A 71,601-nucleotide genomic window follows, 5' to 3' on the forward strand; every position below is an offset into this window, starting at 1 on the left:
ACTGTGCAAAATGCAAACTATGACAGATCTCCATTCTTTCAAACATTAAAAAACTTTTGCCAGATGATTGTTAAGTTGCAAATTAGATGATTCTTGCCACAAATTCAGAATGTAAAGCATGGATTAGAACTTCTAATGAATATTCAGGTAATAGAAGTTTCTGCATTCTTTCTAACATCAAAAATCTTTTGATAGAAGAGTGTTAAGATGCAAATTAGATGATTATTACCACAAATTCAGAATGTAAAGCATGGATTAGAACTTCTAATGAATATTCAGGTAATCGAACATTTCTGCAAACATTTTATGACTTGGCATGGTCGGCAACCTTCCTCTTGGCAGATGAACTGACAATCTTACTGGAGTCGTCGCCTGCACTATATAGTTACATAAAAGGAGCTGGCACTCCTCTGAGAACAGGAATCCACAAGCCATATCAAATAAGTCCGGTAAATGCCAACCCACAACACATCGGCATTAATATATCACAGCAATAACTCCCAACCCTAATAATTATAGGCTGAAGCCTCAAAAATTCTTGTTTTGATACTAGATTTTGCAAAGCTATTCTTCTTTTATCTAGATGTATAATAATTCTGTAACAGGAAAATATGTTGCACTTCCTTTCTTAATAATTGAATCGCTGGATTCGAACTTGAGGTTGCCACAATATAGACACAAGCTGTTTTCCTAGCTGCTAGAGAATGACAAACTGGTGACAATCTACATTTGGAGGTCAAAATAAGTGACAGGAAGAGGAAAATTAGAAAACCCCATTTAAAATGTTTAAGTTATAATGTGGCATTAATTTTTCTTACGTCATAATCCACAGACCATGCCACCATGGATGGATGAAAATAATGATACAAAGACTATCCCAATGAACGATTAGACATATAAACAGTTAGTTTGCAATCCAACATTGGTTAAATCCATCTAACTGCTTAGAAAATACCTTAAAATGTACATATTTCAACAATTCAACCACAGAATTTATTTCGTTGTGAGAAGTTTAATATTACTCAAGCACTAATTAGCAAGCCTCTTCCCCCATTACAGGATTGATTTGTCAAGTAAACCCTTTTTCATGACATAAACCTTTGAGAGTTGGTACCAATTCCAGGCTAGCTATAGAAAAGAGAGGTTTGCACAGCTTGGAGAGCCACATGGCGGCAGACAAACCTACTTGTACATGATTTAGTAAAAGATAAACAAGGGAAAAAAATCAGATATGAGCCATTTAGTCAACTAAAAAAGGTTAAAACCTTCTGGTTGGGGTAGTTCAGAGCTTACTTCATAGACTCAAACTGTATAAAGATGCTTATCAAGACCAAGAACTAATTTCTCCTGTCCGTTATCTAACACTTGTTCTACCGTCACCACTAAACAGAGGTAGGCTACATGGTGATATGTCGAAGTGTCACAGGCCTTCACCACAAAGATGATTTGTACATGATCTTCCACTATCAGTATGTTATTTTCTTGTTCATGAATGCTTATATAGTCCCCAGATCCTATCTCACATCTCATCACCTCATTGTCACACCAGCAGGTTAACATTTATGTCAAAGGCATTCTGTATCTTACAGCAAAGAAAAACTGATGCTCAAAAGAAGAACCGATGCCTGATTCATAGAGCAGACCCAACTGAATGAGGTAACGCTACTATGCATTTATATGAAAAAGAAATATTCACAGGTGACTTCATCATAAAAAAGGTGGCAAGTTTGTGTCAAAGACATTCTGTCTTGAGAAAAACAAAAAATGATGCTTGGGCATATAAAAAAAAGTGTGGAGGAGAACGTGAATTGTTTTCCTGCAACAGGCATTTTTGGAGAAGTCACCGAAACACTGCTAAAGTAAGGCATGCCTTAGCACAAGAACAATTTTTGTCCCACAAAGCCTGTGCAACTGGGAAATTGGACCCATTTTTCATCTACCAGATTGAATATTATTACACAAAAATCAACTATAGATCCAGAGAATGGACATCAGAGGCGAAAGCAGATATACATAATCAAAAGGAAGTTTCACACAGAGGGCTCAGCAACAACTTTAGGAATTGCCAACAAGGAAAGGAAAACACAGGAATAAGGGTTTTAAGAATCAAATCATCAAAATCCTTTGAAGAGAATCATAAATGTTTCAAAACTTGAGTTACAAGTCAAAAGTCAGGAAATAGCGATGACAGTTCCAAGACAAAAGTTCCCCCAAGGTACTTTCACATTTAATCCACGAAACTATTAACAGCCTTAGCAAGATGATAAATAAGTTTTTAAAAAAGAAAAGACATCGTTCAACTGGATCTGACATTTCTAGCCAAGGATGAGGCTTGAAGGAGCAGGAAAACAATGTAAAGCATGGAATTCCATACTGCTGGGCCTGGGCCTGTCACAAAATCATCCAGCTGTACCCTATAAAACCTGTTCATGCACTGGGTAAGAAAAACAGATAAAACAGTTGGTAACAGATATGCAAGGAGCGTAGGATTTTGGACTGTGGTGACAACAGATCAACAAGTTAATATAAAGACAAAATTCTGTGAAAAGCATCTAAGAGCATAAAGACACAAGATTTGCCAAGTTGAGTAATAAGCATGTCTAGGCAATATGAACATCCTCAAGTTTTCCAAAAACCAAAAGGTAAAGTCACAAAAGGATAAGATGTGGAGAAAAATATTTTATATGTTGCAAAACAACATTTATAGCCTGAAAAATGCTTTTTAGTTAATGGATATTCACAGTTGTGGGAACTTAAGCTCCACCAAGGGGCCTATCAAGAAAATAGATTTAGATACAGTAATACCAATAACTTAAAACTCCAATCTGCGGTACAAAAGAACGTAAAAAATAAATATCACTGACCAACTCATCAGGCTATTCTATTGCCCATTAACTTTCATAGATCCCGATAATAGGAGAGAAAAGCATTTACTGATTCATACAAAAAATAAAATCAAAAAAAGATTAATACCTCGATTCCTCTGTGGGAATGTAATTCCAATATCTCCGGTCATCAATCCCTGTAATCAACAGCGCCTTTGAAGAAATCGACATGCAAAGACCACCCTTGCACTTCTCCAGCCAGAATTCCTACAGCCCACAGCATAGAAACCTTAGTGTTAGATTAAACCAAAACAAGAAAATGAAAAAAAAAAAAAAATCTTCCAAGAGCCACATATCTGACCTCTAATCATAAAAATCCACCATGAACCCTTTCCCCATTCTTATCTGAAAGACAAAACCATCTTTACCCTCATAGCCAAGAAGTTAGACACCCAAACCCCCAAATATATTTTAAGAACCCTAATTTGTCATATTCGCATGCAATCAAAAACGCAAAAAAAAAAAAAAAAAAAACCCGAACCTTGGTTCCCCCATCAAAAGGATTCGGCCGACAAAGCCGGGCGTATATCTCCTTCTTGCTAAGACACCTAGTTTTGCTCTTCTCATTCTCCACCAGCCCCATCAGATACCGGTAGTTCCTCGGGAGCTTCGTCTCCCACACCAAGTCCGCCGACGCCGCCCCACGGAAAGCCCGGCCTAGCCGCGCCAGCCCGCAGATCTCCGGCGGGTCGAGGTGCAGAAACACCTCTGCCAGGCAGCTCTCCGGCAGGTCACCCAGCCCCGTCTCGTGCCCTCCACACTCCTCCTCCGGCCCCATGATGCTCGACACCCCCGCCCCCATCCCACCCCCAACCAAAATTCGCTGCTCCTAAACCTAAAAATCGCCGCCCCAGATCCAATTCAATCGAAAAATCTTCAAAGGAAATAGGGTTTCAGGGCGAAGAGGACGAGGATCACGACGTCACCGGCTGTCCCGATTCACGATCGATAGATCGATCGCCGTTCCGATACCTGACCTCTTTCTTTTTCTTCTTCTCCGTCCTTCCTTTTGACTCAAGAAAAGAGGAACGGACGCGATCAAGGAAGCGTAAGCGGAAAAGGAGGCGAGATTTTAAGACGAAGAGGATAGGATTTGGATATAGCGGGGGACGAAGGAGAGGAATTGGGAGTATATAAAAATAGGTTGGGGCAAAGGGGGAAGGAGGCGGCGTTCCGAAAATGTCCCTGGATGTTGGTTGAAATGAAACCACGGCGCGGGGGCCGACGGTTGGAATTCTTTGGAGACGGAATTCCCCCAGCCGCCATGACAGACGTTGGAAACCGTCGGCTCAGGACACGGCGGCTCAGAAAGATCGTGTACTGGATATGTCGTTATATATTTTTTTTAGATAAAACCAAATTAGATCATTATCGTTGTAATAATTAATTTAATATGCCAACTGTGCGGTGTCTACAGCTATGAGACAACCTCTACAATGCTAACGAGAAATCCTTGACTTGTCTTGCGTCCGTTTGTTTTTTTTTTTTTTTTGAGTAAAAAGGGTTTTAGAACTTAAGTAGTCAATATCTTTCATCTAGAATATCCCGTCCATTTGCAAATACCTGCGCTTCTATTTAATTTAGAATCTTTTAACACCATTATTTTATCATGAATGATTGTAATACAATGTTAAAGGTAGATTTTTGAAGAAAAAAAAAAGGTGAAAAATTAGTTCCTATGTTCTTATTATTATGCATTATTTTTTGAATATTATGATATTTTGAATATTTCTAAAGCATTGTTCCTTTCTGTTATACGTCAATCTATTTCCTAAAGTGCATGTCATTTAAGTAATTGCCCTCGTATATTGCCATTTATTCATACATGTTTAGTAAATGCATTTTTATTTTTATTTTTGTATAATCAAAAAAGCTGTAAAACTGCATATGGTCAATATCCTTCATTGCATATTTAGATAAGATTAATAAACTAATCATACTTATGTTAGAAAAATAGCCATGGCTTATTTTAGTGTATTAGATGTTGGATAATTGGACCTCGTTTTCATGAGAGCATAATGACATTTGACTAATGCTCGAGTGTCATGTTATCACCATTAATGTACCTCAAGCACTCCCAAGCAACAAGGGCCTCCAAAGGCACCTAACATTGTTACTTAATTGTGATCTTAATAAGTAAACCCTTAGTACTGAACATAAGTCCAATCAATAAATTTTGCTTTTTAATATCCTCCTCTAGATAAAAGTTTGACTCTATGAGTAGTACATATTCTTCACATGAATCCTCATAAAGGAACCTATCAAATTAACAAACCAAGAGGTGCTATATTTACATTTGAGGTTGAGTAGCTTTTTTCCAGCCCATAAAGTCCCTTCAACTCTACATTGTATGCGAAGCAAATAAATGTGTAATTTAGATACGTATTAATGTATGTTTGAGTATCAAGGAGAAAAATAATTTCTTATAGAGATTAGATAAATAGTTAAAATATAAACTACATCAAATAAATATTTAACTTTCCTTTTTTTACGCTTTTCTTTCTCAATTGTCACTATGCCTCCTTTTGAGTTTGTTGCAGCCACAACTAAAAACGCTAATTGGAATGACTCCACATTAGAACTTAGAAATGAACTAGAATTGTGATATAAACTGATTTGAGGTGAATAAGAACATAGAACAGGATGGTATTAAAGGGATTAGAGGAGGGGGATCAAAAAGATGAAATACCAAAAAAGTGTGTTTCTTTTTCTTTCTTAGAAGGAAGTCAGAGATAATTCTTGGAATTACCTTTTTTTTTCTCCAAAAAGTTTAATAACAAGTCTATGCATTTGACTACTAGAGACAGAGAAATACCATGGCATGCAAACTGGCTCTTTTTTTAAAATTTATTTCTTAAGTACTCTGCTATGCATCAAACACCCACTACAAAATTTATTAGCAACTAACTTGAAATCAACCTAGTGACATTAGGAACAACCAAACTTCGGGTAAAACAGCAACCAAAACGGCAAAGAATAAAGCAAATAAGATATCAGCAGAAGTCTACTTTTTGGTAGCTTCTAGAGAGAGAGCATCGGATGCTCTTTTTCTCTTACGTGGCTTCCCGTACCAATGTTAAGAGTCTCGTGGCGTGAGGCCCGAGATACGTAAAATAGCGACGTTGGAGCTTTGGAAGACTTACTTTTTTCTTTTTTTGTCCCCGCTCAAAATCCAACCCTAGGTCCCATCACCGGCCCTTCGCCTGCAGGTGCAATGGAGCCTAGCTACGCCCCAACCCAATTCGATTCAAAATATTCCGACTCAGTTTAACTCGTGATGGATTAAATCTTAATATTTAAGCTCAAATTTGATTAATAATAAAAAAATAAAATAATACGCCGGCTCAATTATACTCGAACTTGAATTCAAATTTAATTCATAATTAAAAATATAATTAAAATATAATATAATATAATGCAATTTTTAAAATATTAATTAATAATATATACCACAAATAAAATTTAATATTATAAAAAATATTTTTATTTAATTAAATTTGTGAGTTTTCGAGCTAAATATTTTGCGATTCGAGCTTGACTATGAAATTATTTAAGCTTGATGATAGCCAGATTAAGTTGAATTTAAATTCGGGCTGACCTCGAACAATTTGCAAGCTGTCTGGCCTATTTAAATTTCTAATTTTTACCACATAAATTTTTTAAAATAGCTGCATTTGGAACCTTTTAAGATTTTTTTTTTTTTAGCTCCCTGTTCCCAATCCAATCTCAGGGCCCATCATTGCCCCTTTTTTTGGTTTTTTTGAGCGCATCCCATTCCTACCACATGATTTGCACTGTAACACAATGGTTATCTAAATTGTCCATTAATGTTGTCTTGTCACACGGGACCGCAAGCTCAATGCTCACTAACAGCAGCAAGCAAAAAATATGTATAAAAAAAATCCAAGATTGGACCCACCAGCGTGGATCAAGGCAGCAACATGGAGCCCATTCCTTCTGCCTATCCGTCCAGCCTCGTGGTGCAGCCTCGGCAGGACGGTTTGGTGGAAAAAAGGAAGCATGCAAGAGTTTAATTAACCAACCAACTTGCCCTAGTTTAAGTGTTAATTGCGAATTAGCTAATTGATAAAGTGATCTAACAGGCTAATTTGAAGTTAAATGTAACGGGTTAGTACCCTGGTTGGATCAAAAAAAATTGACCACCTAATGTCCAAATTTGCTAGTTCATTTAGTTGCCTATTCTACAATATGATTGTCAATAATCACCACATCAAATTGGACAATTAATATTGACAGTTTTGCTCGTGCAACCATCAAGTTGCCGATTTATTAGTTCAATATGCAAAAGATATTGCAACAAATGAATGTTAGAGGGGTTTCGATAAATAGTTTTATTGCACAACTTAATTAATCTATCATTATATTTTGCTTTGTGACCTTTGATTTACATGTGTCCATGACATAAGATGTTTGAGAAGCTATAATGTATCCAACTTATTTTTTTTTCCAATTATTTTTTTTTATCATGATCCATGAAAAAAAAACAACAATAATAAAAACAACAATAAAAACAACTTATTTTGCTTTCTTTGGAAAACATAAAAACAACAATAATAAGCAAGGGGGAAAAGGAATTATCAACTTCCTTTTTTACTTTTTTCACAGCAAGGAATTATCAATTTGAAGCTGTGTATTGTTGCAAGTAAAAGAACACCAAATTCAATAAATTGGACTGGCTTTTTGAAGGTTCCAAATTGTTTCCTTAGAAATGATGAACCAAATTTTATTTGGTGTCTTGTCAAATCTTGAAAATTTTAAAAGGACTTGTTTAATTCGTAAAAAAAAAATTATTAGAATATTTTTTTAGGATGTTGATGCCTAAATATATGATGTCTGAAAAAATAGTTTTTGCATATTTAGTTGATCATGAAAAAATGACACATTCTAGAGTGGCTTATATTTGGTTGAATATTTATTTTTCTTAAAAAATCATAAAAATATATGTTATGCCCTTAATAAAAAATAATTTATTTTATTTTATCTAAAAGCTTAAGTGTATGTTTAGAGAAAAAATAACTCAAATTTTCAGCCAGTGAAAATTAAATTTTTCTATATCCTATATTATTTTTTTTATAAAATATGTGAATTTTATTCTTATAAAAAAGCTATTTTTTGTCCTTTTTTTCGAAAACTCTAACCAAATATATATTTTTTTTTATGGAACATGTTTTTATCTCTCTGCTTTTCATTCTTTCCGCAAAGCAAGCAAAGTCAAAGAGTTGCTCCTTGGTAATTGCACTGGCTGCAGCAATTATTAATAACTAAGCCTATCCATCCGTCAACTTATACGACAAACAAGGTTCCTCTCCTCCCTCCAATATATCTTCGGGTATCACATTTTTCATTTCCTCAACTTACATCTTTTTAATTTATGATGGTGATAAGATTCTAATGGCTGTTTCTCTAATTGATCCATGGTATTTATAACCAGGGGCAGCGGTCAAAGGAAGTGTCTCTAGATCGTTCGCAGCTTTCAAAATTTCTCGGCAGTAGGTCTAAAAAAGGCCACGCTTGTGAGGAAAGTTTGCCAAGATGTGACACCCACACGCCGGGCGACCGTTCCATCAAGGAATTGGCAACCGTAGCATCACAAAAGATAGCTCGGTTTAAGCAATGTCAAAAGTCTGATGATGTAAAAGAGCCAGCTTTACCCTTTGGTGCTGGTGGTGAAGAGACCATTTACACAATCTAGTTGGCTCTTTTGTTGGGGAGCAACATCACAAAATCTCTGCCCATACAAGTGTACCGAGTTGCTATATGATGGGTATAGAACGCGAATAATATGTGCTCGGACTGTGACTTGTGAAAGCCTCCGCATGCACCTTCAGCATCGATGATGTCATGACTGTGAAAACCAAGTGTACGTTTTAGGTTGATTCTAGCTGGATCCAATGGACTGTGCATTCTTTTGAAGGATATTCTTTCACATATGCAACTAAGGTGCATGCACGCAACCAATGACATACTTCTTGATGTGTTCAAATTACAAAGAAAAAAATATTTTATAAATCAGAAGTCTGTATGATTTAGATCAACTTCTATTTAGTCATTATTCTTGATAATTATACTACAACATTTTTAGTTCTTTTATTTTTTATCCCAGTTTAGCCTAAGCACTTGTGGGCTGGACAACAAGAGAAGTCTTTCTCCAGCAAGGTACGATATTAGCTGGATATAAGTTGAGAGTTTGTACCTAAAAAAGGGGAGGTTCAGCATAAGCTCTAGCTAACACATGATTTTGCGCAAGTCTTTCCATGTGTGTCTGGTAGGCAGGGCTTCAAACCATTTGATGTGTGCACCATTATGCAACCTAACATGCAATAATATCAATCAGCCCTATAATTCAAAATATAATATGAATTACTGAAGGCTTAACACACAAGGTCAAGCTTAATTAGTTAGTCGTAAGAAAGCCAACAATGTCGACAGGAAATCTTTAAAATATATAATGATGATTGATGAGCTCAACTCTCTGTTCACATAGAGAGAGAGAGAGATCATCTCTCTTTCCAAAGGCCCAGCATGTAAGCGAAAGAGGTTTTTTAGTCGTGTTATAGATCAACATATGCTGTCTTGGTATCGATCTCCATGCACACTATTCTATCATTATATTTGTACATTCGGTATAAAAGTCACTTCGATATACCAAATATCGGTATATTTTTTATACTATATACTAGTATCAAATCGGTATAATATGATATATTATGTATCATCTATTTCAGTATGATATGTACTATTGTACAAACCATGCAAATATGGAAAAAAAGAAAAGTCGGCATCCGTAGGCTAGTATCTCTTTTGTTTCTTTCTTGCTGCCGTGGCCCATAATATACTATGTGCTAGCTAGGTACATGTCATAACTAAGAACCAACTTCAGCAAATCCACTGGCCAACTTCCTTGCAACTTTAAGTTCCCTTGTGTCCCTTTTTTTTTTATATATAATGATTTTGTTCAATGAGGACACCTGTATCTGCCTGTTTGATTGTGTACTAGTTTATCATTAGGTAGATTTTCTGGATAAAACAATTGTCACGTTTTGAAATACATGAGTTAGGTTGGTGCAGCCAACGCCCGTTCAACTCGACAAGTTCACATGTGCCTCTACATGATTCCAATATTTGGCACCTACCCTAATGATTAAGTGATGAGACCACTGCATGGCTTCTTGATAGGATACTGCCATATCGTTGAATGCATCTTTTGAACAGAAGAATTGTTATATATTTAGCTATGCTTGAGGATAAGTTCATCAGAATGGGTGACATCTGACTGTCAGAAAACCATACAATGTAGACAGGAAATCTTTAAAATATATAATTATGATTGATGAGCTCAACTCTCTTTCCAGAGAGAGAGAAAGATCTTCTTTCTAGAGAGCCTGATAGTGGTATACACTATCTTTATACGGAGCTCCAAACTAATATCATTCTGTTATTATATCGATATATTCAGTGCAAAAATCAGTTCGATATACTAAATATCGATATAACCTCCATACTATATACTAGTATCAAACTAATATAATATAGTATATTTCATACCATCCGATTTGGTATGATAGATCGTACTACGATATTGATCATGCCAACACGGAGAAACAAGAGTCAGTAACCATGGGCTAGTATCCCTTTTGTTTGTTTCTTATTACCCTGTCCTATAATATACTATGTACTAGCTAGGTACGTGTCATAACGAAGATTCGATCATGGAAGCTATCAATAGTTGGGAAGGAGAAAGTTCATATCCGTGCTCTTGGAATATTAGTTAATAGAAGTAAGAATATCTTATCATATAAAATGCCAGCCAGTATTTGTGTGTTCAAATACTGGTATATGGAGATTGGAAAGCCCCGCCTCAAAAGCGCCACCCACCATGCACAGCGAGCTTGCCACTGGCTGCTGGTCAAATGCAGATATATAGCTTTGCTATGAGCTTTATTCCACATTAAACTCTTGTTTGGGTGCGGGTTGCCACGGGATAAAGGGTTGGAATGGCCTCCTACTCTGGGTTATTCTACCAAAACAATCTCAGAACTCGGTTTATGACGAGAGCAATATGAACATAACTGAAGCTATGAGTGGAGTAAACACCTATCATATCCCTGGTAACCTATTTTATCTTTGGATAAAGTTACTCCACCGAAAAAGTGAAATAAACTTATTCTGGATATAAATGGATTTTGCTCTAAAGCTAGTTCAGTAAATTTCGAAGGTTGGAATTATTAGTGAGGACCACTAAAGACACATCAATATCAAGATGAAGCAACATCATACTGCTCCGATCTCCCTGTCAACAGGTCATCTTTAGAAAAATCTCCTTATGCTTCACCTCAGTCCAGGTTGGCTTCTCCAATGAACAAGATCTTCTCGGCCAACTAAGAAATTGTGCTTTTGGTTTTTTAATACGTGACCTACTGCACATTGATTTGAATTGTCGAGTTTCTTGCGTACCGCATGCTAGGGATAGAGAATAAATAAAAGAGTGTCGCTACCCATGAAGGCCCCATGCCGTGCTCAAGGTCAGATATCGTACAACGTGATTGATGATTATTTCATATCTTATATTCAAATTGCCAAATGAAAGGTCCAAGTGAGTTTAATAGCTATTGAATTTAACTGTACAACTATGCACTCAATATCTACGCACTGATGATAATATTAGATTAACATCTTTAACAATAACTCCTTAATGAGCATTTGATTTAATTTTTCTTTCTTTCCGCAAGAAAACCTTAAACCGTACCGTTATGTATATTAAGTACGCATATAGTTGCATGCATTTTTAATAGGATTAAATCAAAAACTCCAGAAATGATCCGCCTCCAAAATAATAATCTCCAGGTTGCGAGCTAATCTTCTGAATACACAGATTTCCAGGCTTCTAAGATTGTCTTTTTCTAAGGAAGAAACGAAGCATAATCAACTTGAATACAGAACAAATATTTGAAATCTTAGGAAAAGATTTGATTTGTTATCTCATATTTGCTTTTTGTGAAAAAAAAAATAATTGAAGGAGAGGTTTTCTTCAAATAACAAGGAGCTAAGGCAACTATTCAATCAAATGATATTAAGCATATTTTCTATATCTTCTCGAGAAACAAGTGGGGTATCTCTTTGTAACATTGTGCTCAATTTCATATACGGCAATTCTGCTAAGATTTTTTTATTAATTAGAGAAAGAGTCCGCACGAATCAGAATTTTTAAGAAAACATATCGGGAGAAAAACATAGAAACTAGAAATGAATTGTTAACAGGCAACACAGAAGTAGTCAGTGCTGCAAGAGCCCATGCCCACTTATCTACATATTAACAACATGATCTCATCCACAAGTTCTGGGCTTCTACTCCAAAAGATGCATCGCAGGCGCTCTGCCCCCACCAAAGGATGCCACATACAAATGCCTCACATATTCTCTCCAAAAACCCACGTCAATTAAAACTACGTGCCACAACCTATTTTATAGTAGTAACCATTAAGTCAAATTGCAACCAGCCTTTTTCCCTGCAGCTAAAAGAAAATCCCTTTGATCACAAAGACAGGAGGCCGCTACCTATTCTCAACCAAACTAAGGCCCTATTTGGGGAAGCTATTGGCAGTAGAGCTGTTGGAAGTAGAGCTGTTGGAAGTAGAGCTGTTATAAAAAGCTGTTTGCTGTTTGGTAACTACATTTCTAAAGTGCTGTGGCACTTTAAGACCCTGTTTGGGGGAGCTGTTGGCAGAAGAGCTGTTAGAAGTAGAGCTGTTGGAAGTAGAGCTGTCTGAAGTAGAGCTGTTATAAAAAGCCGTTTGCTGTTTGGTAACTACATTCGTAAAGTGCTGTGGTACTTTGTTTTGTGTTTGGTAAACAAACTGAGAAAGTACTTTTATATGACAAAATTACCATAAAGGACATTGCATAGTATTATACAACAGAACATAATAAAACACAACATAAATTAATACATAAATATACGATATAGTATAATATTATTGTAATATAAAATAATATTATGTTAATATAGCATAATAGTAATATAATTATTAGAGTAAATTAATATTTGGTAATATAACATAATATTAAATTATTTAACATAACATATTAATGTATTATGATATAATGTAATATATATTATATTTATAGTATAATACAATAATAAAAGTATAAAATATTATAATTATTAGTATAAATTAATTTCTCATAATATAACATAATATTAAATTATTTAAAATAACATATTAATATATTATAATGTAATGTAATATAATACAATATTTATAATATAATACAATAATAAAGATATAAAATATTATAATTATTATTATAAATTAATTTTCCATAATATAATATAATATTAAATTATTTAAAATAACATATTAATGTATTATAATGTAATGTAATATAATATAATATTTATAGTATAATACAATAATAAAGTTATAAAATATTATAATTATTAGTATAAATTAATTTTCCATAATATAACATAATATTAAATTATTTAACATAACATATTAATATATTATGATATAATATAATATGATATTATATTTATAGTATAATACAAAAATAAAGGTATAAAATATTATAATTATTAGTATAAATTAATTTTTCCTAATATAACATAATATTAAATTATTTAACATAACATATTAATGTATTGTGATATAATTAATATGATATTATATTTATTGTATAACACAAAAATAAAGGTATAAAATATACATTAATATGCTATGTTAAATAATTATAATATTTTATACCTTTATTATTAAAATGTTATAAGATATCTTTAATATGCTATGTTAAATAATTACAATAGTGCATAAGATATTATAACATTTGTTTGGTAAATAACTGAGAAAGTACTTTTGTATGACAAAATGACCATAAAGGACATTACTAGTATTATACAATAGTGCATAATAAAATATAATATATATTAATACATAAATATATGATATAGTATAATATTAATGTAATGTAACATAATATTATTATAATATAGTACTATAACATTGTATACTATAGGATAATAATTTAATATAATATTAAATTATTTAACATAACATAATATTATATTATATTATATTTATAGTATAATACAATAATAAATGTATAAAATATTATAATTATTAGTATAAATTAATTTTTTACTCTTTTGATGACCATTTATTTCTCTAACAAATTTTCTAACTAGGTGAAAAAATTGGTTAAATAATTACTAATATTTTTTATTTATTTATTTATTTATTATTTTATTTCATTGAAATATATTTATTTATTATTTTATTTATTTATTTATTCGTTCATTTATATACATATTTATTTATTTTTCTTTTTTTCTTTTTCTTTCCTTTTCTTTTTTTTTCTTCTCTTTTTTTCTTTCCTTTTCTTCTTTTTTTTTTTCTTTTCTTTTTTCTTCTCTTCTTCTCCTTCCTTCCTCTCTTTCCTTCTTCTCCTTTCTTCTTCTCCCGCGAAGCAGGCAGCGCCGGAAGGGGGGCCGGACCGCGGCGGCCGCGGGCGGAGGGGGGCTCGGGAGGGGGCCGGGACAGCGGGCCCCGACGGCCGCGGGGGGAGGGGGGGCTCGGGAGGGGGCCGGGACGGCGGGCCCCGATGACCGCGGAGGGAGGGGGGGCTCGGGAGGGGGCCGGGACGGCGTGCCGCAGCGACCGCGGGGGAGGGGGGGCTCGGAAGGGGGCCGGGACGGCGGGCCCCGACGACCGCGGGGGGAGGGGGGCTCGGGAGGGGGCCGGGACGGCGTGCGGCGGCGACCGCGGGAGAGGAGGGGCTCGGAGGGGGTCGGGACGGCGTGCTGCGGCGACCACGGGGGAGGGGGGCCTCGGGAGGGGGCCGAGACGGCGGGCCAGCCGGGGAGGCAGCGGCCATGGCGGCCCCTTCCTCCCCTTCCTTTTTTTTTTTTTTTGCTGTGTGGTGGGTCGCATCGGCGGGGGGCTCGGGTGGGGGCTGGGGGGCGTGGCCACGGGTGGCCGGCGTGGTGGCTGCCTCCCAAAAAAAAAAAAAGAGGAGGGCCGGCGGCATTGAGGAGAAGGAGATAGAGAGGGAGAGAGAGAGGGGGGATGGTGAGAGAGAAAGAGGCGGTGCGATTGAGATTTTTGGGAGGAAAAAGAAACTTTTAAATGGGGGTATTTTGGTCAAAAATACAGCTTCCCGACAAAGCTGAAAACAGCGTTTTCGGAAAGCTCCAAAATTGAGCTTCTGCCAAAAAGCTGTTTTCAGCTTTCCGCAAAAGCTGAAACAGCTTCTTGGAAATTTTACCAAACACACTTTTTTACCTAAAAGTACTTTTGGAGGACCAGAAAGTGCTTTTTGGCCCTCTAAAAGCTCTCCCAAACAGGGCCTAAGCCATCCCATTACCATTAGGACTCATGAAACTTGCCGCAAAAAGATAAACCATCCATTCCAACTAGACTAACATTGGAGTAGATAAATAACAACATAATCCAAGGATAACTGGGATAAGCAATGGCCTTTAACACTCTCATTGTGAAGTTTGTTTTGATGATGACTCTTCTAAGCAAGCAACTTGCACTCCTCACCAGCCTATCCCCTTCGGTGCCTATGACGAAGTCAAGAATGACTTTAACAAACCCTCTCAGCTTCGACCCCATCATCAACATACCGAGATTCCATCAAACATCTAATTGGAATCAATGAATGTCCGGCAACAATAATTTCCAATTAAAGTTTGCTACAACACATGCACCTGCATAACTAGTAGCTACTCTTGCACATGCTTACAATCATGAATCCGTACGCAATTGTATCTTATAACATCCATGATCTCAGGCTAAGATGATCCATGCACGCCTGCACAATCTCATAATTATAACTTGGATGCGTCACTCCATCGAACCTATGCTTTGATGTTGTGCACCTTCCGCTCGAATACTTGTGCACCTCTAATACACTTGCATACATGTGACTCAATCCATCGTGTGCTATAAATCCATGCAATACATATATAAGATCAAATCCCCTGTTTCGCTTAAAGCTGAAACCACCATCTTATCATGCATAATCTTCTAATTGTTCGATCTCTAGAATAGCTTCAAAAACAATTAGCTCTTCCATCTTGTGGGTAACCGAGGCACTAATAGTATAATTGACACAATGCATGTCTTCTTGTTGCTTGATCTTTAAAACTACTTTAGAATTGGCCGGCTCTTCCAACGAATAACTAAATCCCTGGAAGAAACCTTGATGTCCTGCACAGTTTCTGCATAAACCGAACCTATACGATCCAACTCTTTGGTCACAACCTCCTTAGAACTTCATATAATATCCATCTGATTAGACTCCTACCACTCCATATTTTATTCTAGACCTGATTGTTCCTCCAATTCATCAACATCGTCATACTCTTGGTCTTTTGAACTTAATCCAATCACCAATTGATCAATTCCCCTGCTTCGAAATCTCCTAACCAATCTATCTCCTCACTGACATTCTCCAAAAATCCTGGCACTAAAACTTGTTTTTCATGCAAATTTTGTTTGAGAACCTTTTGATACTGTATCTCAGTAAATCTCTGAGTAGATAACTGTAAAAATATTCCAAGTTTTCTTTTAACTTTTTCTCCATTCTGAATATCAAGATAATTTTCTATATCCACCGTAGCTTAGAGAATCCACAATACTTTCCTGAATCTTAACATCTACTTTCTTCTTGCTTCTGTATTATTCGAAGTATTTGTTGGTATCATATAAGAACAATCCAAGATATCAAATAATATATTTTGTCCTATCAAATATACTTGACAATAGATGTCCAGCATGGATAATTGGTGTTATTCAACTTAAGGAGTGGAACGGTGGTAGATGAATCAACCATCACAAAAGTGGTAAAATCAGCCATCACAACTCAAATATCTATCATGAGTAGAGTGCACAAGTTTGCACAGAAACACAATGAACTATTAAAAAAGCTCTTTGTACTGAACCATGAACAGAAAAATCATCATCATCCATCCAGTCTCTACATTAAAAACCAAACTTTGAACAAATCAAATCAAAGCTGCACTGCACTTGGTCAAATATCAAAGCAATCTTGCTGTGATACCACGTAGAGTGGCACAATCCTACATAAAATGACTGTCCCAAGCCCAAGGAATGAACACCAATCTCAAGAATATTTGTGAGAAGAAAAAATATCGAAAAAGATAAATTTGGAAAGAGAAAATAATACTTTTATTATTAAATAAAGCTTACACTAAACCAGACCAAATTTCTGGACTTCTACTCCCGAAGGCCTCACAGGCACTCTCTCCCTCCACCAAAGGAAGCCACACACGGATGCCTCAGAAATTTTCTCCAAAAACACATCTATTAAAACTGCTCGCTGCGCAGACTATTTTATAGTACTAACCAACTCCTAGGTCAAATAGGCACCATCCTCAGCCTTTCTCCCTAACTAAAAACAAAATCCCTTTGAACAGAAAGACCAAAGGCCACTATCCTTTCCCGAATAAGCTAAAACAAAATCCCTTTGAACAGAAAGACCAAAGGCCACTATCCTTTCCCGAATAAGCTATACTATTACCATCAGGACTTAACGAAATCTATTCTAAGACGAACCATCTATTCCGATCAGAATAATATTGGAATAGATAACAAAGAACGTAATTCTATAGCTGGGATAAGCAACAACCTTCAACATTTTTAAGTAATCAATAGACATTAGTTACACAATGATACATAATACAGTGAAAAAAAGCATTGCATCATTATGGCATGAAAACATCTTTCCCGTCTGAATGTCATATTTTTGATCCTCATTTTCTATTTGTTACTTATAATAAAATTTTAAATGTCAAGATATGTTTCTGCATCATTGCATAAGGAACTCCCATGACATTAAACAACCTACACCACCATGATATGGTTCAAGTGCCATACAAAAGGATCGAGATACTTCATGCCAACATAAACTAACCACTTGCAGATTTGATGTGTATTCATTAAGAACCAAAAACCTCCACACCGCATACTGGGCATGCCTGGTACAGAAAAACAATGTGCAGAATCAATATCATTTGTGTTAATAAATGAGTTTAACAGAACTACCTAAAATCTAAAGCATGGGAACAACTAGACATGGCATGACAAAGTTCCTAGGGAATTTGAGACACTAGAATATAAAACAAGCCCTTGTTGTGAGAAATATAAACAAGAAGCAGCCTAAAAGATAAAGGTAATGCTGAAGAGGAAAAGAAATGTACACTCTAGTCAGAAAAATATAAGAAATGATACAATGTGTATATGAACCAAACAAATTTAAGCAGGAAAGGAACAGTTAATGCTGCATCAGAACAGAGGGATGTAAACCCCTGAGGTTTCTTTCCAAGTACTAAAATTGTCTTGTTAACCTAATAGCTATATTATGTTTTGTGAGAATCACCATATTTGACCTCCTAGTCAACATGCTTCTCATCCTTGCTCATGAACAGATGGCAATGCCATGACTTAGAACTATGGATCCACTTGACTGCTGGATTAGGGTCATATCTTAGTAACAAAAAGACCTTATTAACTGAAAATGCTGCATGTATTGCATGAACCATGATATTCAGTCTCCTAGTCAAAAATGTTTCTCCGATTGTTTGTCCGTAAACAGCAATTTGACTGATGTTCATTATATATTTTAAGAACATCCTGATGTCTGTTTTTTCTTATAAAATAAACCTATTATTTTTAGGTTACAGAAGGACTAATCCATTTTTCATGAAGAGGCAGTAGAATAAATAGAAGCAGCAGTAGAAGAAATAACTGCAAAGGGTCATCCACATTGACTGTAAAGTTAAAAACACCTTCAAGGTTTGCTGGCTGCTGCAGATCAAGATGTGTCTAAAGAACTATTTGGAGATGTGGAATTCAAGAAAGCATCACTTGCATGCCTAAGGTTTTTGGGTTTCTGTTGCAAAAGTGGCCATACAAACAGCGCTTCAGGTTTTAAGTTTTCAGTCATCTTCAGATTCAGTCAGAATAGGACTCTGGGAAACAAGACATGCGTTCAGTTTGGTTAATAATTTTAGAATGCTCTTAAATTACAAATTGAGCAGTCAAATCCTTGATAACTGTTACAAAGCATATAGAAATTGTAGTATGATTCTTGATAATTTCTTTCCTATTTTTGACTAAGATGTTTCAGAAGAGTATCTTTCTGGTTATCAAAAAAATATTTCTTTTTTCTTTAGGTACTTGTATTTTCTTTGTAAGCTGATTGCTCCATATTAAATTTTCTACGAACTACAAAATGTCCATAAATCCATGTTCAATCCAAAATACATTTTGGATAGGAATAGACTAATGATGTACAAGCTTTTGAAGAATTAAGGTCCATAAATACAAAAAAAAAAAAATGCTGACTAAAAGCATAACATCCTAGATTAAAATAAGATTGGTGCTCAGAAATCAAAATTAACACAGCAAAATTCAAATTGTGAAATGATAATGACAGTAGAAACTACCTTGTTGATCTTTAACCATTTCGTGATACAGGTTTTATGATATTGATGTTGGCAAGGCAATGTGATCAATTTATCTCGGTTCTTATAAGCCAAATAGCAGATCACACATCTGCATGTAGCAAAAACCATTAGTGAAAGGCACAACCTACAATATGAGCTCCTGCAACTCAATGAAGCAACTCGTATCAAATACTTCGAGCATTCAAACATTTCCTTCAGTAATTTGCTTTTCAATTAAATTGACTTCCTATAAAAAGATTCTCAGGCTCACAATGCCTCAGTGAATTATTATTCAGTTTTTCCTGCAAAGTACATCTACTTCTCATTCTAGAAGTTTTCCATAAAGGATAGAACAAGATATACTTGCACGACATAGGGACGCCTACAAATAATATAAAAGTGAGGGAGCTTGGTAGAGATTTCACAAAAGCATAATCTTGGCCTACCAAAAGTTAGTGTATGCTGATAAAGCAAATACACATAATAGTAAAGAAAGAACTAAACCAAAACATACTCCTCATGTTTTTCTTTCTTTGAGAATAAACCAATTTTGTATCTTGAAGTTGGAAGAAAGGATATAAGCTCATCAGATAATCCTCTGCTTTCAGTGCCTATAGCTTCACTTAGCCGTTGCAATTCCTAAAATTATAAAAAAAAATCACTTGTGATACAAAAAACTGAAAACAAACAAAAGTAATCTCAGCAAATAATTAAATAAGACCAATGAATAACAGGAATGTACTTATCATATCAAAAAACAGCATAAGTTACATTTGTTAATAATGATGCTTATTTCAAGCTACATCTGAAATAAAAAGAAAAAAAATGTGACCTCCAACTCGGTGAAGTCAGCCCATGAAACTCAAAATAAAAACCTAATAAGATCCTTGTCTTCTTACTCTTTTACATCATTTTTTTGTACGAAAGATGCATATCTTTGATTTTGCAATATTCTTTTTGGTAGGATGTGCATAAAAATCTCATGAGTATTGTCTGCCATAAATCCTTTTACTTCAAAAGCATGCCATAAGACCCACTAGCTATGTGATACAAGAATTCCAATGTTTGAATACCATTCAGCATTCTGTCATGTGCCAGGCATATATGAATTTATAAGCCACATTATAGCACTCATGCCTTTCTGTATGCATAGCTAATGTTCTCCCTACATCAGTGTGAAAAACAGAAAGCTACATAGTATTTAACCACTGGACCTATCAAAGGTTAGCAAACAATCAACCTCCTGTATGAAGATCCAAGTGCTGAATGGTGCAATAGTGCAAAAATATACTAGTGGAAGGGAAAAAACCTATGCATACAGTAATATTATCAAAGCCTCAATTATGGTGTACAAATAACAAATATCTCTACAATGAGTTATTATGGATGTGCATACATGATAGAATTGTACAAAATCCCTAAGTTTATCACAGGGTATAGGCTAGGCTGGCTCAATATATATTATAAAGGTCAACTTAATGAGATTACTCACCGGACCAAGTAGAAGGATATGAGGAAGCAAGAGTGGTGGGCAGAGTGGGAACTGAAAATTTTGATTTACAATTTATATGGATAGCACTCCAATCATCACTGAGATAAGTTAAAAAGTAAGGTTTGTGACATCGAGGCACAATGCCAGATGACCTCAGTGGTGACGAGAGCCACTACATACAAAGTATTTGGTCCAAAGAATAATTGACATCTTAATTCTTGCTCTTATCTTGGAAGATGTAAGCATAACTGAGCATGAAGTTATATATATATATGTGTGTGTGTGTGTGTGTGTGGGTGTGTGGGTGTATATGTGCGCCTGCGCGCGCGCGCGCATGTGTCTATATATATATATATATATATATATATATATATATATATATATATGTATGTATGTATGCATGCATGCGTGTGTGCGCATGTATGATTGTATTTGTGTTTGTATTGAAAATACAGGTATCGATAAACACACCTCATAAGTCATATTATCTGTGTCTACATCATCCTGCGCAACCTGTGTATAACAAGTCATAAATAACGTCAGGTTCAGATATATGAAATGATGCATTTCCAAAGAATAGTGAACCACAATGCAAATTACCTGAACAGACAAGCTTGCAGAATTACGTTCCAAATTAGCCGAGGAAGATTGTGTGGGGTTTGCATCTTGAAGAACCATGCCAAGAAAAAATCAGTCATGCCAGAATTATTGAACGGTCATTAACAGACTAAGAATTATAACTGTTACAATTTCAGCAGTTTCTCTTACAAGTCCAGATGAAAGAGAAGTAAGAATGTTATATCTAAATTACTGACTCCTACAGGTAAGAAGTAGCATCTTTTTGAGAACCTCAACAGTTAATAAATTTGATATAACTGCTGCAACACCACTACAGTAAAAGCATTAATACATTAAATTTGCAATGATTCTTAGGTTTATAGAATAGACATTATTACTCATTGCTATCAAAATATATATGATAGAGTTGACCTTCACAAGCTACATTGTACAAACTTCACCTCATTAACAGAAAAGAGATTCATATCAACAACAAAACATAAGTAATAGATAGAAAACATAAACTGAAGAAAGCAATATCCCATCAAAGTGGGACCAACTTGATTGATTCTCCTTTGCCACCTGTACCAACCCAGGGCCCAATCTTCCAAATGGAAGAATAAATGATAGACATGCAGCAACAATGTAGTTAACATCATAATTATGACACAAGCACAATGGACAAATTACTTAACTCGAATAATTACTTCACTCCAAGAATAATTAAAGTTGCTTGAAAACTATCTTTACCAGCTTCTGTTTCAGTAATTCCACCAAGGGAAGTATCAGCAAGCTGATTCTCCAACTCTTGCAATTCTCTAGCTAGAGCTTCATCTATAGCTAGCTGTGACCCAACATTTGCAGTTTTTGAAGAATTTCTTTCGGCTTCCCTTGGGAGATGATCATGATTATGTCTAGAGTTATTGCTTGAGGAAGCTGTTGTTGTATCACTCCGAGCATTTCTTTGGAAGGTTTCATAGGCACTTTCCTGCACGGAAAGCTTACTTAAAATAATAAAACACCATTACAGGATGGTTTTACAATTATTATCAGTTTACTGATATGAAAAATGACTACTGATTGTAGAGTTAGCTTGGGGACCCTCAGGTATTGCTCTTCTTTTCTGATTTTGTTTTCAAAAACCCAAGAAGAAAAATGAGCTAGACTGAACAATGTATACGATGAAATCCTTTTTTTTTTCTTAAATTGTTTATAAAATCTTTAGATATCTTTATTGCTTTCAGAAAAAAAAGTTGAAAATAAAAGCAAGGAATAGCATAAGTTTGTGCAAATGCTATCTTCAACATTAATCTCCCTACAGTATTCACTAGCTCATAAATAAACAACAACACAAAAACAACAATACCAAACAAGCTGTTATTTTTTCTGAAAATAAGTGCAATACGTGCTAATATATATTTTGTCAACACCTACACTACAAGCATGCAGTTGTGTTATGATCCATCCATTAGACATGGAATCATGATGATGTGCCACTCTAGTTCTTAAGTAAGACTGATGAATGAAGCTCTTTGGTGACAAAAGCAGTTGTTCTTGTATGAGAGTCGAATTAAATCATACTAACAGCTAATTTCTGTTTAAATCAAATATAAACTTTTCTATCTAGAGTACTAAGATCTGCTATGATAATTAATATGTGATTTAGAGAATGCATGTGATTGACTACTTAAAATATTTGACTGCATATTTTCAGAACCAAAGAATTTAAAATTGTAAGACCATCAGTGTCAGTTCCCTGAGAACCATGATAACAAACTTATATGATGCACTTCTGCATTACAAATTACAAGATTATAGCACCGTGGAAAAGTACAAATTTAGTGGAAGAACTAGTCCTGCAGCCCGTATTGCCACATTATTCCATTTGAAAATCAAAACATCATTTAACTAATTATAAGTTCAATGTTTGAATTTATTTGAAAGTCCGAAAGGGCTATGATTTTCCAAGGAACATATACACAACAGTCTAGAGAGATTAGGAAGGAACCAATATGTTGCCCCCTGCAATGTACTAGATGGATCTCTTTCATGGTACTACAAATAAAAGATGCAAGGAGCATGAGAAACACATTACAGAAATAAAGAGGAAAACAAAGCAGAGGTTATGTCTATAAGAAGAAGAGAGAGGTTTCACTGATTGAGTGCCAAAGAGTTCATGGTGAATTCTCACTCCTCTTGTTACAAGGAAAACCCTCAAGAAAGCTCTCAAAATACCTTACACACAACCATAGAAGATGCTTAATACAAAAAACCTATGGAAGCTTTCATAGAGTGGGACTAAATAGCAGCAGTTGGATCTTGTATATTGAGCCTATGCAAAATTAAGTTTCAACCTATGTGATTAACCAAAGTTTCAGTGAGATTCATGAAACAGTACCCCATGAGTCCATGCATAAGAGCCAGGCTATCCCCTTATACAAGTTATTGTCACATGAAAGCCTGAACTCACCACAATTAAGAGCATGAAGAGAGTGCAGCTCCCTTTACTTCACTAAAAGCACCAGCACTCTTATTTGTTTAAAAGACAACATACTATTGGTCACTTTGACTTCAGTTGCGCAAATGATTACCTCAGCATAGAAGAGTTGAAGCTAAACTGAAATAATTGCCAATGTTAGCTACCACTTTGCTTTTGAGTTAATGAACAAAGCAAAGTCACGCATAAGATGGTGATCTACTAGTCTTTTTGACCGCCCTAACTATCAGTTTGAGAACAATAATAATCTTTTTAATGACCATAAACTGATAATATGGTGATTTTGCAATTCTTAGAATCACAGTTGTTATAAATAATTTTGGAAAGACTATAATTAGCATTACATGCCCCACTGTGAAAGCTCAAAATCACTAAGTTACAACTATATCAACATAATATCTCTTTAAAGAAACAACAATTTTTTTTTTAAAAAAAAACAGTTAGAGCCCACCTGAGCTTGAAGATCTTCTGCCAGTGCAGAAACATCATAATCGTGGAAATATCCTCCAAAATTCTCTTCCACCACACAAGAGACGGGGGCATTTACATAGTAAACATTTACTTGCTTCTTTTCCTTTGTCTCAAATTCCATCCCCATGATGGCCACCTAATTGGAAAAAAGACTAGAAGTGCTGATAATGGAGTACTACTGGGAATCGGCCAGAACATGCACGCACGCACACACATATGACATACTGTTTACTAAAATGTATAAAATTTAGATTTGGAACTTTGATCCTCCTGCAGTAACAAATTTAGAGATGATCATCACTGCATAATTGTGACCAGACGTTGTAAATGGTAAAGTAGAAAGGGACAAAGTTTTAAGCAAGTGAAATGGCTAAGTGCAACTTTATATACAAAATTTTGAAAATTTCATACAACTAAATATAAACAAAGAAGAATGAAATAAAACCAAACTTACAGATAATACTCTGTTTATCTAATCGGATCTTCAATTTTACTATTCTACTCCTTCCAAAAACCAACACAAGTTTACTCTGTACTGTCTGAAGCTTCTCAGAAAGCATAGTAAATAGCAGAAATGTTCCAAATACACAATACATGACAAAGAGGGCAATAGGATTATTCAGAAAGAGATGGCTTTTCCTGGATGAAATGAAACATTTGATTCATGCAACAGAAAGAAAGATTTCCCATTCCTTAACCTACCCAAAGGTTCAGGGTAGATTGTTAGCCATTGATTTTTGTTTCTCTCGTGTTGCACCCCTTTTAATTAATTCATCAAAAAAAAAGTTCCCAGATACTTTTCAAATTTGTAGCAAACTTTTTTAAATCCTTCTATTTCTGAGCTTTTTTCCTTAATCAAATCCAAATGATGAATGGTGTTGTGCTCTGAAAAAACAAACTGTTGATTCAACTTCCTACAGCCAATGGCAGGAGCGGCATCTTCTGTCAAGATACTATTACGTTATAATCCTTGCTTATCAGAGGGACCTCTGGCAGTGAAGACCAATCCAATTCAAACTTGATTCAGTTCAATAATTTTCACAACAGAACTAACCACAGTTAATCATGGAAAGAATTTTTTTATGACAAATTATGTCTCAACATAATACTATATATATAAATCCAGGTGCAAAAAGCCAGATGTTTTAAAGATCCCAACATAAATATAATAACTAATCATTAACAACTTCCCCTCTGATAATAGAGGGGAGATCACCATAACAGCACGAAAGAAACAAAGTTCAGCACTAAAGAAAAAGTCCCAGAACCACACCCCAACAGTCACAAGCATCACATACCTAAAGATCCTTCATTTTCCTAGTGATAAGTAGCAAGATCCATTTTTCCTTGAAGGAAACATGGTAAATTCCCTTAATTGGTACGAAAATTAAGAAAAGACCAGCTAAAGCCATGAATCCAATTGCAGTCATGAAAATAAAATCTCAAATCTCAAAGCTCAACAGTTTCTTTTTTTTACTTCTAAAGCAATAAAAGCTCAAAGCATCACTGACCCAAGAAACCGTCTTTTTACCAAATTACGAAGAAATAATCAAATCTAAGAGGAGGAAGAGGAGGAGGAGGAGCAACCTTACCTTCGGAGGAGCTCCTGTTCTCTCCCTTGCTACCCTTGGAGTCTGTGAACCATGTCTTCAATGGGAGTCCTCGGAGATCATAGTGCACGCGTCTAAAAATGACGTGATGCCGTTCTCCCGGGGGGGTGGGTCCTCCGACGAGGCAATTTCCAGGTGGGGCCCCCTCCGCCTAACCGTTGACTCTTGGTCAATTCTTTTGCTTGCGGGTGAATGCCTTTTACCATGCATGGAGCCCTTGGTCGCCAGATTCACTCCTGCTGCTTCTAGCCGTGATATTTTTTTTGAGTGGTCCAATTTGCCTAGATTTGAAGTACGTGATTCCTTTGTTGCATCTCGTTGCAATCGAAAGGAAATTTAATCGACTTTTTTGAGTGCCTTCTTCCTGGGGCACACCTGAATTGATTTGATGCATGGAGGCTCAGGGGTTATGATGGAATTGTAGATTTGAATAGTAGTTTAATCTTTACTGGTGGTTTTCCCATCCAATGCAACTGCTTTAACTTTCTGAATACAATATTTGGCGGTTGTCAAAAACTTGTGACGTATGGATGGGTACAGGCAGGTAGTCAGGGTCATCCATTCCTTTTGCTTCTTTTTTTTTTTCCTCTCTCTTTTATGCTTTTATTGTTACCCATCCATAATTAAGCGACAGCATCCATAAATATGAAAACAGCGGAAAGGAGGAAGCCATATCTTTCGTCATGATGATTATATTTATTTTTTAGACCTTTTGATAAGTGGTACTCTTTGCCTTTCTTTTACCCCTGTGTCAACTCGACCTACTTTGAGGGAGAAAGTAAACAAGGCCCCGCCTCCGGCTTCAGCCGGCTTCCTCGGTTACTGAGTTTCTTTACAAAACCAAAAAAATAAATAAGAGAAAGGGGAGTCTTCATTATACAGGATGGCGAATCGATAAACCTCTTTCCTATTGTCGACTTTGGATGAACCCATCAAAGAGATACAACCATCTGTAGATGATGATCATGACCATGTTCTCTCAAAGAGTTATGTTCAGGAGCTACGCATGGCATAGGATTTGGCACCTAAAATTTCTAGACAAATAAGTTCGTCCATAAGCAGGGCATACGAGGTACAGACGCACTATTGTACAAAATGGTTTTTTTTCCGTACCAAGCATTAGTACGAAATTAGTATGATACAGTATGCTCCATTGCAGGATGCTATATAAAGTAATTATTTTATATAAAACTATTGCATATAGATGGATAGATATACCATATTGCTTTCTCCTTGCATTTTATATAATCCACCGTCGAGTTGGTGCACCAAATTATAATTAATATTGAAAAAAAGTAAAGAACATATCATTCTGTCGCCATTGTATATAACTTATTATTATAATTAACCCTATATAATCTTTAATATGCCATCTGTATAAAATATCGTTGAACCGGTATAATATGATATGTCTCATATTTTTAGTTTGGGTCAGCATCGCATATTCTGTACAGAATGTTATATAGAGTAATTATTTTATATAAAACTATTGTACATAGATAGATAGATGCACCTTCTCGCATTTTATATAATCTGTCCTCGATTGGTGCACCAAGTGATGATTAACATTCGAAAAAGTAGAGAACAAATCATTCTGCCGCCATTGCAATGCATTTTACTATTATAATCAGCTCCGTGGGGGAGACGCTGGACATCGCGTCCAGAATAACACTGCGTTTTTTAGCGAGAATAGACCGAGCCATCTATTTGGCGATGCAATCACTTATTTTGTCACTCCCTGGCTGTTTGGGACGAAATAGTCGTTAGGCGGACCACATTGATAAATAACGCGACTCACGCATGGCAATCGACAGAGAGAGAAAAGGACATGCTTGCAAATGGTACATTCTCAACACCTTCCTTGCAGGATCATGAGAGGACGGACCGACGAAATTTGAGAAATAGATAGTTTTTATCTATTTTTTAGTTTAATAAATAAATATATTATTCATCCATTGTGGTCTATCATTTGCATTCTCTCGACAGGACACAAAAAAAAAAAAAAGATGGATGGAGTATATAAACAAATAGGTTTCTATGTACACAAAATTCTCTCTCATTATTTTTTTACAAAACCCAGCACTATTTTTATTTATATTCCCTAATTTTTAGTTAACTATTTATATGAAAGCAATTAACTATTTGAATTCTAATATTAATTAATTAATTAATTATATAATCAATAATAAATAAATTAGTTCATATATAGCTAATTTGCAAATTTATTTATTTATTTAAATTATATTAAAATTAAATATTTTGATAATTTGTATATAATTATAAATTATAAAGATTATAAGTTTAGATATTGTCCTACATTTTTTAGTATAAATAAATATTATAAATTAATAATAATGATATTTTTTCATGAAATGATAGTTCAGTAAAAATATCATATAAATATCATCCATCGTCTTTTTTATTCTTTTTATACCAAATTGAGAAGGAATCATTTCCATCCATCTTTTCATGTTTCACCAAATGTACATTAGAGGATGAATGGAGGACTAATCCAATTTTTTTTTTTCTCCAATCCTTTTCTTCATGTCCTTCGTCATCAATCAAATTTGAAAACTTTTATTTAAATTGAAGATTTTAAAAGTTCCATAAATCAGCTCAACAGAAGATCCTTTTGCTACTTGCTGCCATGAATTGGCCATGTTGGAGAGAGAGAAACTCTAGAATTATTTGTGGTATACGTCTCTGGATCTCTCACCGTGCCACAAGAAATTTGATTTCCGATAATTATTTTCTTTCTCTTTTATCTTATTCGTTGGCTACAAATGAAGGTGCGATGGTGGTGTGAATGGAGCAGCAATGTCATGACCCAGCGGAATTGGATTCTAGCTTCTCTTATCAAAGTATTTGGGATGATATTACCGAGTACCTACTGTTTGGAAAGTGCTTTTTTACGCTTTAAAGTCATATACAAGTATCATATTTTTTGAGTAATACCAAATAAATAGTCATATAGTAATAGTTCATATCAAGTTATTTTAAAGTTGCAATGCTGGAAACTTGAGGTCAATTTGATTTTGAGGTCGAGAGGTTGGATGATATCATGATCAAAATCTAATCAAATCCAGCTTAATTTGTTCCTGGATCAGCTCAAAATCGCTAATAGATCTAATCTTGCTACTAGAGACAGGCTTGAGTACAAAAAATTTAAATTTTAAAAGGCCGGCCCAAAAGCCGGTAAACATGCATATAATTTAGGCTGAGGACCGGCCCATGATCAGCTATGCATTACATTAAATCAAATTGTGCTTGTGTCAGCCCACATGTGGCCCATCTGTGAAAATCAAGGGGTCGAGTGTTAATTTTTCTCCTTAATTACGAGAGAGAAATGCTAGCTGTCGAGGCCATTTAAAGATACCTGCATTGCATGTCTTGTTTCAAATGTTTCTTAAAATAAAAATGGATGTATAAATTTGTTATCTGACTATAACTCTAACATTTGTTTTAGGTCTGATTAATTGAGTATACATCTGATGGTTATTCTTTTAGTTCCCATTTCAGCACTATTGCGGTAAGCATTTTTTCTAAATCATTAGATTTTTGTTCTTAAATTCTGCTCGGTGATGTCCCTCTCTTTTTAATTAGCTTCATTGAACATGAACTAAATGGCCAAATGAAACCTGAATCTTGGAGATGTAAGATTTATTTCATCTGTTTCATTGCAAGGGATGTATGTATCATTATGAACTGCAGATTTTTTCTTGAGGATATTTTCGCTGCAGGCTCTGGCACCACCACTACAACAATTGAGTGGACCATGGCAGAGTTGATCAAGAACAAACCGATCCTGGAAAACCTTCGCCCTGAACTTGAAAGGGAGATTGGAGGAGACACAGTTAGGGAGTCCCACCTCCCTCATCTTCATTATCCTCATGCATGCATAAAAGAGACTCAAAGATTGCACTGTGCTGTTCCTCTTCTTGTTCATGAAGCTCCCTCGTGTGAAACGGTGGACTACACGCTTCCAAAAGGTTGCCACGGTGTGCTGGTGAATGTCTGGGCCACTGGGAGAGATCCACAGACATGGATCTGGGGAGGGTTCATTTATTATGAATAAGTATAACTGATGTCAAATATTGCGATCAATCCGTTGTCGGTCTCAATGAATTTGTGCTGCAATGTTTCTTAGTCCACATAGGTTATGCATACCATTTGTAATAACCTAAGACCTCATCCAAAATCGCTAGCTGGAAAGTATTATTTAGATTCCTTGGTCCTTTATAAGTACTCAAGATCTATCTAGCGAATAACCGATGTGGGACTAGATACATGCCCGCACGGGTCCTCACAAATACCCCTCTATTGGTTGGACTCTAGTTACTTGGCCATGGACGAGAGGTCACTCGAGGGTACCTATGCTCTTCTATTAGCAGTGGGATAGGTAATTCTAGAACTGCATTGTTTCATGGTTCACTCATAGTAAATTGAATCTATTGGCAGAGGCCAGTGTGGGCCAAGTTAGCAAGGCTCGCCCGCGGTGGAGGCTGGTGTGGGCCAAGTCGCAATCAAATGTCGGAGGGCGCTTGGGATGGTTGGTTTGAAGACTATGGTTAAGCCTTCATTATTACCTGTGGGTTTTAGTGAGATGGCAGCACCTACGGTCCTAAGGTGTGGGCCAAGTCAGCAAGGCTCGCCCGCGGCGGAGGCGGATGTGGGCCAAGTCGCAATCAAATGCCAGAGGGTGCTTGGGATGGTTGGTTTAAAGACCATAGTTAAGTCTTTATTATCACCTGCGGGTTTTAGTGAGATGGTAGCGCCTAAGTCCTTAAAGTTCTCTTGGTGACGCAAATATGTGGAGAAAGTATACTAGAGAAGGGTACCAAAACTTGCATTTATCCTTCTTGTACAGTAAATTCATGGCGCTGCTTTCTTAAGCGGGGTTAAGTTTCCTTTTTCTCTCTCTTTTAGAATGGGGCACGGGATTGTCTTTTAGAAGATACCGGGTTCAAATCCTTGTTGTTGCTCAAAGAGATTGCATCCTCCAGTTCTCCTTCTCTTTTGAAGGAAATCCCCTTCTACTTTGTCACGCGCTGGAACCGGATTGTGATGGGCTAGAAAATTGCGAAAAGGCCGTGATGTGCTGCGAATGCTTGGGCCACTGGAAGAGATGGGAAGCATGGGACGATCTATTAACCTTGTCACTAGATATGGGCTCTTTGTTGAGCTACTGAATAACATTCATCCAGATCTATTTTTGTTTCCAAATTTATCCAAAATAAATAATAATTTGAGCATCTAATTAATATTCATATCTGTATTCATATCCATCAAAAAAATAAATATAAATATAAATAGATAACTATCTGATTTGTATCCCAACATCCGATTCTATTTATAATTTTATTTAATTTTAGGTAGCATTTTATTAACTTAATTTATCTTCTACTTAGTAATATTTTTTATTTTGTGCTCATAAAGTTTAATTATCCGACGTAGTTTTGTATTTATGTCCATATTTTCACTATTTGATTTGTAATTGTATCTGTTTAAACAAATATGGATAAAAATTTTTGTATCCTGCTAATATTTATATCTATATCTATATTCTTCAAATAAAATAAATATGGATATTGATATATTGATATATGATCTATATTCGGTTTAATTTTAACATTGCACAATATCAAATTCGGACTCTCTGGTGCAGCATAAGGAAGCTGATTTTGTTGTTGCTAGGCTGGGTCATACCATGCTGGGATGGTAAAACCAAAACTATTTCCCCTTTCAAATCACTTATTTACCATGATTCTCAGCCATTGAATTGGGGCTGATGCAAGGGCTGATGCCCTACAGATTTCTCCACTTAAGAGGGCTGAGACAGCATGGAAGAGAGAGAGAGTTGGAATTGGAGGATGGGAGCAACTCATGTGTAGGGTTCTCTTCCATCAAAAAAAGAGAGAAAAGTGTAGGGTTCTTAGTTATTCTTCTTTCGTTGCTGATCCCTAAATCCCATTTCAATTAGTTCGGCCTAGAAGTTCTAAAAGGAAAGAATTAATATGACTTTCCAAACCTTTACTCTTGGCATCCTAGTTTCCTTCTTATCAAAGCTGGCCATCGAAGTGACAGGGGCCTTAGACAATTATAAAGTTGAGCTTTGCTGGAACGCATTTTTTTTGTATTGCTGACACTTGATTGGTTCCCTCAAAGCAAAAGCAGGGGTTACTTGCATGACGCTACCCTCCGCTATTCTACCATTGGCTGGTGGTGAGATTAGGGAATATACTAAAATCTAAAGCTAAAACTAGCTGGGTGCTTGCAGCCTAAGTTAAGTGGATGCATCTCATGATCCGGATCACGGTTGTATTAGCCCTCATCTTATCGTCCAGAATTCTCCAAAAAATTGGATTTGTGCTTTGTTTCTTAAATTACTTTCCAGTTTTTTAAGTCCTTGTCAACATATCTGGTCGATCTTTAGCTTTTTTTTAAATTAATATTTAAGAACAGTGGTTCAAACCACAATTTTTGAGAACTCGGTTTTTGTCATGCTCCGAACTCAGCACCTAAATTTGGGCACGTGACATGGCCTTACACTCCCTAGGGTATAGCCCTAAAGAATATATTAGGCCTGAGATGAACAAAATTTACACGATACCAACAATTATAATTAAATCAGTCCACTAACATTAAATCATCAACTGGTTCAATTATAATTTTTTTGATATCTATCGATATTAGCAAAATAAAAGAAATAACTAACTAACTAATTACTAGCTGTACGAACTCCACATCCTTCTCATTCGAAACTATGCTTCCTATGACTCTTGAAAAAAAAGAAGAGTATAAGTTTTTTCAGCCCAGTAAGAATTACAAACTGCTACATCATAAGTAATAAGAAAATAATCAAATAAAAATACTAAATAAATAAATAAATATCGTATCAATATTCGGAAAACTCATAAAAAATATGCACATAAGTTTTTATTATCATTTTTTCAAAGAAGCATATATATATATATATATATGTGTGTGTGTGTGTGTGTTTGCGCGCGCGCGTGTGCACGTGTGTGTGTATATATATGTATACATACATATACGTACGTACGTACATGTACATACATATATGTATATACATATATATACATATATATATTTGAATGTAACCAATTGTTCAACAACGGTTTCTTATGTCATGACATTCATTTCTCATAATTTCTAGATTTCTCATTAATTAACCTTTGATTTTTGACTAACCAATATAATGACTCAGACAGATACCGTACCACATTTTAACCCATGATGGCTATCCTCATGCATTAGCCTATGGGTACTATCAAGATTCCACGTGTAAGCCCATAGTGGCCAGGAGATTTTTTTGTTCTTTTAAGGCATCTTTAGAAGGAGCCAAATATTTAGGCTTTTATAATTTTTAATTAAATTTATTTTTCTCTCTCCATTGTTTTGATTATTGTTGCTTGATTCACTAGGTGCTTGTTCCAGATCATAGGCCAGCATATTTGACCTATATCGAAAAATGTATCCTTCTACATATGAGTGGTAGGCTTCATGTGATATCAACCTAAATCAAGATTTTACTAGTAAATTGCCTAAGCTTAGGGTTCTTGTGAGCTCATGTGAGCTAAGCTGAACTTTGAAAAATCTTCATTCTATCCTAGGAATGCAGCCCGGGCATCTTCATGACTACATTTTTTTCTCTATTTGCATGCATTATTGATATCTAATCTCCATAGAACATTTATAGGTCAGATTGGGCACATGATCCTTCCAATATTCACATCCTTATTCTAATAAATACATCCTTATGCCAAATTTCTAAATGTTAAAAATCCTAGCAACCTTAGTAGATGATGGAGATTCAGAAAAATCAAAATCTTGGTTTATCTTGGCTGAGATAGAAGGTTGGAGAATTTTAAAATATCTAAGATTTCTTTAAAATCTCAGCTACTATTCCACGGGCAAGATATCAAAATCCTAGTCCATATAACAATTCCAAAATTACTAATTATTTTATGGCATTCATTTTGAAATTCTAAGTTAAAACATCTATTGAAAAAATCAAATAAATAATTAAAAATATTGATAGATATATTGATATTGTATTTGTCAATGTTTTAGGATTTATTGCTTTGTATCAATTAAGCTAATCTAGGCCGGGACTTTCTGTACATTGTGACAGTGAGGGGCTGATACAAATACCGAGGATCTTAGAGAATTGGATAAAATGAAATCCTTATTTTAGATATTTTTCGGAGAAAAAAATAGCACATTATACTAATTATTTTTAAAAAAAAACTATTGGTGTCATAATCTTTTTATCAAATACTCATTTTTATCAAATCAAACACATATACTTTTTGTGCAAAGTACAAAGTGTAAGTATACGCAAACCATCCACACTCATTTTTGACGAAGAATGACAGTATAAAATCGAACCTTCCTTTTTTTAATCTCTTTTGTCCCCACATGAAAAAGAAAACGTGGTAAAGCGGGAAGATCAGATTCCTGTTGATCCAGATAAGCCACCATGCATCCGGATCGTAGTTGTATCCTTCGCGCGAAAAAAAGTACACCTTCCATCGCGCGAATCCACCGTTGGATCATCCACTGCTCGCTTTGAGAGCTGTGCAGGCGGATGACCGATGGAGTTTGCATCGCTTTGAGTTCTGTGCGGTTGGTGATCCAACGGTGGATGTGCGCAGAGGAGGGTGAATCCTTCTTTCCGGCGAAGGATACGACCGCGACCCGTGCGTGCTTACGTGTCCTTACACGAGCCATTCCCAAACCGAACTCGGCATGAACCCGAACTCTGCATGAAAACCGTGGCATCCCATTGACCACATATTCTTACACATTCAACCTTGATTTCACAAAATATTATAAAAAAGAAGTGAGAAAGCCCAACCGTCACGCCACCGCTAAAGCCCGCTGAAATATACGCCCAATGGACAGGACCACCTTAATATATTATCCTAGCTCTCCACATACATCCAAACCCACTTCTATTATATATTTCTTTGGCACACAATAATATAATACGTATTGCATACATTTTTTCTTTTTTAATATGTATACATATATATATATATATATATATATATATATATATATATATATATATATATATAAAATAAAACCAAGATAACTACCATTTTGCAAAATAAAACCGGAGCCAGCAAAAACACTACCATAAAAGAGTTGTCTCTAAGCTGCCTTTAAGCTTCAAGGAGAGCCTGGCTGCGCGAGGCTTTCCATCTACAAATAGAAGAAGGATAAAGAGAGAGATTTGTACACACCCTTTCCATAAATGTTATCCATAGCCTGGCTATACAACTGATATGGAGATGTAGCCAACCTTTCCCTCTTCCCTCTTCTCCTCTGTTTCTAAAACTCCAAGATACGGTTCTAACGTTATGGCCGGCGCTTTCACACCATATTCCAGTGTATGGAAGCTCTACAAGCCTTATTGGAAGCGGGTCAATTTCCTGTCCATCGCCGCCATCGTCGTCCTCTGCTCCGCCTCCTACCTCCTTGGCATCTGGCAACATGGCGGTGGAGGCGCCACCTCCCGCGCCGCCTCCTCCACCATCCTGGCTACCGTCTCCTGTGACGATAACAATAACTCCCCCTCGTCCACCGCCGTTACTGCTCTCGACTTTGCCAACCACCATGCCGCCGACGAGTCCGCCTTCGCCGCCCCGGCGAGGCGGGACTTCCCGGCGTGCGAAGCAAAGTACTCGGAGTACACGCCGTGCGAGGACGTGGCCCGGTCGCTGAAGTTCCCCAGGGACCGGCTGATCTACCGGGAGCGGCACTGCCCGGTGAAGGGGGAGGAGCTTCGGTGCCTGATCCCGGCGCCGGCGGGCTACCGGAATCCGTTCCCGTGGCCGGAGAGCCGCGGGGTGGCGTGGTTCGCGAACGTGCCCCACAAGGAGCTCACGGTGGAGAAGGCGGTCCAGAACTGGATCCGGGTCGATGGGGACAAGTTCCGGTTCCCCGGCGGCGGGACCATGTTCCCCAACGGTGCCGACGCCTACATCGACGAAATCGACAGGCTTATCAACCTCCGTGACGGGTCCGTCCGGACCGCCATCGACACCGGTTGTGGGGTTAGTTCTTCTTCCCTCTCCACGTGCTCTCTTCTCTTCTCTTCTCTCCTCTTTTATCGTCTTTAAGGTGGTGTATCGGCCGATTCGCCGGCGGGTTACGCCGGTTCCGACGAAAAGATTAGACTTTGGGATGGTGGTAACTTAGCTGTGGATTCCATAATTTATTCTTTGATTTTTTTTTCTTTCGGAAGTATGTGTTTGTCTCTTGGTATTCCTGATTTAGTAATCAATTAATATACTTATAATTAAGCACATTAAACCACCAGGACTTTTGTAACTTTTAACTATTTGTGATTTCGAGTTCGTAACTTAATATCAGGGAATTGGATTGAACTGGGTCTTTTTCAGTTTTTTTCTGTAATTAAATTTAGTAATTTTGTGTTCTATAATTAAGTCTTATAAGAACGCTTTACATTTGGAATTATCTTTCCATATTTAGTGTCAGAAATTGGACGCAAATATTCTGTTATCCTTTTCTTTTTCCTTCGTAAAAAACTCGAAAATTTGGGCAGTCCACGGGATTCTCCATGACTCGGTCAAGGCCAACGGTCAATATGAGAAAAAAGCTAGTTCACCTTGTCAACACGGCACCTCAGTTGGCTCCCGTTGGAGAACAACTATAGGCTTGTTGATCTTCTTCTAGATCACTGAATTCTTTCAAACAATGGTGAATGTAGGTGGCGAGCTGGGGAGCTTACCTTCTTTCCAGGGACATCCTAACAATGTCATTTGCCCCAAGGGACTCCCATGAAGCGCAGGTCCAATTTGCCCTCGAGCGAGGCGTGCCGGCCATGGTCGGCATCCTTGCCTCCAACCGCCTCCCGTACCCATCGAGGGCCTTCGACATGGCGCACTGCTCCCGCTGCCTCATTCCTTGGCATCAGTATGGTAATTCTCCTGTCCTTCAATCACCTTGCTTCACTCTTAATCATATTGCTCTACTTCCTTGTATGATTGTTTTAATTCCTTCAAACAGATGGGCTCTACTTGATTGAGATCGACCGTATTCTGAGACCAGGTGGGTACTGGATCCTATCAGGTCCTCCCATCAATTGGAAGCGCCACTGGAAAGGGTGGGAGAGATCACAGGAGGACCTAAGTGCAGAGCAGTCAGCTATCGAAGCCACGGCCAAGAGACTCTGCTGGAAGAAAATAAAGGAGGAGGGAGACATTGCAATCTGGCAGAAGCCCACCAACCACATACACTGCAAAGCTAATCGGAAAATCATCCAGTCTCCGCAGTTCTGCACAGATCAGAATCCTGACGCTGCTTGGTTTATCCTCCACTCAAAGCTTTAATTTTTTGATCTAATGCTCTTCCTAACGACCTCTTTGAATTGCTAATGTAGGTACACAAAGATGGAGGCTTGCATTACTCCCCTACCTGAGGTGGATTCAATTCAAGACATGGCTGGTGGGGAATTGAAGAGATGGCCTGAGAGACTGGTGGCAGTGCCACCAAGAATTAGTAGTGGAAGCCTCAATGGCGTTACCGATGAGATGTTCTTCCAAGATACCGAGCTGTGGAAGAAGAGGGTGGGGTACTACAAGAAGCTGCTCAACCTAGGAGAGAAGGGTAGATACCGCAACCTACTCGACATGAACGCGCAGTTTGGTGGATTCGCAGCTGCCATGATTGATGAGCCAGTCTGGGTGATGAACGTCGTGCCTACTGCGGCGAATAGTAGCACGCTTGGTGTTATCTATGAGCGTGGCTTAATTGGAACCTATCAGGATTGGTGAGTTTGGATTTCAGAAACTTTGGGCACTCTTGCTGCTTCTAGCCCTGCTTTTCGATATCTGACACTAATCTTCCTTCGCTGCAGGTGCGAAGCAATGTCTACATACCCAAGGACTTACGACCTCCTTCATGCCGATTCGGTGTTTACTCTTTACAAGGACAGGTAGTGAGCAATATTTTTTCTCTCTTCCCTCCTTGGCTCTAAGCATGGACCCAATGTAAGATGATGCAATCAATGATCGCAGATGCCAAATGGAAGACATTTTGTTGGAGATGGATAGAATCCTGAGGCCTGAGGGTACAGTGATCTTTAGAGATGATGTTGATGTTTTGGTGAAGATCAGGAGCATTACTAATGGAATGAGATGGAAAAGCCAGATTGCTGACCATGAAGATGGTCCTCGCCAGAAGGAGAAGATTCTGTTGGCAGTCAAGGATTATTGGACGTTGTCAGACCAATAGCAAGAGCAACCAAATGGAGCTGCATAGCAAAAGGAGCTTTACAGCATGGGATTCGGCTATCATACTTGTCTGGCTTCATTTAATTTCTGCGATTCATTCTTTCATAATTCATTGGTGCTGCCTCTCTCTCATTGTCCTGATAAGTGGAAAAAATAATAGAGGAGCATACTGGAAGAAAAAATCTTGGAGCGAGCAACTTTCGATTAGTCTATGCCCCAAGATGATTTGTATTTGTTTGTTTTGTTGGGTGGCTCGATTGTGAGATATTGACTGCACAGATTTTGTAACAATTCTGCAACCAAAAGTAACAAATATTGCTGATTTTCCACCAAATCGTTCTGTATTCGTTCTAATCTCATTCACATCGGGTTCTTTGCTGCTTACAGATCAAAATTTTTTAATAACAATGTTAACTAATTAACTAATTACATTATCAAAATTAAAATAGTCAACATACAACTCATTGAAATATTATCATAGCCACCAAGTCAGGAGATAAAGAATGACTCAATGATTAATCACCGATGTCTCTAGACTATAAGGCACCTGGAGAAATACCACAAATTCTAAGTCTGGTGTCACAGCTAAAATTTTTACCATCCTTCTAATTAAGTTTGTCAAGACCTTAATCCCCATTATCTTCTTATGACCTATTTAGCGGTTACACTCCACAGCGATATGACACCAAATTACTGTTGTATGTTCGCAGCCATTTATTACTCACATTGCACACAAACACGTCTTTATTTTTCTCTATTGAAGTGCTGTCATTGCTTTATTTTGCAATCTCTAGAGGCCGTTCGGGTGCTGTTACAAGGAGTTTTGGTGATTCATACGTTAGTGGTGAGATATGTTTATTTGATTAAGATTCAAAGTTCAGTTGAGTCATGCAATGTTCGCTCCCTCATGGACCTATCTATATAATGCAAATGGGTGTCTCAATTAAAGGATGCCTGCAACCAAGAACTGATAGCAATGGCAGCAGCTAGGTCATTCGTCTCTCTTCCTTCCATGTTGCTCTTCGCTAGAGCTACCTTCGTGCTCTTGCTTGTGGCTTTGGCTGCGCAGTCTCAGGTGGCTCAGTCTCAGAACTGCTCGGCTGCACTAAGTCAGCTCACGACTTGCGCGCCTTTTGTTGTTCCTGGCGCGAGCCAAGGTCCTCCTAGTGACCAATGCTGTGCTGCTCTTCAAGGAGTAGACCACACCTGCCTCTGTAACACGCTGAACATCATCTCTCGCCTGCCGAGCAGCTGCAAGCTCCCTTCAGTCACTTGCAGTAATGACCTCCCTTCTTCTCCTTTTAGAACTTCTTTGTAGGATCCTTGCTCGCATTCCTTTCACTGATGTTTGTCTTCTGATTTTTTATGGACAGATGCCTGAGTTTGACATGAAGCATGCACCCACCGACTGCAGACTCAATAAACTGAGATCTTGTCAAGATTTTTCGCTTTTTTTTTCCTCTCTTTTTTTGTCTTTCCGGGATGTCATCTGATCTCCAATCGAGCAATGTCATGGGGATCAGAAGAAGAACTGGCAATGAATAAAAGAAGTCAACCCTTTCTGTGCACGTAGATCAAGTCATGAAGGCTATACTCTAATCATGACTACTTAAGATTACAAAGAAGAAATGTTCAGTGAGTCAAAGCATCGGAAGCTCGATCGCAAGTATTGCTTCTTCTTTAAGTTGCCTAACTTTTAAGCCAGTCACGATCTGTTCGACTTAAAAGACCACGGCCTTCCACTGAAAGAGAGGTTACCTCACAAACGGGGTTCAATAAATCTTGAGAGCAAGTTTACGCACTAATTGCTGATGTGGACATGCAGTGGACAGCTCACATGAAGTCAATGATGATGGGCTCTTTTCTAACCTAACAAACCTAACCTTTTCTTATTTCTAGCTATCTATCTATCGGTTAGCTTAAGCTGAATAAAGATCAAATGGTTAAGATAGTTTTAAGGCATGTAGCAAGCATAAATGAATAAAAATGCTTAAATATCCTTGATTGTTAAATTAAGATCTGAAAGAAAGCCAACTTCGCAGAAGATGACAATGGCATCACAAAGAGTTGGTTTGCCGATTAACTAAAATTCGATGCCATCGTTTGAAGAAAGGAAAAATCCTTTCTTAAGGGGACCATGAAAGACCTTTCTTTGTTAATGATGCTGACCTCTAAGGAGGGCATGTGAAAGCACGTTCAATGGCAGGAGCGTGGGTTCCTCACTGATGTAGATGGATATTGCCTACTATTTTCTTCAGAATGTATGAGACCTAAACCTAATACAGCCCGACAAACCAATATGGACGAGAACCATATCAGAAAGGATTTATATGGTTCTTTCTTTTTCTTTTGGAGGGGGTTTATCTAGAGATATGTTTTAGAGGTTGTAAAATCTTTGTCAAAATCTTTTAAATACGTGCATACATGATTTAAATATTACTTCACAAAAATGCCAGACTTTTACATTAAGTTTCCGAGGCCTGATTGGAGTCAACTCTCTTTAGCGGAGAAACAGGATGATCTGAGTTACTAATTATATGGCCTTGGGCAACTTTGCCATCATGTTCTACATTGAGCAAAGCTTTGGACCCCTCCAAAAGAACGTCAAAAAAAAAAAAAACACCGTCTCACGTTCGGACAGGAACTCAACCAGTGAATGATGTCTCAGCTGTGAGAGGGTGTTTCAGTTTCACCCAATGTTGGCGTCCAAGACATTAACTTCCGTGCTGCATTAGATACTATGCTTATGAAATACTAATATAATGGCGACAATGGACCCACTGCACAACAAGAGCATATTAAATAAAGATTCCTCTAGAATTAATGGTCAATCCTAATACTTTCTAAAGCACCTAACGACTCAAATAGAAAAATCTTCAGATGAAGAGATCTAGGTAGGTGAACATGGATATATAATAAAGAAATGAGTATTTAAAGTGAGTGAGTGAGAGAGAGAGAGAGAGATGTGCAGAGAAAATAAGGGTGTCATGTCAGGGATCTGGGTGGATAATAGCTTGCCAACTAAGAAATCTGAGTGTTGAGGAATGTTCTTAGTGGGCAGAGATCCAACAATCCGGATGCTAAAGTGTTTGGAGAATTGTTAAAGGGAAGAGACAAGTTTTAATTCATTTATGAATGGTTAGAGTCTGGAGTGCTGTATCGCCAGCTCAAGCAATGTTTCGCTAAAGGAGAAAGGAAATCCTAAATATAAGACAACATCCACGAATCTAATTCCCTTTCCCTTTAGATAAGGCATGGCATTGCCCATGTTGAACGCTAGCAGCTTCCTGCTACAGCCTTATGATTGCCCAGGTTACTGTTTTGGCAGTTGAAGCTCTTTAAGGGAAAGGAGAATCACTTATAAATTTATATATTTTCGTCCTATTTAGATGCTGGTTGGTTATGATTATCCACTTAACCAGTTAAACAACTGCAAAAAATGATGTGTTGACTTGCATCATTTATTTAATTAACACTCCAAAAGTAGCTTAGCAGGGTTAAATTTATTTCATGGAGGAAAGTAAAACAGATTTAATCACCAAGACTCTCACTTCTCTCTCTTTGGTTTTCCTTTTTTTTTTCCTACAACTTAGCCTATTAATCTTTAGAATGTCAACTAAATAGCAAATAATTTTAACCATATTTATCTGACTAGCCAGTGAATACTGATAATTAAAACTTCCTCTTAGCTATTTGGGATCCAAGCAAGACCTTACTGCCCATATATATATATGAGAGACTAAGCATGACCTTAGTGTGTCAATTGGATAAGTTTTGGGTGGCTAAGCCTCCCTTCATCTCACAAAAAAAAAAAAAAACCTTTGTGCCTACATGGATGACAGGTGCACAATATTTTTGGGTTATCTCCATAAGGGTGGGAAGAAGTGAAGAACCGGAGAGGGACAACATGACCTGAAGTCTTAAACCCTTGCATTTTATCTTACCAGTAAGCATGGGGAGATTATCACTTGGATAGGACAAAGCCTCCAAAGAGGTGATTAATCCAGAGTCTCTCGGTAGTATGTTCAATAAAATGTAGTTCCTAAATTGCAGATACTATTGATGGTCATGAATTGGATACAAGACAATGTGCCATATCTACTTCGTTGTTGGCCCTCTATTGGAAGCAGGCCTTGTCTGTCCTTTTGCGTAGAAAAAATGTCACATACTGTTATAGATTCAACTTCGAAACAAGAGCAAAGAATTAGAGATGCACAAGGTGGTGAAGCCAGGCCAATGGTTCATCACAAGCTCGGTTTAATATACCTTGGAGCTCTCAGCCTGACATCCTCCAAGGCAAAATTGATCCAAATCGCTATGAGCTATGCTCATGCAAATAGGCTGCCCAACTCCAAGCATTTCCCGAGTCCATATTTTGATTTAATCCCATTTTTCGTCCAAATTTATCATAGCTAGTTATTTGGATGGTACTTATTGCCAAATATTATTTGTAAGCTTGATGAATGACCAAAGCAACCCAGTATGCTAACGTCTATAGCAACATAGCCAAAGTTCGTGCATATAGCATTCATACGTGGGTGCAAACGATATACAGACGGCCTTGGAGCTGGGCCTAACCATTTAACTTTTTCGCAACGTGGACTGGGTCGAATAAACCATGGGCAGGCCCAACAAATTGTGCATCCCTTCGTTCATGTACCAATTGTGCATATGTGTGTCTATATATATATCTATAATCATACATATATGTATACATATAAATGTATGTATGTTGTATAGTGAAGGTTCAACTTGGTTAAAATTTTTTATTGGATGCCTATATTAATATTAATATGCTCAACCATCATAAAAATTCATTACTTAATGTATAATAAAAAATTGACCATTAAATTTTTTATTTATTATAATTTATTAAATTGTTATATTATATTTCTAAAATAGTTAAAAAAAAGAGAAAAGACATATCTTACATATTGCATGAGGTCGACATTAAAGTTATTAGTATTGATGAAGAGAGTTTTTGTATAGAGACTCTAGTGCAAAGTTTTTTATTTACTATGTAAATACTAACAGGTTTTTATGCTTAGCCACTATTGAAGATCATTTTCTAATATAGCTGGCTTGTGTAAAATTCTTTGTTTGCCATTTGGATGCCATCAAGAGTTTCTAATTAGCCATCAAAGCCCACCATAGAAAACTGGGCTATCAAATCCATCTTTATAATAATTTATTATATTATCATAATATATTTTAAAAATAATTAGGAAAGCAAAAAACTTATGTTCTGCCTAATGATATATTAATGATATACACCGATAATAATGATGCTGATGCTTTTAATATCGATATTAATGATTGAATTTTTGTGTGGGACTTTTATTTATTTTTTAAAAAAATATTATTTAATATATAATAAAATTTTAACTATTTATTTATTATAATTTATTATATTATTGTATTATGTTTTAGGAATAGTTAAATAATGAAAAAAAGTGGGACCGTGCATGGTGTGTAATATGATTGTAACGTTAAAAAAATATCTAATCGGACCGGCCAATCTAGCTCAATCCGGTTCTTGTAACAAGTATTTATGGTCTAGCTACAAAGTATAGCTACGGAACTCCGTAGCCTAATCCGAAGTCCCACAACTAACGCAAGCTTTCTCGACGTCGGCGACGCAAACAGAGAAAACTACGGTAGATATACCAGGGCCATAGAGGCCCTTCCGGCCCCTGCAGCGATTCTACTAGGGTTTTGCGAAATCGCGGCCGGAGCTCCGCCCGAGGCTTGAATTCGGAAGCAAGAAGTGGCGGCGGAGATGGACGGCGACGACGAGGGAGTGGCGGGGCCGATGGGCGACGAGGCGATGTTCTTGAACGGCGGCGACGATGGCCACCAGCAGCAACGGGGGATCAAGGCGGCGATGGGCGGCGAGCAGATGGACGTGGAGGCCTACGCGTCGCTGTACACCGGCCGGACCAAGGTGGTGCGGCTGCTCTTCATCGCGGACCGCTTCGGAAACGACGGAATACAGCTCGAGGCCCTCCGCCTCGCCTACGACGAGATCAAGAAGGGCGAGGACTCCCGCCTCTACCGCGAAGTGGCCGGCAAGATAGCCTGTCGCCTCGGGCCTCAATACGCCCTCGACCAGGCCTGGGCCGACGCCGTCGCCCGCCGCGCCGAGCAGCGCAAGGACAAGCTCGATAACGAGCTCAATGTCTATAGGGTACCCTTCCTCCAATTCTTGTTCCTCTTCTTCTCGATGTCAATTTTTTTTAAAAACCCAGCACAAATCTTCTCTTTGGAGATTTCCAATGCTTGCTTCTAAATATTGATTACGAACTATGTAGATTTTTTTTTTTTTCTGACAAAAGCGAGGTTTTTTTGGATTATTTCGACTATTACCACCCATTTAGGGGCGAAAGGATATAGCCTGGGTTTTTTGTTCTTTTTTTCCCTTCTTCTTGTAATTGACCCAGTTAACTTTACCCTGAACTTCAATATGCAGACGAATTTGATCAAAGAGAGCATCAGAATGGGTTACAATGATTTAGGAGATTTCTATTATGCTCATGGTCAACTTGGGGATGCCTTTAAGAATTATGTCCGTACCCGTGATTATTGCACTACTTCAAAACACATTATTCAGATGTGTTTGAATGTTATTCTGGTCAGCATTGAGTTGGGCCAATTCTTGCATGTGTCGAACTATGTTGGTAAAGCTGAGCAAACACCAGAGTCGCCGGACCCTATCACAGTTGCGAAGCTACGATGTGCTGCAGGATTGGCTTACATGGAGGCGAAGAAGTACAAGCTTGCTGCTCGAAAGGTCATTCTTTCGCAATCTTTGCATCTCTAGATTTTTTTGCCATTACAAGCTCCACTTGTTATTTGAGTAATGCAAGCTATTCTGTCTGTTTGAGGGGATGCAGTTTAGGATGTTTGTCTAATGTTTCGACACAGCATGAGATATTTGTACTTTGTATGCCTGAGCTTCTACTCTATGCCTACACAAGTGATGATCTTGATGGAAGAAAATATTTTAAAATAACATTGGTAGATTTAACAACAATTTTCATATCATGCTAAAGATAAAATAAAATTCTTCCTAAATTCATGTGGCTACTTAAAATATGTGGAATGAGTATGGCCAAATTATCAACACATAGCAGATCAATGTAAATATTACTCGAGCAGTAGCAGACAAAACAACAAAACATCTTTTATTAGCCGAACTTCATAACTGCCTCCATCCATTAGGACTAGGAATTTAGTCTGTTGCCATTCAGTTTTAAGCTGAAAGAAAAATCCACAGATTTAGTACTTGGTGAATGTTGAATAGGGAACCATTTCAGGAAATATCTCTTTTCATTCACAGAAAACTGTTTCACGGGAATCCAGCATATTTATGGGTAATTTCTCTGTTATTGTTGTTCAAGAGCTATTTTTACTTCAGATGCTTTTATGATACAATTACAGAAACAGGAACTTGTAATTTTTCTGACATATTAGGTCAAACTTGGAAACCCTCTCTAGCTTCTGTAGAAGCATGTTCTTGACTTAAGATTTGACAGCTATTTTTCACAGTTTACTTCATGCGCTTTTGATTAACTATCTATAAATGTTATGCTCCACCATTGTGAGTTGAGATGGCAATTAATTACTTCTTTGCTTAAGTATATAGAATATTTAACTACGAGTATTCACAACTCTTGTGGTTTCTGCAGTTTTTGGAAACTGGGCCTGAACTAGGGAACAACTATACAGAGGTGATAGCACCCCAAGATGTTGCTACATATGGTGGACTTTGTGCACTTGCATCTTTTGACCGCACAGAACTGAAGGCATCTCTTTTCTGTTTGTTTCTTTATATTTGCAATTATGTTTTTTCTTTATTTATTGCAGCTTGCATGGCTTAATGAAAGTCTAACTAGCTGGTTTATTATCACCAGAACAAAGTCATTGACAACATTAACTTTAGAAATTTCTTGGAGTTGGTGCCTGAAGTAAGGGAGCTTATACATGACTTCTATGCAAGGTTTAATGATATTTCTTTTTCTCCTTATCCATTATTGACTTGTCTATGTTCAAAATGTATTATTTCCCTCCTGCTAATCACAATCTCTTGTTCTACTCTCATTTTATTAATGACTAATATATCTTATAAACAATAATAACAGAATCTGAAAAACAATTGAAGTAAAACTTTAGTTTATTTTTATTAATTTCTAGACTAATATCTTCTCAAGTATAGGAGGCCATATGTGTGCTTATATGAATCATGTGATAAGCATGTCGAATAGTATTATGGATAACATTTAACTTCTATACTTGTTAAGTTCTATCTATTCACTGAGTGGAGGTGCTTTCTTGTAAGGGAAGACAATTCTGAAATTTGAAGGTAGAGAATAATTTTAGGATATATGTGTGTGTGTATGATAACATGTACATGTAATGTAATTTGTGATCCAAACCATCAACCCGATCCACAAACAATCTGCTTTAAGCAGGTTTGGGTTTGACATAAATGGGTTTGGGTCATAAATGGGTCAATCCGTTTAGACCTGTTTAATAGGTTGGGTTCAGCTTTAAACATTTGACCCGTTTAACCTGTTTTGACCCGTTTAATAATTGGGTCGGGTCATAACCTGATCCACTTAACTTGTTTAAAACTTGTTTGATCTAACCTATTTAACCTGACATGTTTAACTTGTTTAAATTGTTTAAATCCATTTAACCCGTTAAAAATCCGTCAAATTTGTTTAACTCGTTTAACCTAATCTGACCTGTTTAATAAACGGGTTATGTAGGTCGGGTTGGGTTATCTTTTTAATAAATAAGTCGGATTCAGATCCGAAATTTTGACTTGTTTAATAAATAGGTCGGGTTTGGGATGATGAATTTTTGATCCAATCCATGTTCGACTCGACCTGCATCTAACTCGATCCGATCCAATTGCCACCTCTGCCTTAAATGTGTAAAGATTAGTGTTTTATGGCTGGTAGATTAGTATCAATAAAAAATGATTAATATTGTTATCTGGGTTGTTTTACCATTCTAGCTCTTTGGTCATTGTCTTATTAATCTTTGATTTTTATCTATATGTGAACTTTTTCTTTGAGAGAGAACGGAGGGTGTTACCTCCATGTAGCCATCTAGGTGTAGTAAACGTAGATCTTTGGGTACCACGGCCCAATAACTTAACTATACTAGTTGGCACCCACTATCTTTGTGCAAAATTAAGAATGCAATGTTCATAGGATGGTTTGCTAGTGCTCCTTGCAAATGTTTTGAACACAAAATTTTGATTCATCTTTGCCACAAAAGTTGTCACTTAATACATCATGAACATATATATGTTTGTTATTTAATATTTGAAAACTCATATAATTTTCTTTCCCCATGGTACAGATTTTTTTTAAATTATAATTCCTCTTTTTACATAAAAAAGTAAATTGATATATAACATATGTAGCAGATAATAAAAAGGAAGAAAAAAGTTAATAATTGATTTTAGTCAACATCATTATTAGTGCCAATGTATCGCATGTCATTGGATCCAAAGTGCTAGTTTTACGTGATCTGAGGTCCAACAAGATCAATAATTGTCAAGCCAAGATTTGTCATTTTTCATGCCTTTAGGCTTTAGATTTGGTTCTCAAAATAGAGGGAAAGGGGTGCGATGGAGAAGAGATGAAGGTGAAGGAGGTGGCTATTGGTTATTGTGGCGGAGGAGAAGGCGAAGTAGGGGGAAGGAGGGAGAGGCAGGGGGAGCAGTGGAAGGGTTCGAAGAAAAGGAGATGGAGGCGAGAAAGATAGAGGATAGGGTGAGTCGGTGAAGGAGATGAAGGATAAGACCTTCGATGTCTGCGGATGAGGAGAATGGGAAGGAGTAGGAGGGCATGATGGTGATGGGGGTGTAGCAGAAGGGGAGGGCGGATGAAGAGAGGAAAGGGGGAGCAGTAGAGTAGGCCTCCGATGCCAACAGGGAGGGGAGGGGCTAGGGCTCTAGACCTGCAGCTCATCCCATAGTTATGGTGGCTGTGGGTTGAGTTGCAGGTTATCGGGCCTTAGTTATAGGCCCGTTGTAACTGAACTTGCAATGTTGTTTTGAACTACGGGCTTCCAGATACTCAGTGTGGGCAACGCTCGTAGCTTGACTGATAGGTGGGTCAACCTCCTGGTCTGAACAAGCCCTTATGGAAGAAGGATTTTATTATTTTCAATTCTAGATCTTATTTAGATACCTGTATTGAAAGATTATAGGGCTTGTTTGGTTCGCGGGAAGTATTTTTCCTTCTAAGAATATGATTCCTGGGTAACAGATTCCTACGAAGAGGATGCCTAGAAAAGTACTTTTGACATGTTTGGTTGACCATGAAAAAGTGACAAATTTTCAAAGTGCTTATGTTTGGTTGACCATCCACTTTTCTGGAAAAGTTATGTATAATTCCTATTATGTCCTTAATAAAAATTAAGTCTTTAATGCTTCTTTATTGCTAAAGGGCCTTTTTGGGAAAAAATAAAAATGGAATGATTTCCGCGTCATGGGAAAGTAACTTTTCCATGTTTCTCATTGGAAAGACTTTCCCATGAAATGTGGGAATCATATTTCCATGGGAATACAACTTTTCCGTCTCTCTCCTTTGAAAACTCCAACCAAATAAGAGGCATCTCATTACTTTCCCGTTGACCACACTTTCCCCCCTTCTTTTCCCGCGAACCAAACGAGCCCATAGTGGGGTCAAAATGGGAGCAACGAGTGGGTTTTCTTGAGGTTATTATTGGCTTGTTGGCACATAATGTAGATAGACAAAAAAATAAAATCATGTACATCTCTATGGAAAAGATACGAAGAGATTCATGAACGCTATTCATGAGACGTTATATATATTTTACTAGTCATTAAACTTCGTTCTTTTTTCTTATTTGTAAGGAGATTTAATCAACATTGCTTGTGTGATGTTGAATGCTCCCCCCCTATTGATTTATTTATTTTTTATTTTTGCTTTATATATATATATATTGCATTGATTCTGAATATTCTCTTGATTTCCAAGAAAAAGCTATCTCAATGCATGATTCTTGGTCAATCCTAGATGTATGTCTTCTGTAATCATAATGTCAGGATGTGAAATTGCTGATCTTTTAAGTAGCTGGAGTTATGCAAAGATAATCCAAAAGTTTTTCTGTTTGGAATCTGCAAAGCTATATCGTAGTGCATAATTTCACGATCAATTCTAGATGTATATCTTCTAATTTTTTGATGATGTGATGTCTAAGGATTTTATTCATGTCAAATTGCGAATGATATGAAGATGCTTCATGAAACCTTTAAATAAAAAATTCAATGTTATTTACGTGTTGTTATGAAATGATTAGATGTCTGGTGAGCTCAATTTTATGATTCACTAATCTGGGTCTTTTGATAGGGTTTAGCATTGGATGTTGTTTATGCTTAGATCGTTTTACACTATTTTTCGATCCAATTATGATGCTATCGTCTCAGGACTGTAATTTGTGGTTGGAGGCATTAATATCGTCATGCAAACTAAACTGATTCCACGGATCAGGGTCCATAAAACTAGACAGCAATAGATTTAAAGGTCTTCTTGGCTAGGTTCCTTATTTTCTTTTTTTCTTTCTTATAATGGTGCTATTTTATATTTTATTTTATTTGCTAATCTTGATTCAATAACTGAATGTTTTCCAAATGTTGGTATGTTTTAGTCAACTTCTTATTAACTTCATATTGGAACATTCAACTTTTCTTGGAGGTTCTATTGAAATTAAAATCCATAGAAGCCATTTTCATCAAAATGATCATGGAACACTATTTAAAAGTATAATTCATGATTGTGCCTTCATATAATTTTGTGTTTTCTTAGACATTGACCATAGAATAGGTCAAGATCCATTCGTGTTTTATGTCCAGGATAGTGAGTAATTCTGGGTTAGAAGTCACAAAATGGGTTGGCCAAAGTGAAATTGGCATTAGACTCATATCTCTTGCATGATTGCTAGGTTCTATGCATGCTGGTAAGCTTACGTTATAATCATTGAGGAGCATCTTGTGCAGTCCTCTAAGCATGATTCTCAGTTTTCATGTTAAATGATGACTAGAAGGATCTATCTCAGTTCAGATGGCAGGTGAGGGATTTTGTATGCATGAATTTCAGTGATCCATTGTTGCTTTAGTCCAGCCATGTGGGGTTGATCAGAATACTGCATATGTTACATGGTACACCAGATGTTTAAACATAGCGATTGATGGCGAATATCAAGTAGGATGTCGAGCATCTAATCCATCCCTGCCATCTGCCTATGTTAGGATAAAGATGTAATTTGATGTACACTCCTGGTGTCTTACTGGTTTTATGTTGTTTTATAATTCATAGATATGTATACAACTGCATATGTATTTATGTTTATGCATGAACATAGTGTCTGAGGTGTTAATTTTTCGCTTCATGGATTGCACGAACATAGATATGTATTATTCTTTGAATATGATAGCATACATTCATTGCCTACTTTATCTGTGTTTCTCTTTTTTTGGGTGGGGGGAGGGCAGATGTTGGCCATCCTCTTTGCTATGCAAGGAAACTAGGTGTACAAAATCACATTGATGCGTCATTCTCTTGTTTCAGCATGTTGAGGTTTATACCAGTATTATTATTTTTAAATCCTCTTGAAGATGCTCTTTGCCTATGATTGGGAGGAGGCGCACAATTAGATTACGAGTAATTCTTTCTGAATGTCCATTAGCATCTTCTCAACAGCATGTGTAGGTTTATCTCCCGCATAAAAGGCTTGGGTTGGCAAGTGCAGTGGCGGGGGTTCAAGTTCTGGAGCAGCTACTTTGTACCCGAAAAAAAGCCAAATATTAGCTTGTCCCCAGTCCGCCCATCCCAGGATGGGAGAGTCCTGGGACCAGAATTGAGTAATGGCCCTTAATTTGACTTGTTCGTCTCTTCAAATCTTCCATTATACTGTTTTTGCAACAAACGCATCCATTTATTATCTTAACAGACATGAATCTGGTGCTTCTGACATATTCTTTAAGAAGCTCACTCAGGTTCTGCTATGCCAAGCTTGTGAAGAGTATGCTAGGATATGGTCTAACCTCAGCTTTTGTCGAAGTTATGTTTTTTCACTAAGTCCACTCTGGACCTCATCTCTTCCGTGCAATAATGATGCCTTGCATTGTGGTGGTTTACATCATAATTGGCGATGGTTCTCTTCAACCTTCCAACATAACACCCTGCTGTGATCCATATTGACCATAAATATAGCCAACTGGTGCACATCATAGATTTATTACAAATGTGTATTAACATATTCTTTCATGGCATATTGCACTGATAGGAATTCATGTCTTGCCTCTATAATGAATGACAGAAACACAGACAATTAGAAATCATGTAGAAAAATCTCTCTGTGGAATTTGGAGGATAAAGGTAATTATCCTAAGACAATTGCTTTATGATATTTGTGGATGTTTTTGTGGAGTATCGTTCATGATGCAATTGCTTGGCCCGAAAATGCATTTATCCAATTTTCTGCATCTCAAAGTTTAGCAGGGACTTGCACAATTATTTGGGTCTGAACAACTAATCATTAGTCCAAATTGACATGCCTGACCATTGTACTATAGGTTAACTTTTTTACAAGATTGAGCTGGGTGAACAAGAGTTTAACCTAGATATACATTCATCATATTAAATGCCTCAAATATTTAAATGAATAGGAAGGAGTTCAGAATAGACAAGACTTGGCTACTGTCTCCTTTTTATTTTATTCCGTGACTTATTTAGTTTGAGCATTTTTTCTAATTGGCTTGTAAAATTTTGTTGCATGCTTGCTTATAGTTTCAGTCAATTGACTCAATTCTCTATTGCTTTTTCCTCAGTGAAACTTTTATGTTTTCTTTGATTAACTCATTTCTCCAACGTTCGCCGAATCGGTATCAACGGATGTACATGCTAGAGATCGGTTTGGTATGGTACTTGTGTACCTTATTGAGCCGAGGTGTACTAGAACCAGGGGGAGGGAGAGGGGAGAGGAGAGAGAGAGATGTATCTCGTCGTTGTGGAACCCTAACCCTAGCCAGCATTGTTGACACAGAATCGTCATCTTAGGTAGAGCATCAAGAGAGGGGTGAGGGGGGGAGAAAGACGGGAGAGTAGAATTGAGAGAGTGGGAAAAGGGGGATGGGAATCGAGAGGTCGTGAGAGGGAGAGAAGAACAAAAAAGACGAAGAGGATCAAGAGGGTGGAGGAATTTTTATAAAAAAATGCGGTTCACTTCGGGAACCAGATCAATCGGCCAAACCATTCTGGTAACTGTTTGGTCCGATTCAAAATAGTTCGAACCACATAGGCACATGTCTCTATGAGGCTTTTCTTGTTTGTACAAATTTTCTCAATTTTTTTGAACCATACAAAACTACGGCTCTTTCTTGTGATATTGTGAACTCAGGATTTTATCAACCAAACCATTTTGTTACTTCGTGCATCGGACTACTTGTTCAAAGCAACCAGTATCGAGGCTTCCATACCGTACTGTGCCGGAGCGTACTGAAACAAGGAGAGGGAAGAAAAGAGAGAGAGGGAGGGAGAGGGAGAAGGGGGAGAGGAAGGAGAGGGAGGGAGAGGGAGGAGAGAGAGAGAGGCTGAGGAACTTCAAGCCATCGATGGGGAGCTTCGAGAGCTCTAGATTCAGTGACGGGGAGAGACAGAGAGAGAGAGAGGACTCGCCGAGTCGGGACGTTGTCCTTGTACGTCGTTATCATCGACTCGAGGGCTTCGAATGGGGATTAGGGCTTCAAAGAGGACCAAGGAAACTGAAGGGATGGGGAGCTTCAAAGAGGGGATTAGGGCTTCAAACATGGCCTTTTATAACCCAAACCAACTGGCTGAACCATGCCGGTAATTGACCGATCTAGTTTGGTGCACCCCGAACTGTCCGGTTCAGCTTACCCTGGTCCAAAGTAATTATATAATCATTCATATATTGTTTCTCATGTTGTCAATCCTGATTAAAGCCTTCTATTCAACTTTATTTCTGCCCAATTTGCAGAGTATGTCCACTGATTTTCAAATGTATTTCTTAAGACCCAGCAATCCACTTTTAATGATACTCTATTATATGTTCTCTCTGACTTAATAAACAGCAGGTGCTGGTTCTTTCTCTTCTATTTAAAGCCTTAAATTAGTAATCTATCAACTGTCACTTAGCTTCCTAGCATAGCTAATAATTGTGTTATCTTAATTTTGTTTAGCGTAACCTCTACTGTAACTTCATAGTATGGCCTATAGACTTGATTCCAGTACAGTTATTGCAATTTTACATCTTTATTCTTATGGCGAGCATGAGAATGCTTCTCTCTCTCTCTCTCTCTCTATATATATATATATATATATATATGTATGTATGTATGTATAGACAGATAGAAGGCCAGTTAACCAGACAATATAGTTCCTCTTATTATGTTCATACATTGGTTTGTGTAACTACTTCAAAGCACTCTGTCATGTATCCAGATCTCTACTGTTATTCAAGCCGAATGATACTGTGCTCCTCTACCTTCTCCCTGATTTGTTGTTTCAAATAAGGTCCTCTAATGTACCCTCAATAGTATACAGGAATAGAATCTCGTCATTCTTGAATCTTTCCATTTTAAATGATGTGACGCTTTTCAGAGATCTCTTGATCTCTGTCCCTAGCTTTGCTATCTCATTCTAGCTAAATCCTGAAGTTCTTTTTTGCCTTCTAAATTATTCCCTGCCACTATAGGTTGTCGTAAACCACATACTTAGCCTTGCAAGCTTTTCCAGTGCTCTTTATCTTGTAAAGTCCTTGGTGTCATTGTTCTTTGAACATTCTTTAGAATAGGATTCTTTTATCCTTATCTTCTTTTGGTCACCATTTTGGCACCTCATCTTACATCTACGGGATTATGTTGTAGATCCTGAAATGCTTTTCAACTCTGCCATTCACTTCATCATAGCCATGTCACCTCCATACCATGACTGCTGGACTATGGAGCACTAGGTTGTAATATTTAGGTCGCATGAATGCTGTATTTTTTTTAGAAGTTGATCAGAGGACGGCTATGTTTTGTCAGTTAAATAGTATTTGAGGAAAAATATGCTTTATTTTCAGAAAAATGTTTTATGACAATTTAAGACAGAATTTTGTTTGAAGGGAGGACAATTAAGAATTCCTGGAATTCCTAGAGATTAGGTCTTTTGTTAGGGTTTATAGTATACATATAGTGGGTAAAGAAGGATTGTCATATGATGTAATATCTTTTCCTGGTTTGTTGGAAAAAGTGAATAATTTAAATGGAGGGACTGTGCAACAAATCTTGGTTGTTTGTTGTTATTCTATGTTGGTTATCTATTTTCAAGAGGGTCAACCTAGAGAAAAGAGCCGATCGTGCTTGCTAGGTGACGAATGTAAATCTGGTGCAGGACTGAGATTATATGAGAAAATATCTTGGAGGAAGCTATGAGAAAGAGTTGAATACATCACAGAGAGAGAGAGAGAGAGAGAGAGAGAGAGAGAGAGAGAGGAAACATATGGGTCCAAACCAATGTATCGGGAAAAAAAATCCATCTGAATTTGTTACTCTCTTACATCTATCTGTTTATTTAATTTATTACAAAAAATAATTCATATCTCAATTGAACTAGGACTTCTTTAGATGTGTTCCACGATAAATAGAAAATTTCTCAGATATAGTTTTTCTGTAAAAAAAATCAGAAAGTCAGGCCATAGGCTCCTTTAGAAACATCAAATTCAGCAAGCTTTATTTCCTGAATAATTTGCTCAACTGTCTCTGACCTCGTTACTCTCACCTGCAAGTTATCTTGTGGACATTTGCTTCTTAAATCAATAAATTATTGCTTCATGGAGTGGCATTTGCTGTCTGTCAAAGCATTTCGTGTTCCTGTTGTTCTCAGAGGCTTCTGTTGTTCATGCTAACCAGAAGAATATTTCACTGCAGTCGCTATGCTTCTTGCCTAGAGTATCTTGAGAACCTTAAACCAAACCTGTTGCTGGACATTCACTTACATGATCATGTTGGAGCACTCTATACTCAAATTCGCCACAAAGCTATCATCCAATATACACATCCATTCATTTCTGTGGATCTCCACATGATGGCCGGTGCCTTTAAAACTAATGTTTCTGGATTGGAGAAAGAACTCAAAGCTTTGATAACTGACAACCAGATTCAGGTAAGATGGCATTTATTTGTTTTTGAAGTCTCATCCAGTATAGAAATGCTTGCACTTTATGTTTGCTCTTAGCTCAATAGAAATTATTTCTGAGGTGGTTTCTTGGATCCTAGTTAAGCTTTAAGAATCTCTCAACAGTCACAATATCAACATTATTGCTATTGGTGCAGCTATATTGTTTGATTCGTTTTGTGGATTATCTGCAGGCCCGAATAGATTCGCACAACAAAATTCTTTATGCAAGGCATGCTGACCAAAGAAATGCGACATTCCAGCGTGTCCTACTAACTGGTGTTGAGTTTGAGAGAGATGTTAGGGCGATGTTGCTGAGGGCCAATCTCCTCAAACATGAATACAACCAAAGGGCACCAGCCAGGAAAGCTTGAGACAGAATGCTTATCACCCGAATTGATTTTTAGCTGAGGATTTTTTAATACTGCGATCGCACCTCTTATGGATGGAAGCTAGTTTCCTTTTGTGCATTCGTTTGTGAAATCCATGGTTAGAATTTGTGGGGATGTCATGTATTTACCTGATTGGGCCATGAAATTGAAACATTTTCATTTGTATGGTGGCTGCGATTTTATGTACATGCTTTGAGGTTGGATATTTGTGCATGGCCTTTTGTAGCTATGATCGAACGCTTCCAGTTGATGTGGTAACATCAGCTGCCATAAAAATGTTTATCCACCGTCAAAGGAAAGATACAGAAAAATGTGGACATTTGTGTCACCTATTTCACTTTCCTTGCAGATCTTGTTTATTCCTGAGCATCCATCGAGGAGATCCGCATATTGCAGAATGCCTGTGCTGACTACTAAATAACTGCTACTGCCGGAAACTGCTAAATAACTTACAGGGGGTTATTGCTTGGATCCGGTCTCCGGGAATTGGGTACAATGCTCTTGCAGAATTTTGACGGTGACTGGCATCTATAGATTACTAGCATTTTAAGAAAATTTTCTTTAGTGGATGCAGTTGACAACGCAGGCTTTCAGGTCTAACAGCTTGCTCATCAACAGAAGGCTGTTTTGATTTTAAACGTTGCGCATACGCAATGAGCGCAGGAATATAACTTTGGATTGGTGCTTCCTTCTGGCCTTGATGAAATCTTTTGGCCTGAATCTTCTCTGATGAAAAAGTGGGGATACAAGTTTTTGGTTTAAGATTTGCGCGTAACTTCACCAGGCATGCAATGTAACTAGTTGTTGCATATACCGCCTCGAAATCAGCATCATGTCAGCCAGAGTGAATATTATGGGATATTCGCGGGCTCGCTTCTTATTGTTTGTACGCTAGATACGTCAGCCAGAGTTAATATTATGGGATATATGTTTACATGAAAATGCGATTTGTTTGTAAACTTAGTTTTTTTTTTTTTAATCGATTTCTATAAGATAAGGATAAATGAATTGGAGGCTTGAATTTAGTAAAAACCTTCACTTTGCTCTCTCTTAAAGATGAAGGGATGAAGGCAAATTGAAACACTACGTCCACTTTTCTGTACTGGATGTAGCAAAGTCGGAGCAGCTAAAAGCCAGGGGTCTTCGATGGCAGGAACAAAGCCAAGGCGCATGGTAGAGAAATGTTATTTGGCTCAAAGGCTATACCCTAAGCATACCATGCTCGACTTGGCAAAGAAAATATAACAAATAAGGACATATTCCTTCATCCTTCTTCCCCTGTTTTTTCTCAAACCTTCATCACCCACAGGGAAGATCACGAAAAATGACTGGCTGGAGAAAGTTGTAATGGCAAACAAGTTCTTGGTAAGCAAAGGCACCAGCATGGCAAATGGTAAAATTTGTTACCAGTGATTCCCTTAAACTCGGTGCAAGAATGACCCAAAAAATGAATTCGACCACCAAAAACTTCTTCCCTCCTATCTTCACTTGAAGAGAGCCTTCCTGTGCTCATTTTCTCCGAAAATTTTGCTGGTCCTCAAATGAATTTCAAGTGTCAAGCAAACTTGACATCATCAGTATGGGACTGTGGATCCCCAATGGTTGAATTATTTGTTACTATGAAAAACATCTTGTAGGATACGAAATTGAGAATTACTGATCTATAAATTGTGGGGAACAGTATTTGGATCACAGAACAAATGGTTGTTCATCCTGATGCCAGCTTGATAAGAGAAATCAATATGCCAAACTTCAAGCAATAACCAATGATCTTTAGTTCTGGCCTGGTAACTTTACTGGATGTTCCAATTAACAGAACAAATTTCGTGGCATAAATTGAAATGCATATCAAACAGGAGAAAAGTGAAGAAAGAAAAAAATTATTACCAAGATATTGCTGAATGATATGATAGAATGCTCCATTAATTTCATAATGTCAGTACAGATTTCTAAGATCATGCTAACTTAGTATCAAACATATGTATAAAAATAAACAGCCAATAAGAAACACTTTAACCGAATCGAATTAATATGCTAACCATTCTTCACTGTTTGATATTGAAATGAAATAGTGCGTTCTTGGAACAAATTTGACACAGGTCAAACACAGTTTCTAATAAGAGAATTTATAATAGAGAACTGAAAAGCAGTATTATGATGAAAGGTTTCCAACCGCTTTTGTTTGAGTAAAAAGAGGTTTTCCTTTTTATTTTATTGATTGAGCAATTGAAATCAACTAGGTATATATACATTTATCAGGTACAACAGATTATCAATCATCTTGCTAGAAGCAGATGCAGCCAATCCTAGTCGAAGGATATTGATTTCTCTAATCAACTCTTCCATGAAAGATGTAACTGCTTTGAATATATTTTCTTTCCAGCTTTCCACCATACACCTATAACCAACAGGTTCCAAGCTATATCTTTTCTTAATCTTTTTCTTCTCATACCAGCCCAACTTTTAGAATCATAATCAAAACTTTTATTTTATTCATTGAGCAATTGAAATCAACTAAGCATGGATAATACAACAGATTATCAATCATCGTGCAAGAAGCAGATGTAGCCAATCATAGCTGAAAAATATTAATTCTTCTAATAAATTCTTCATAACCGCTCTGAATATGGTTTCTTTCCAGCTTTCCACCGTACACCTATAACCAACAGCTTCCAAGCTACATCTGTTCTTAATCCTTTTCTTCTCGAGCTAGCCCAACTTCTGAAACCATAATAAAAGATAATAATTTCTGATATAGTACCCATACCACCTATTCCTAACCATAAAATTCCCAATGCCACCCATTCCCAACGAAAAACAGCGAAGTTATCGATAAGCAAATCTGAAACTCCTTCATGCCGATCAATTACTTCATCCTCGGCGCAATTCAAACTAACAACAAAATGTTCTCCTCCCACTCCACCTGCATCATTTAGACCTTCTGCTTCATCTATCTCAAAAGATTCCATATCCATCCCTCCTTTGAAAGCTTCCCCCATCACGTAATTCACCTCAGCTCGAACAGGGGAAAATAAACTACGAAATTTGAGAAACCTTTCTTACCGAGCATCGCAAAGAGATGACCTCCGGGACGTTACGCTTCTCCCTTGAAGAACTCAGATCTGTTTCCCTTCCCAGCTTCCACCAATTTGACTCCTATGCGAGAAGATAATGCCGGGTACTATGCTGCTTTACCAAGAAATGAATGAGAAACGGAAGATGCCTTGGACTGTAAGAAAACGGCCCCAAATCCATACCCAAATCGCACGCAAGGTCCCCAGGCTGCTCTTTATTTTCCGGTGGCTGGGGTGCCTCCCGGGGTTACTTTGTTGACGTCTGAAACATTTGCCTGTAAGAAAAGGCCGAAAAAATCAATATACTTTGATGCCACCACCGAAAGTAGATTCTGCAGGGCTGGCAGAATGAAGGAAAATGCATACCGACAGCATTTTTACACGTGGATTCTTTATGCTCTCGCTGCATTAGCTGCAGCGTCTCGGCAGTACGTGCCTTTTATGCTCAGTGGCACGGGTGCAAATAGATTGGGTCACGGGTCACGAGTGATCCGATCCTATTTGATTATTATTCAGATTTTAATATTCATCTAGATCCAACCCAATAAAAGATTGAATTCACCGCTACAATTTTTGACCCAACGGTCATTCGGATCGGATCGGATCTATATATAATCTAGATCCAACCTAAAAAATTTAGGTTCGAATCGGGTCTGGTTCAGATTCGGATCGGATCAACTCATCCATAGTTTTAAAACTTGTATTTGCACCTACAAATAATTTTACAGATTCTGGTCGGATCGGTTCGCGTTGTAGAATTGAAAATCCAAAATTACTCAGATTTCAAATGGGTCGGGTCGGATCTGAATTTAGCAAACCCAGACCCGATCCAGAAAATGGAACGGATCAAATTTTAGAACCCGACCCGATTCACGAGTCCTCCAAAACGGATCGAGTTGGGTCTAAGCGGTTCAAATCATATTGGGTTATAGGTCAACTTGACTCATTTGCAGTCTTAAAATATTTATCGCTCCATTTGCGGTCTTGGTCTAAAAATATTTATCACTTTTTTTTCTTTCTTTCGAGAAATGGATACTAAAATATTTATATTTATATTAGATATAAAATATTGGTTAAATATAAAAATTTATATTTATATTTATTTTAAGTAAATATATATGCAAATTAGATATTAAAATTATAGATATAACTACAGATATAAGTCGAATAATTAAATTTTATGATTGTAGAATCAAAAATATTGCTAAGTGGATAATAAATCAACTTAATATTATATCAATATGGTCATTTATTTTTTAAAAAATTTCATGAATGTGATGTAAAATTAAATAAAATTATAAATAGAATCAAATATTCGAATATAGATGGAATAGTTGTCTATCCATATCCGTATCTTTTTTTTTGATAGCATAAACACAGATATAAATATTTATGGATGCTCAAATTTTTATTTATATCCCCATAGTTTCATATACGAAACTGGATCCAAACAAATATTATCCAATCCATTTTTACCTCTAATTCGTTTGATTAGGATTTGTTAGATCACAAAATAATCTGACGATTCCTAAAAATTATTTATTTAAAAAAGTAATCATAGAAAAAATAAAATTTATCATGTTTGTTGGTGGAAAAATTATTCGAAAAATTATCATCTATTAATTATATTAATATAATTAATACAATATTAGTATAATATAAGTAAGGGTATTTTCATTAAGAATTGATATTTTCATATTATTACCACTTGCTAATTCATTGTGAAAAAATAAGTACCATCCTCTAGCTGTATTTGTTTTATCTTCTGTCTTAGAAAAATAAATATGCAATCCACTATTTATTTTAGTATCTTTTTCATCCAACTTTTGTACCAAATAAAATAATTTAATATAAAATTTATCTTTCTATGCTAAATCACCCGCAAGTAACTGTACCCAAGGAGAAAGGTTGAGAGGCTATATTATGTTTATTCAACTTCAATTATTTAAAACATATTATCAAAAAATCAAATTCAAGATTTGTAATTGATAGCCAGAAACGTGTGATCATCACGAGAAGGCCTAATTCATCTCTCTCTCTCTCTCTCTCTCTATATATATATATATATATATATATATATTGAAGGAAAAAAAATGTACGTGATAATCATGTTATGAGATGGTTTAACCTTCATACCTTCCATGGCATAGAAACAAGTTTTATACTGTACCTGATATCATTTTCAGATTTGTATATCACATATTGTGCACATATTCGACTCAATTAAAATGTCAAGTAAAGCAAAATATGAATATTGATCAGTTTGACTCTAGCTTGATTACATGTTTGTTGGAGTTCAATTGAGTAGAAAATGTTCTAAAGCTCAAATAGTTTCTAAAGCTTAGCTCATAGAAGATCCAAACATGGACATCCTAGATTTGTGAAAACGAGTACAGGATAAGCTCAACTTAACAAAAAATTTATTCAAGCATGATTCTTGTGATAACCCTTTTATATAACCTATTACTCTGGCCTGGCTCACTTGTTTGCACTCCTAATTTCAAAAACAGTAAGAGATTCATACGACCTTCATAGAAAGAATTTCATTATACTAGTGTAGCATAGTATACAATAAAGTAATTATGTTAAAAACTTGTCAAAATATATAGATTGAAAATAAACAAAATTTAATGCTTAGATCATAGTAAAACATATACTCTCACCATTTTAACCATTCAAATTTTACATCTACTTGAAGCATAGATCAATGATCATCAAATTAATGATTTTTGTTCTCTAAATATTTTTAACAATATAGATCATAATTAGTAGTATGGATCTCCAATCTAAATATTCTATTATTGGTTTTGAAATCTAGAGGACCAGATACTTTCTTTTCTCGGGAGCAAAAACTCTCTTTTTATATTATTTTTCTAAGAAAGAATACTTATATCATGAGGGCATACCAAAATAAAGATTTCGACATATTAGACCCAAGACAGCTATCAATGAATAGCGAATACGACATCCATTTAAGGGTCAATGTTGTTACCCTAGGATGCCCAATTCGCACCACGACTTGAAAATGAAACCTAACCGAAAATGTAGACAACCCAAGGGAAACCTTGTATAAAAAGGTATATTATTGGTTGTTTAGAACTGAAAACAATTAATGATATTTTGCCTCGGTATCAACTTGTGGTCTCTCATGTTGAGACGTGAGGCAATTTATTCCACCATAATCAAACTTGATGATTCATATATTTAAGTGGAGAAGGAATATCTGATCCTTTTTCAACATGCATAAAGTTTAGCTTATGTTGCCACATACCCATCACCCAAGAGTTTCCTTTATATGACATCACAGCTTTCATTATTTGCAGCTAGAACTCTTTAGTGACAGCAGGAGATGTCCGATTATATGAAATCACTGTTCCTCTAGCTGAATTGTAAGGTGCTTGGAAGGAAATCAGCTATGCCATCATAGTTTTGGAGGCTAACCGAATCTTGCTTAAGGACAATTTTAGGATAATCATTAGTTGGAAAAATAGAATGAATTGACGTGTGGATAGGATTAATCTTCTATTAGCTAATCGACGGAGGATGAATACAATATTTTTGGCTTTCCAACCAGCTCACATATATATATATATATATATATATATAGAGAGAGAGAGAGAGGGGTTAACAGTATAGTTGATTGGGTTACTTTTCATGCCGCCCATCACTTTAATAGTGTCATGTAAAACTCCATCTTTGATTGTATCTACATTAGGATGATGATGTGGTTTATCTATTTCAGTAAAAAAAAAAAAAATCTTTACCTCCAACACTTTAATTTAGCAAAAGAAACTGGACTGATCTTGCATTTATCAAGAGTTCTAATGCTTTGTCAGTGTGAGAGCATATTAATGACCAGCACATCAGAAGTCTCAATCAACCAGTTATTATTTTCTTGGAACGCAGGACATATTGTGTCGAGTCATTTATGATCCAACCTACGAACAGCTAATACGCACTGTGAGCTATTAATATTAGTAGTTTGAGATGGTCTTCTCCATGTAATTAATAGCCTCATTTCCTTGTTTCTCTTCTTGATTCTTATTGATATGCGCGATCTTTGATTATTTACCGAGTTTCATTATTCTCACAAACTGCCCATATTTTACTCATATAATCAATTCTTTCATGCAGACGACAATAGGCAGCACTAGGCAATGCGTTTAGGTATAGAGAATCTAGTTTCATGTTTCAAACCATGACACTCATGTCATAATAGAAGAATTTACTTTACGGCAAGACCTGCCCCCTTAAAAGGAATACTGAAATCTGAAAACTATAATGAAGGCAGTGGTTTGTTGTTCAGAGACATACAAGCTTGCCTATGATAATGCCTAGCCAGCGCGTGGCTTGATTGGTTTTTCTTCATGGGACATCATATTTTCCAGATGCCTAGCTGCAAACTAAGGTTGATGATATGCCGCCACCTTGGTCAATGTAGCTAGGCCGGAGGAAAAACAGCTAATAACTGTTAAATAAGATTGGAGTACGTACCCCTCCAAGCTACGCTGAGCGGTCACTTTCTCAAGGGACCGTAGTGGCATGGGAGAGAAGTTCCGGTTCCGATCATTAACTCATTTTATTTGATCTATGGGTAAGCATTAAGAGAATTAGATTCTTCATATCTTCATACGATTTTCACCTTAGTGCTATTTTTGAGTGTCTGGCTCGCTGGCTTGGATACGTTCTGGTTGATCAAACTAATTTTGAATTAAATAAATTTAGGCTTTGGGTTAGATCGGAAACACCCAAAATTCAAGTATTTGAGTTTAGATCTATGCTCTTGAACATGGGTCCGAGTATTACATCGTGATCTCACCAAATGTTAATAGCATATCCCTGGATTTAGTGATTTTACGGTGATTTAGGACTGGATTTTGAGAGAATTGAAAAAAAAAGAGAGAGTAAAATTATGTCCTTTGTGAGACATTTTGAAGCTTAAATATGTGCATTTAAGGTGGAAGAGCTTCAGAGACCAATCTCTCGACCTTCCTCTTTTCCTCTTTCTTTGTTTTCTATCAATAGAACTAGAAAATGGAGAGAATAAAGAGAAGACAAAAGGCCAGCCTGAACCGATCAGCTTCAAAAGATTCAAATAGTTCATGTGTGATTCACCCCCAATATGTCCTTCAATTGGCTTTATGCGGCGTGGCTCGGCCTCAATTTATCACGCAGCTCACACTGAACCGTACGATTTTTCAATTCTTGGTTACATCTTATTAATGAACATTTATACGATCTAGTTTCATTCCGTTAAAAAATTAACGGTTTCAAATTAAAATAAGTAAAATATTTTTAATAAATAAATGCGCTAAAAGTAATATTTATAAGGCAAGGTGATGGAAAATAAAACAATAATTTCAAAATTTTAATTTATTTTTACTTAAAATAAATATATCATTCGCCTCCCCTGCCTGTTGCTCTGTTTTTGCCTGCCTGGTGAAAGCCAGCCCAGCCTCCGCATCCCCTCACCCGCGGCTTGCTCGGCCCGACGGACTCCGGCTGCCAACCTCCTCAACGGCCGGCGTCTTGTCGCCGTCTCGCGCCAGGGGCGCGCGGGGCCCACCCCGAGAATCCCACGTCCATCGCAGCCGTCCAATCGTATGATGGTTTGATCAAACGTCACCGGGCGTCCGATCGCTGAGCCCATCTTTCACCTTTTCTCCTTACCAGGCCCGAAATGTACTTTCCGAGAAGAGAACCCAGGGGTCGAACCCGTACCGCATGTCCATGCCCTCGTCCATCCACGACACCCAGGTGGTATCGGGACCCACAGCGCTCTATCACCCCTCTGATCAAAATCCAGCCCCAATCTGACGGCTGAGGTCCCTCACTGACCTCGAACTCATAGGACCGTCCCGTGAATGCCAAGAAAAGTAGCTGTGGTCCTTCGTACGGACGTGACAGCGAAGGGGCAGCATAAAACGCTGGGTCCTTAGATGAAATTAGTAGGGTAAAGTTGTAATTGTACGTCACAGTGGCATTATCTCATGCCAGCGGAACACGGGATCTCTTACTTTTAAAATTGCAAATATTTTTTTTTATAATAATAAAAAATTATATGCAAGGTCCCTTCGCTCTAGAGTCGCAAGGAGCAACTCCTCGCTCTGACCCCCGGGTCTCCCTCTTTCTTTTCCTCCTCCCTTCTCTCTCCCTGCGTTCACATTTTTACCGACTCTTTTTCTTTGATTTAAATTCCCGCTCTTTGGTCTGGCCTTTGCTGAAGCGAATTAAGTTTTGAGGATGGGTCTTTTGACGGGGGTGCCGTGGCGGGCCGGGAAACCGTTGCCGGAGGAGCCGTAGGAAATGGGGAGGGCGGCGCGGTGGTTCCGGGGACTTTTTGGCGGCAAGAAAGCGGATTCCGGCGGAGAACCGCGGGCGGAGAAGAAGAGATGGGGCTTCGTCAAGTCGTTCCGGGAGAAAGGCCACCACCACCAGCAGCGGGAGGGAGGGCCGCCACCGCGAGCGGAGGCGGCAGCGACGGTTCTGGAGGAGCGGAAGGGGTCGTATAGGGAGGTGCCGCGGCCGTACGCGCCGGCGGAGGTGGTGGATGCGGATGCGGACGAGCAGAACAAGCGGGCCATTGCGGTCGCCGCAGCGACCGCGGCGGTGGCGGAAGCGGCCGTGGCCGCCGCGCAGGCGGCTGCCGCGGTGGTGCGGCTGACGAGCAGCGGGCGGAGCGTCGCCGGATTCGCCGCTGGCGCCGGGAAGCAGGAGCAGTGGGCGGCGGTTAGAATCCAGGCAGCATTCCGGGGTTATCTGGTAAGCCTTCTTTTCCTCTCCCTCTTCTCTCATACTCTTACATTAATACTCTTAAATAAACAGAAATTTTAACCAATGAAAGGAAAAGAAACTTAAAACCGTGAATTTAATTTGTAACTTCTTCCATTTTAAGGATACTTCTTCTTCTTCAAGGAGAATTAAAGGAAAAGAAATCAGTTTTTTAATCCGGAAGCAGGGCAATTTTGTCCTCTTCTTGTTCGAGTTTAGTTCCTGATTTATTTCTAGTTTCGCCGGATCTAATCTTTCTAAAAGTGCAAATATCGATCACCTCAACAAAAACTATGCAATTTCCTCCAATGGCTAAAGGATTAGGTTCTGAATTCCTCCTTGGTGGAGTGAGCTGGTTTGCGTGATTCTAATGGGACCTGTCACCTCAAAGTTGCCATTTTGCCTAGCCTGTACTCCTATATTCCCCCCACCCGAGGCTGTAACCCGTCCAATTCTTTCCCTTCCAACTTGTCTTAGATGGCGAGTCCTCTCGGCCTTTCTGTCTTTCCTTCAATGCACCACCAGCTCCTACCTCTCTCTTGCTTCTTCTTGCTCTCATTGATTCTCTCGTATAGGAAAGAGTCTTTTTTGCCCCTTCTTTTCTCATTAAAAAAACCAGGCCGGGAGCGGTGCTAGAAGAACCGAGAAGGGTAGTTACGTGCATTACAACGCTCCTTCAACAGGGTTCATTTAATTGGACAGTTTGGAAGTAGTTGTTGATCAGTCTACCTCGTTGTGTATTTAATAGCAGCTTGGAGCAGTAATTAGCTTAAATTGGGACTAGATGACGCCTCTTTTCTTCTCATCTCCTCTTTTATCGCTACTTCATTAGGTGCTTCATCTTGGGAAGTATTCTCTCTTTCCTCCTAATCCGAAAGATGGACCTAGAGGTGAAACTGGTGGGGTTTGATGTCAATTTCTTAGCTGCCCCTATCGACTCAGGAGCAGTGGGTTAGACTAGTGTTCCCATGTGAAAGGAATCTAAAAGTTTTAGCGATAATTCAGACGTTTGGTAACTGGTTTAATGATATTTTGAAGGCGAGGAGGGCGTTGAGGGCGCTGAAAGGGTTGGTGAAGCTGCAGGCATTGGTCAGGGGCAACATTGTGAGGAAGCAGGCGGCCGAGACGCTGCGATGCATGCAGGCGTTGGTGAGAGTCCAGGGCCGGACCCGGGCTTGCCGAGCCCTCCGGTCGGAGATGACCAGGTCTGGCAAAAGCTTCCGCACTCATGCTGTAAGTCTGACGACCTCTTGTTTCTCTGGCCTCTTATGGTGTTCTGTCGAACTGCGCATATAATTTTGCCTTGAAATGCTTTTGGCTGATTCGCTTAAGAGGACTAGGTTGAAAATCTTTGTTGAGATTGCTTGTTGACCAAGCGATTCTAATGCTGCCTTGCCTTTTGATTGATTAAAGTACGAGAATTCACCCATAATTGTTTCTTCGTTGTAATATCATATGGGTCTGGAGAACAAAAGATGATGCTGGTATGTGGAGGTTTTTGTTGACACTAAAGTTGTGTGCTGATAGGGCCCTCCAACACCGGAGAAGTACGAACAAGACGTTCGACCAAGTGGTTCAAGATCTGATCGGTCTTGCACTCTCAAGGTACGTCCCAGTTCAATTTCTTGCAACCTAGCAATGCTGCGCGCGAAATGTACCCAAGTCATGCTGTCTTTGTGTTCAGAGGAGTTCTTCAAAGCCAGCCAGTGTCGATGCTGTAGATTCGGAAAGAACACACTCTTCTGGATGGAACTGGCTGGATCGGTGGATGGAGGAGCGTTACTGGGACAGCCGAGAAGCAGCTGCAAAGGCTGGAGCAGCAATGGATGATGACAAGAATGCTAGGATCTTGGAGGTTGACCCTGGAAAGCCACAATTTAACCCCAAGAGGAGGGGCAGCCATCTCCAGTCTTCATGCTCAACCCTGGCCTCTGATCAGAACAGCCGCAGCTTTGCCACTGTGCCTGATTCACCATCGAAGGTCTCGACAACTGCTCAGCTATCCATTCCCAGCCCATCCTCCGTCGACATGCGGCAATCTCTTAGCCCCCCGAGGTTCCACCTCCCCGAACCTGGTGACTTCGGTGAAAGCCCGCAGTTTTACTCTGCAGCATCTCGGCCCGGAAGCTCGAGGAGGGGGTCCTTCACTCCGTCGAACAGCGAGTGCGCTCGCAGCTTATTCAGCGGCTACTTGGATTACCCCAACTATATGGCAAACACGGAGTCATCGAGGGCGAAGGTGCGGTCTCACAGTGCACCGAGGCAGCGGCCCGAGTTCGACAAGTCAGGCTCGACCAAGAGGCTCTCGGGTCAGGGGTTCGCGCAGCAGCATTCGGGGACATCAGCCCAGAGGCCATCTTCCCTGCACGCCAAGTTCGCCAACAAGGCCTACCCGGGCTCCGGCCGGCTGGATAGATTGGGGATGCCCATTAGAATGTGATAGTGAGCTTTAACCTCCAAAAAGTACTGCAGGCTTGTGTACTTTGTGTTCATGGGTCGGTCTCTCGGCTATAGTTGTGTTCCTTCAAAATCTTTCTGTCCCATCCTTCCACTATCGGCAAGTCAGTCTTTAGTCATGTCTGCCTCTCAGGTCATCGACAGTGTCATGTTCTGCTTTTTAGAATCCTGCAATGGAATCGGAATATCATATTTTTGATGCGTGCTTTTTCTTTTGACTTTGTTTGAGTGGTTGATCGGTCCAATGTAACTCCCTCCGTCTAAAGCTAAGTAGAGAGTTGGATGCCGTCCATCAGATAAAATGTAAGCTTTTGTGTAGATTCGGCGAAAAAGGTCAACAGCCGCTGGAATTTTATAGACGATGGGTTGCTCAGAGAGAGGTGTCGTAAAGGAGAACGCAAGGGGGACGACGACCGATGAGACGGTGTGCTTTTTTTTTTTTTTTGTTTTTTTGTCGGTGGAGAGGAGCGAGAGGGGAGGAGGTGGGTGCGAGCCGGCCATGCTACGGGTTCTGGATCGACTATCTAGGGACAATGAATGCCCTGGCCTCGGTTCTCGCTGGAAATTGGTGTTTTCTTCCACGTATTATTTTGGCGTATTTTGGTCCTTCCGGTTTGGGTCTTGCATAACGAGTGGGCCTGATCTATCGTGTCCAAGTCCAAGGATCCCATGGCCCCACCTTGGATCACACAACCGACGGCTGAGCTCAACTGTTCCGGCGCTATTCTCCCCTCCGTTTTTTACCACCGTGACGTGTTCGTGTTGGGAGATATGGTAGGGTCCACCATCAGATTGGTAAGAGAACCTGCACAGAGATGGGCGGGCACACGGAGGCGGCATGGATGAGGACTGGAAGCTTGTTGGTGACTGTAGGAGGGGAAAAACATTGACAAGCTTAGCACCAATGTATGTGTAAGTTGGTGGTGGGAAGCCAAAAAAAAAGAAAAGAAAAGAAAAGAAAAGAAAGTGGTTGATGTTAAAGGCTAATCATATAATAGAAATAGCAATCATCGTTTGATATAATGCTTTCATTAGACTTAATTTTTTTAATTTTATATTTTTTTATTTATGATTTTTTTGTTATATTGATCAAAATTATTATTATGGTTATTTTGAATAATTCAGTTAGTGGTTTGATTGGTGAGCAATGATTTCAGGAGTATGCTATTAGGGGTGTATTAAATAACCACTTTAAAGGCAACCGTCTTTGCTTAACTTGTTGGTGCCTGGAAAATATAATTAATGTAAAAGTAATAAGTTATTGAGTTTATAGCTAATTAATTCATTTATATTGTTATGCAGCAATAATTGCACATCAAAAAATTACGCCATAAACAGTATTAGCTGTACCCATGCAAAGTTGGTAAAGAGCATCATTGTGGTTGTAAAGAGCATTATTGCAAATGTCCGATCCTGTAGTATGATTAGATAGTAGGATCCAGGCAGCAGTGAGGTTTGGTGACTCGGATTATGGAGAGGCCCCTCACCCGTAAACAATGCTTGTATTTAGCATAGTTTGTGGGCCTCGATCGGCTATTATGGTGCGCATTAGAACATGAGCGAAGAGAACGAGCAAAATAATGATAGGTAGCCGCAGAGGCAACAGCAACAAACAATCAAAAAGGTCTTTTTTTAATATATTGTGTTTTCTTCACAGTTTCAGTTGATGGCTGATGTGTGAGATTTGTATAGAGTTGTCTTGAACGGCTAATTCTTGGCCGGCAATCCCGAGACAGTATGTTCCAAGAGAAAATAATAATGGAAACAATGTAATAATTAGGGTGCAAAATCTCCAAACGAACAATGATTTCCACGAGCTAAGTAGACCTTTCATGATAAGGTTTTTCTTGCTGCAACCGAAAATTTCAAAGGATTGTGGTACCAGAGTTCTGTGATCGAATCTTATCTTCATCAAAGTTAGGAAAGTAAGAGGTAGTGGAGGAGGCAGCTCCTAGCTAGTGTATTGCTCAAAATTTACCTACAAATCTCATGGCATACAAAGATCAAATATAAAATTTGAAATGGCCAATCGTGATGGACGATGAAATTGTCTATCTCTTCCCCGTCAATTTTAAAGTCGGTCAGGATAATTGAGCTGAAAATTCTATAAAATTTGGGCTACTACAATTAGTAAATTTATAAGGTTATAGGCTGAGTTAGGTCTATATTCATAAATATCTAAAATTAGTTTTGAAGCGGACCGATCCAAATCTGATAGAAAGCTAAAAAAAAAAAAAAATCTGCTGTCCAACTCTATTAGATTCGGACCAGTCCACTTTAGAGTTATTTTTGAATATTTATAAATATAGATCTAGTTCAGCTTATAATCCTATAATTTTATTGGTTGTATTGATCCAATTTATAAATTCTACAAAATTTTTGGTCTAACCATTCACACGGGCTCTAAATATGATAAAGATTTTTGCGCTCTCATCATGTGGGCCCAGGTTTGCCGACGTTGGAGGACATTACCCAGGTGACAGAATATCATGTTGCCACGTGGTGGCATCCAACAAGAGGCAGCAGCACGTGGGAGGGTATATGGGATGGGATTCCATGCGGCCAGGTTGGAAAGCAAGCCACATGCACCTGCTCGATGTCTGCCACGTTGCCCGACAAACATGCCCCTAGAGAATGTAGCTAGATATACACGAGAGAGGGGCACACTCGGTCTTCTTCTTCTTCTTCCTGACCCATGCTTTGTCTCCATGCCTAAAGGCCAATGTAATGTATTTATAACTGCCATGCTCATAATACGAGCCAAGAAAAAAAAAGGGAGGAGAAATTTTGCTTTAAATTAAAGCAGAAGATTCCTATCTTCCAGAAATTTTCTAGGTGGGCAATGGTACATCATCATTTTTTTTCTTTCTTTTTCTTTTTTGGTAAGCACATCATTGCTCCATATTCACTTCATCCATATAATGTTACTTCTGTGTTTCATCTGGGTTTACAAATGAAGTATGATTCAAATTTTAATAAATTTTATTTTTGCCAAACAAGTTTAACAATTAATTTACAGACTGGAATGACATTATTTCTGCAATAAGGCTCTCTTTATTCTTTTTTTCCTTCCCTTTTTTACAAAGAGAAAATCCTTTAACTCTCGAGATATTATAGTCATGAAAAAACTTTTAATCGAATTAATAAGAATAGAAGAACTGTTTCAAAAGAAATAACTACCTCGATTCCACTTACTTTTATTCATAATGAAATTGTCATCTTGAGTTTGATGTGTTTGTGTCAAAAAAACAAAAAAAGATAAATGATTTTTTTTCTTTTTTCTTGCTATATGATTAGAGTGCCATTTTCTAGATGCATGTGTAGGCTCTGACAAATGAGAGAATTGAAGAGAGGGTTTCTAGGCCCTGTTTGGGGGAGCTGTTGGCAGTAGAGCTG

The 71,601-nt window shown here is 37.7% G+C and overlaps 6 protein-coding genes across 10 annotated transcripts in view; 4 read left to right on the plus strand and 2 right to left on the minus strand.

The window, feature by feature from the left end:
* PP2-A14 (phloem protein 2-A14) overlaps nt 1-4,191 on the minus strand; it is a 5,212-nt gene extending 1,021 nt beyond the window's left edge. The window contains exons 1-2 of the mRNA XM_008797167.5: nt 3,367-4,191; nt 2,974-3,092 (exon numbers count right to left, since the gene is read on the minus strand). Of these exons, the coding sequence (XP_008795389.3) occupies nt 2,974-3,092; nt 3,367-3,687 (440 nt within the window). The 5' untranslated portion in view covers nt 3,688-4,191. The remainder of the gene's footprint in view (nt 1-2,973; nt 3,093-3,366) is intronic.
* Nucleotides 4,192-17,606: 13,415 nt separating this feature from the next.
* LOC103711144 (uncharacterized) lies at nt 17,607-26,114 on the minus strand. 3 transcript variants are annotated; one of them, XM_088723680.1, is made up of 8 exons: nt 25,988-26,114; nt 24,376-24,531; nt 22,178-22,415; nt 21,470-21,534; nt 21,341-21,382; nt 19,892-20,016; nt 19,378-19,486; nt 17,607-17,907 (listed from the first exon to the last, which is right to left on the minus strand). In XM_088723680.1, the coding sequence occupies exons 2-8, from the start codon at nt 24,520-24,522 to the stop codon at nt 17,869-17,871; spliced, it is 765 nt and encodes a 254-aa protein (XP_088579806.1). In that variant the 5' UTR covers nt 24,523-24,531; nt 25,988-26,114; the 3' UTR covers nt 17,607-17,868. The 3 variants fall into 3 exon arrangements, with proteins under 3 accessions (XP_088579806.1, XP_088579807.1, XP_008795396.3); XM_088723681.1 differs by having other exon boundaries at nt 24,376-24,665; nt 25,988-26,091; XM_008797174.4 differs by having other exon boundaries at nt 25,983-26,089.
* Nucleotides 26,115-35,125: 9,011 nt separating this feature from the next.
* LOC103711145 (putative methyltransferase PMT15) lies at nt 35,126-38,623 on the plus strand. The gene is made up of 6 exons (XM_008797175.6): nt 35,126-36,087; nt 36,765-36,975; nt 37,064-37,361; nt 37,437-37,826; nt 37,914-37,991; nt 38,074-38,623. The coding sequence occupies exons 1-6, from the start codon at nt 35,392-35,394 to the stop codon at nt 38,288-38,290; spliced, it is 1,890 nt and encodes a 629-aa protein (XP_008795397.3). The 5' UTR covers nt 35,126-35,391; the 3' UTR covers nt 38,291-38,623.
* Nucleotides 38,624-39,265: 642 nt separating this feature from the next.
* LOC108511442 (Bifunctional inhibitor/lipid-transfer protein/seed storage 2S albumin superfamily protein) lies at nt 39,266-39,710 on the plus strand. Its single transcript, XM_088723330.2, has one exon. It carries the CDS (start codon nt 39,266-39,268, stop codon nt 39,605-39,607), a length of 342 nt encoding a protein of 113 aa, XP_088579456.1. The 3' UTR covers nt 39,608-39,710.
* Nucleotides 39,711-43,864: 4,154 nt separating this feature from the next.
* Nucleotides 43,865-56,231, plus strand: LOC103711146 (COP9 signalosome complex subunit 1-like). 3 transcript variants are annotated; one of them, XR_604726.5, is made up of 7 exons: nt 43,865-44,476; nt 44,759-45,079; nt 45,978-46,094; nt 46,203-46,288; nt 51,033-51,193; nt 55,265-55,499; nt 55,706-56,231. XR_604726.5 is itself a non-coding variant. In XM_008797176.5 (6 exons), the coding sequence occupies exons 1-6, from the start codon at nt 44,069-44,071 to the stop codon at nt 55,883-55,885; spliced, it is 1,347 nt and encodes a 448-aa protein (XP_008795398.1). In that variant the 5' UTR covers nt 43,865-44,068; the 3' UTR covers nt 55,886-56,231. The 3 variants fall into 3 exon arrangements, 2 of the variants coding, with proteins under 2 accessions (XP_008795398.1, XP_088579808.1); XM_008797176.5 differs by lacking the exon at nt 51,033-51,193; XM_088723682.1 differs by lacking the exons at nt 51,033-51,193; nt 55,265-55,499 and having other exon boundaries at nt 55,706-55,849.
* Nucleotides 56,232-65,044: 8,813 nt separating this feature from the next.
* Nucleotides 65,045-68,404, plus strand: LOC103711147 (protein IQ-DOMAIN 22-like). The gene is made up of 4 exons (XM_008797177.5): nt 65,045-65,739; nt 66,787-66,981; nt 67,276-67,353; nt 67,433-68,404. The coding sequence occupies exons 1-4, from the start codon at nt 65,284-65,286 to the stop codon at nt 68,186-68,188; spliced, it is 1,485 nt and encodes a 494-aa protein (XP_008795399.3). The 5' UTR covers nt 65,045-65,283; the 3' UTR covers nt 68,189-68,404.
* Nucleotides 68,405-71,601: the final 3,197 nt, after the last annotated feature.

Source organism: Phoenix dactylifera, chromosome 6 (assembly GCF_051530095.1).
Source record: "Phoenix dactylifera cultivar Ajwa chromosome 6, Ajwa_hap1_PhDact_Kaust_v1.1, whole genome shotgun sequence".
In the NCBI taxonomy this organism is placed as follows: domain Eukaryota; kingdom Viridiplantae; phylum Streptophyta; class Magnoliopsida; order Arecales; family Arecaceae; genus Phoenix; species Phoenix dactylifera.

Bases quoted from the DNA above. Each gene is read 5' to 3' on its own strand.
- LOC103711147 (XM_008797177.5), top strand. From the start codon at position 65,284: ATGGGGAGGGCGGCGCGGTGGTTCCGGGGACTTTTTGGCGGCAAGAAA. The intron at 65,740-66,786 runs GTAAGCCTTCTT...GATATTTTGAAG, and splicing joins CAGCATTCCGGGGTTATCTG to GCGAGGAGGGCGTTGAGGGC. The intron at 67,354-67,432 runs GTACGTCCCAGT...CTTTGTGTTCAG, and splicing joins ATCGGTCTTGCACTCTCAAG to AGGAGTTCTTCAAAGCCAGC.
- LOC108511442 (XM_088723330.2), top strand. From the start codon at position 39,266: ATGGCAGCAGCTAGGTCATTCGTCTCTCTTCCTTCCATGTTGCTCTTC.
- LOC103711144 (XM_088723680.1), bottom strand. From the start codon at position 24,522: ATGGGGATGGAATTTGAGACAAAGGAAAAGAAGCAAGTAAATGTTTAC. The intron at 22,416-24,375 runs GTGGGCTCTAAC...CTTTCCGTGCAG, and splicing joins CAGAAGATCTTCAAGCTCAG to GAAAGTGCCTATGAAACCTT. The intron at 21,535-22,177 runs GTAAAGATAGTT...TGGTTCTTCAAG, and splicing joins AATTACTGAAACAGAAGCTG to ATGCAAACCCCACACAATCT.
- LOC103711146 (XM_008797176.5), top strand. From the start codon at position 44,069: ATGGACGGCGACGACGAGGGAGTGGCGGGGCCGATGGGCGACGAGGCG. The intron at 45,080-45,977 runs GTCATTCTTTCG...TGGTTTCTGCAG, and splicing joins ACAAGCTTGCTGCTCGAAAG to TTTTTGGAAACTGGGCCTGA. The intron at 46,095-46,202 runs GCATCTCTTTTC...TATTATCACCAG, and splicing joins TTGACCGCACAGAACTGAAG to AACAAAGTCATTGACAACAT.
- LOC103711145 (XM_008797175.6), top strand. From the start codon at position 35,392: ATGGCCGGCGCTTTCACACCATATTCCAGTGTATGGAAGCTCTACAAG. The intron at 37,362-37,436 runs GTTTATCCTCCA...TTGCTAATGTAG, and splicing joins CAGAATCCTGACGCTGCTTG to GTACACAAAGATGGAGGCTT. The intron at 37,992-38,073 runs GTAGTGAGCAAT...CAATGATCGCAG, and splicing joins TTTACTCTTTACAAGGACAG to ATGCCAAATGGAAGACATTT.